Here is a 71,295-nt window from a genome sequence, read left to right on the forward strand (position 1 = left end):
TAAAGAAAACAGACCGGCGGATTGTTATACGTTCAAGGCCAGCCTGTACTACATAGGAAACCCAGCCTAGCCTGGTCTGTGTAGCAAGAACCTGTCTCAAAAAAAGCAGAGTCTGGGGGTGTAGCGCGGCGGTAGAGTGCCTGCCTAGCACGGGAGGACCCTAAGTAGAATTCTGAGAGACAGATCATGTACAGGAGCCTGGATGTTGGGGCTGCATCAGGGTCCAGCAACAAAGCCATAGGAGGACCCCTCACAGAATATAGGATCACATGTGCTGAAAAAATGTGTTTGAGGAAGTCACAGGCCACATCCAACAACAGCTGTCAGGAGCCAGGACAAAGATAAGAGCTGATAAACAGCCATTGAACTTGACAGGGGAGAGGTCCCAGGCAGTCTTGCCAAAAGCAGTGTCCCCAGCAAAGTAGGGGTAAAAGGCTGAGGCTAAGGCCAGAAGAGCTGGGGATGAAAGTTTGCTGAGATGGAGGTCATCTGAGCCGACGATTGCCGAGAGCAAGGGGCCAGAGCTGGGATTTCAGAGTGGAGCTGTTATCGTGTAGCAAGGCCAAAGAAGTGATCCCACTTAACGGTGAGAGAGAGACAAGATGGCCGGCACTTGGGAGGTGCAGTCCAGGAAGTGTGCTAGCAGTCACCACAGGTAAAAGCAAACGTTGGTGACAGGAGCACCATGAGAGGTGGGCAGCTGACCACCCCAATGACAAGGACTATAGAGGGAAGAAGACCGTGTAGGGAAGGTGCGATTCAGAATGACACAGATTACTGGGAACGCTGAGGTGGGAAGATTACACGTTCAAAGCTTTCGTGGTAGAAGGAGAGAACCAACCTACAAATTGTCCCCTGATCACATGTTCACTGTAGCACACTGACACCCATACCCATACACACAATAAATGAATATAATTTTTTTAAAAATGGTCTAAAATGGCAACATGGTTGCCATTGATGACCTTGACCTTGTGGGGAATTCTGGAAAAGGCTGATGGACACGATATAGTAAGCAAGGCTGGCGCTCTCTCCAAGCTTTTCTGAAAAGTGAGAAAGAAAGTGTTATCCTGGGAGAGCTGGAGGAGTCAGGCAAGGGATGGTTAAAAAATGGGAGAGCTTGGCCTGCAGCTACAGAGGTAGGAGAAATTGTTCAGCGGGTAGCCCTCCTTCAAAAGGGATCAAAATTCCTGCTCCGAGAAAGGGTACGAGTGGATGAGAGTTCCAAGGAGAGAATGCCCCCGGGGTCACCCATGCACTGGCCAGGGAGTCATGGATAATAAATTCCACTACTTTAATCTCTAGCAACAGCCACGGGTTTGCGCCCGACCCTGCTGTACAGTGCCTCTGTCTGACTAATCCCCGAGACACCTCAAGAGGAGCATGTTGCTAGTGTTTATAGATGGAGGTGTTTGATGAAGTAGAGGGGCGGGGTGGGGGTGGGGCCGAAGCAGGGGGCGCTGAGCATGGCCGGGAGGTGGGATCGCAGCAAGTGGGACAGATGGGTGGTGGGTGGCAGGAGCTAGGGGGTCGAGGATGACTGGGGCGCTGACTGCAGCCCCTGTGGGTGGCAAGGCCAGGCGTTAATGAGAACAGGAGGGGGAAAAAAACAGTTGTAGAGGCATAGTGGCAGGTTTGAAGCAATTGTGGGAGAACCAGATGGAGCTGTCTTTGTGTCTTTGTCTTTGGGGGCGTCTGGGAAGCACTTGGGGGTTAGCATAGCACAGAGGAATCAGTAGCCCAGAAGGAAGGAACAGAATGAGGGTCCAAGGGCCCAGGGCTTGGGCAGGAGATGCCGCCTTTGACACTGTGAAAGAAAAGGCTCTGTGTATGGCATCTCTATACATGGCCTTACATTCTCTGCAGCCAGCCAGCCTCCGTTCAGTCCTGCCTCCACTACCTACCGGGGCATGTTGCTTAACCTTTCTTTTCGAGCCAAGGTTTCCTCTTGTATAAAATGGGACAGTAATAGTGTCTACAGTCCTGTCCTGAGGACGACACGGCCATGCCACATACATACAAGGCACTTAGAGGTATTTCCAATGTGAAGTAAGTGCTCTGGGGAAATTCACTGTTTTCCTCCTTCCTTTCTTTCTCCTTCCTTTCTTTCTCCTTCCTTTCTTTCTCCTTCCTTCCTTCCTTTCTTCCTTCCTTTCTTTTCCTTTTCTTTTCTTTTTGTATGTTTGCTTTGAGCTGTCTGCCTCTGGCTCCGAAGAGCTGGGATTAAAGGTGTGTACCACCACTGCCAGCTTGCTCTTGTTCTCCAGGGCTCTCTCTCTTGCTCTGCCCTTGAGCACTGAGAACGTAGAAAGACCAGCACAAGGGCTGGAGACATGGCTGAGCAATTAAGAGTGCTTCATGTTCACACAGAGGACCAGAGTATGGTTCCTAAAAGCTCACCAACTCCAGCTCCAGGGGATGTAACATGCTTTTCTGTCCATGGCACACACACACACACACATACACACACACACACACACACACACACACACACACACAGAATAAGGATGTCCAGTGTAGATAAAGGACATACCATGCTGTGACCTGCAACTTGCTTTGATAACCATGTGTCGGCCACTTGCTAATGGGAGGCATCTTAGTAACTGACCTGGGTTTTGAAGGATGCATACAAGTTTTCCAGATGGAAAGGAAAATTGTGCCATCCTCTCAGATGCTCTGCAGGCTCTTCAGATGCCTCATTTGTGCCCAGACCAGAGGGACCCTGTGCCAGACCTTCCCTCAACATCCCCAGTCTGTGGGAAAACCAGACAGATGAGAGAGCTGCTCGCAAAAGATGTGGTCACAGCAGCCACAGTGGTACACCCAGGGTCCTGGGATCCCCACGGCAGGCTGCTCACTGAATCAGTGTGGTGGTGGTAGGATGGGACATGCGAGACAAAAAGTAGAAAGGAAGCTGGTGGCTCAGCAAAGGGTATAGCCCCAGCAAAGCTAGACGCTGGGGGCCCTGTGTTGGTGAAGGGCACTGCTGTTCCCAACCTTTCTGATCAGGTCCCCTCCCTGACCCTCACGATCCACAGGCCTTCATGCTTTCTCTTACTCATCCGTTCTCCGTCCCCTGAGCATCTAGGAAGAGACACACCTGAGTACAACAACCCCTTCCCCCCTCCCCGACGTTCTTCACCTGATGCCGAAGGCCATGTTAGCAAGCTCCACCCTGGTCACACGCACCACAATTTTTGTTAGCTCCCAATGGCCAGTGGGTTGAAGCATACACATTGCCCTGGCTGCCAAACTAAGCCCTAGGGAATCATAGATCTTTCCTAGCGTTGGTCCAGGCTCTTCCCAAGGCTAAACCTACCCCTCAGGTGCCAACACACCCTGTCAGCCCCTGGGCATACTCCCTTCTTAGGAACTTCCTCCAAGCTCCCATCTCCCTGTGTCACTCATCATACACTTGTCCCCGTCTCTCTGCCTTCCTCCTTTGTTTCCTCTGCCCCCTCCCTTCTCTCTCTATCTCTTGGTCTCTCTCTAGCATCTCCTGGCTCCACTCCCAGGGCCTGAATCAACTCCGTCCCTCCCAGCGCCTGCATCCTAGGCTTTGTATTGTATTGGGCCTGGGCTTGCTCAGCAAGGTCTTTCATCCAGAAAACTTTGTTTCCTTCCAATCATTGCTGGTATCTAAACCTGAATTCAGTTCCCTCTGAGCCTGGCCCAGGTTTGCTGCACACTGTGTCGTCCCCCTCACCCCCCACACACACACTCAGACGCCCATCTGTACATCTCTCGGCCGGTCTTGGCCAGGCCAGCTCCTGGGAGGGGCCCTGTGTTACCCATTTACATTTACACCCACTACACTACAGGCCCGTGTAACAATTACCCTTCATCTGATCCACTCCTACCCAGAAGTCTACTACCGGTTTTGATCCAGCCTGGAGGAAACTGAGGCTCGGAGTAAGAAGCCCGCCAGAAGCAGAAGTGGGAACCCTGAGGCAGCCGGTTGGGACCCACTACCATGTCCAGCCAGAAAGAAGGAAGTGGTGGCAGCCACCAAGCTATTACTTAGCGGTGTGACCTGATATCCACTCTGTCATTTGCCATCATGCACCAAGCATTGTCCACGCTGACTGTCATGTTTGGTCTTGAAGCCTTTCCTGTCCCCGCTCCGCAGGCCAAGACACTGCTCCGGAGGTGTCACTTTTCTGAGGACCTGAACAAGGTTTGAAACCCAGGGTGTCAGGCACTGAAGCCCAGGAGCAATCGGCAGAAGCAAAGCAAGATGGCACTGAAAGCCTGGAGGAAGGGACCTACAAATGACAGGGACAGATGGAGACCCATGGAGTTCACCCAGGCAGCCTAAGGCCATGGCTTTCTGCCTCCTGGGGTGCTCAGGCACTTCCCAGATCACCCTTAGCTCTCCAGGGAATCTTTTGGAAACACCTTGAAGCCTCCTGTCCCTCCTCAATTCTATTTCCCTTCACAAAGGACAAAGGGAGTCACAGAAAGGCCAGCACACTGTCATATCCTTGAAACACAAGCGGACATGGGGAGAGGAAGAAGACAGCCAATCCAAGAGGTCCCCCCCACATCACCTCTGCTCCCCACACCACACACACCCCAGATAGAAGCAGATGTCTCAGACAGATGGACTTTCCAGACAAAGTCACCCCCCAAGCAGGGGCTCCTGAATGCTTTTTCGGGGGTGCACAAGTGAGGAGTGGAAATTCAAGCAAAGGGAAGCCCCGCAGGAAGGCAGTGAGGCACCCAAGCCCCCAGCCCTTCCTCACTGGGAGATGACACCATGGCGTTTTGTTTCATAGTTTTTTGCACGCACTTTTTGCTTTTTTTTTCTACTTTTTCTACAGCGACTATGTATTCTGTCTGAAGCTGAAGGAAAACAATAAATGTCATTTCACAAAGAACGAAGCTGTCCACGGAGCGGGAACAAAGCCCACAAAGAGGCTATAGAAGCATTAGAGTGGGGGAGGCAGGAGGCATGCGCGTGAGCACACACGCACGCGCGCGCGCACACACACACATCACACGCACACACCACACACACACATCTCACACCACACACACCACACACACACACACACATACACACACACATACCACATCACACACACATACCACATCTCACACACACACATCACACACACGTGTGCACACACACACACATACACACACACATACCACATCACACACACACACATCACACACACGCGTGCACACACACACACATACACACACACGCACCATCCTTCAGGCTCATAGAATGAGCAGAGAAGAGTGAGATTCCAGAAATCTCTAAGGGACAAAAGGGTGGAGGAGAGAGAGGGCAGAGGGAAGCGGGTAGGAACAGGCAGCCACACACTTGTACCACCCCAACCTTCACAACTCAGTAACAGTGCTACAATGGGCTCAGTCCACCCTCGTGGTGGGGAGGGCTATGATGTTTGTTTGCTTTTCTTATTACAAAGGTAACAAAGCTTTTTGTACTCAGGGCCGACAATTTAGAAGAAAATTGCGTCCTACTTTCTGAATAGCAAAAGTACCTATGAGTGCCCTGGGAAGACAGAGCGAGCACACAGGGAAGGAGTTACAGAGATGACACATGTAAACACACACAGCATCAGTGAAAAGGGCCACAGAGACAGGGAGGCAGAAGAAAGACAAGCAGACAGTGCCCAAGGGACATGTGGACACGAGCACTCCAGCATCCTGCTTGGACTCCAGAGGGGTGGTTAAATTCAGCGAGGTTCGAATGAGTGGATGAAGAAATGAGTGAGGAGGGACCCATGGCAGGAGAATGGAGCAGGGAGGCAGTCTCAACACCAGACCAGAGAGACAGTGACAGAGGTGTAGAGAGACAGAGTCCCGACTGGAACGAGAGAGCCTGAGACCAGGCAGAGGTGCAGTCAGGCGGGGGCAGGACACACGCACCCCTGTCCACAGACTGACAGCAGGTGCCTCGGCCAGACCCTTGCCTTGGGAAAAGGGACATCAGGAGACTCCTACTTTTCTCTCTGTATCTCCTACATGTTCAGTCATAAAAAAACAGATTTGTTCCTTTCACATCAGGCAAAATCACGTGCCTGGAAAGGAAAATAGAGCAGAGTAAAGTGAAGCTAGAGAGAACAGGAGGGGGTACCACACACACACACACACACACACTCACACACATAGTCACACACACACTCACACACTCGCACACACTTGCACACACACTCACACACACTCTCGCACACACGCGCGCACACACTCGCGCACACACTCACACACTCTCACACACTCGCACACACTCACACACTCGCGTGCGCACACTCACACTCACTCGCGCACACACTCACACACACTCACACACTCGCACACACACACTCTCACACACTCGCGCACACTCGTGCACACACACTCACACACTCGCGCACACTCGCGCACACACTCACACACTCGCACACACTCACGCACACTCGTGCACACACACTCACACTCGCGCACACTCGCGCACACACTCACACACACTCACACACTCTCACACATTCTCACACACACTCACAACATTCACGCACACACTCACACGCTCGCACACACACTCACACACTTGCACACACACTCGTGCACATGAGCACGCAGGTGTGGGAAGACTGAAGAGAGGGAGGCATGGAGGGAAGTAAACCAACAAGCCCTAGACCCCATGAATGCAGCACTCGCTCCAAAGAGAAAGTGCGCTGATCCATCACCTGTTGTATGCAGGCTTCTGAGTTAGGGTGAGGCTGCAGCCTGTTCCCCTGTTAACTGGGGTATTAACTAGTCTGACCCAGAGGCCAGGCAGATGGGGCTCCTCTAGAAGACAGTCCCAGAGCCCAGGATGCAGGGGAAGCTCTGGGAGGAAAACAGAAGGAAGAAGGTGCAGAGGGAGAACCGTTTGCCCCAGGCCGGGGACTCAAACTTGCAGGAGCAGAAGGACATAGAGTGGAGGGAAGGGCATGGCGGGGCGCAGGGCACCACCACCCACCCACACCCACCCCAGCCACTAGGCCAAGAGGCAGCTGTGTTCTTTACACATCCTAAGGCTGATGTGGCTGGAGTGGAACATTGCTGATTCACAAAGGAGCGCAGAGGAAGGAGGTCTCAGAGGAACCAGAAAGATCCTTCCCTGGCTAGGTCAGGTGGCCTGAGGGGAGTATCTGCACAGAGTGGGTTGAGAGCTACTCAGGGGCAGGTAGGGGCTTTCCGAGGGATGGAGGTACAGCTCTGGCCTCAAGGAGATGACTGGTGCACGTAGCTGGCTCCAGATCTTCCTGTGTCCAGAACTTAGGAGGGAGGGCAATGTGGGGGTGGCATGAAGAACAGGGCACCCAGGAATGAGTGAGCCACAATGGGGCACAGGGCGGCAAACAGACAGAACTCTACCACAGCCGCTTGGAGGAGTCTGGCAATTAGGGGCAGGCAGGGGGTGGAAGGAAACAATGGGCTCTCTCTCTCTCTCTCTCTCTCTCTCTCTCTCTCACACACACACACACACACACACACACACACACACACACACACACTAAATGGAGGATGAAAGTCTGGCTCCCAGAGCACAAAACCAAGAATCCCTGCAGAAGGCCAGTAGGACTCCGGTCTACCCAACCTGCCTCCTTAAAGAATGACAGTGACCTCCAGCACTAGAGCAGAGAAGAAAACAGTACCATAAAAGGATCATCTGGACAGACAGACAGACAGTCCTACTGAGAGACGAGACCTAGTACGCAGTAGCATCTCCTATGCACACACGTGGGCACATGCATCTCTGATGCTCACTCTAGGTGTCCAGAGCCATCGGGCTAACACTAAGACTCGGGAAACAGGGGCAGAGGGGGAGAAGGGCTGGCTTGGGACATGTCTCTCTTCTCCGCCCTTCTTACCCAATAGCTTTCTCTACAGTTGATGGAGGAAAACCCATTGTGGTAGAGTCACTTGAATGCTACGTGGTTTGTAGGCACCCTGATAGACACGCTGATGCCTCCAGCACGCAGAGAGGTGGAGGCTGTTCTGGGAGCTCTTCCCTCGGGATACCTCAGAGGGAAGATGCTAACTGCACGGCTGTAGAGGACCAAGTGTCACAGAGCATCAGAACCACTCACAGACTTGGAGAAGGGACTTTCAGCCACAAGGCAGGTCGGCTGGACCCTGTGGCCAGGGAAGATAGCAGGTTCAAAGGCCCCTAGGGCAAGAAGGTGTGTGGCTAGCCTTCTGGATGCTGATGGCCATCCATCCTAGCTGACAAAGGAAGGTGAGGTGTGGGAAGTGTGCCACCACCAGGCTAAGGCCTGAACTGCATCTGCTCTAGAGCTGCAAGGGACAGGGTGGGCTAAAGCATAGGACAAAGGATGTATGAGAGAGAGCAGCTGATGTCTGGAGAGGGAGACAGAGGGATCAGGGCTAGGTGTCCAGCCGAGGGAAGCAGGAGAAACTGGCAAAGAAGAACAGCAGTGACAGGAAGGAGTACACCAGGGGCACATGGGGAGGGAGGCTTGCGAGCCACAGCCTCAGAGGGCCAAGGTCCAGAGCCAGCTGGGGAGACCTGGGTCACTGCAGCAAGAGTGGCCAGAGTGTGGCTCATAAGGATAGTAAAAGCCGTGGGCCTCGGAAAGGAGTGAAGCAGGAAACCCCAGCCTCCCGTAGGGGTGAGCCCACGCCCACTGGATGATCCCTCAAAACAGCAGTAAATAAAGAAGTCACATGCTGTGATCCCGTTCACATGGTATGTCCAGAACAGATGTCCAACAGAAAGCGCACAGAGAATGTTTCCAGGGACAACCTTACACACTGGGAATGTACTAAGGCTTTGAGTTGTTTGCCTCCAGAAGCCAGTTTCAGGCGGTATGAGATTTTTACCTCAATGTTAAAGTTGTTAATTTAAAAAGAAGTAGCAAAAATCTTTGGAATTCAATAAGCAAGGACAGAGGGTAGCATCACAGAAAGTGTGGGGGCCCCAAAGCTTGGTCAGGTGGAGGGCTCAGGGTGCTGGGACACAGGCGCCTGAGGAGAGGGAATCTGGAGGGACAAGCTAGAGGCAGAGAACCGGTGGAGGGTGGTGGGAAGCAGCCATCACAAAGAGAGACTGATGGGAGAGATGGAGAATCCACCCAAAGCAAATGCATAAGTTGACAGCAGAGAAGTCAGGAAGGAAGGATGCTAGTACTCTAAAGGTCACAGGCGCAGAGACCTGAAGGGACAAGCGAGGCACTGGCTCCAGCACGGAGAATCGAGTGCACAAGGTCCCAGGTATGAGCAGCTTGTCATGTTTGAGGAACGGTAGGGCAGGGGTTGGCACGGGGCTAGCAGCAAGAGAGGCTGGGGCGCGTCTTCAGACATCGGCTGTGGTCAGTGCTGGGAATTTAATTCTGTCTTAGAGACCTTCAGGAGAACAGGTGGAGGAAAGAATATGAGGTCACGAGACGCACCTTGACCAGTTCCACCCCTGTGGGAGACTTGATGGAAGATTCAGATGAAGCCCGAAAGTTCTCCCGACACTGACTCTGCAGCAGAGGGCAGCCAGAAGGGCTAAGTGAGGAAGGAAAGGGGCACAGACAGAGGTGGGAAGGGAAAAGACAGCTTGAGAAAAAGAGAGGGAAGGAGGGAGGGAGGGAGAGAGGGAATTACCAGGGTGGGAGCCTCAAAGCGAGAAGAGACCCCTCTCCACCAGGGCTCAGGATGACGCACACAAGCTGAGCCCACAACGAGCCATCTCAGCCAGAGTCGTGACGCACCTTCCTGTGAGGCTGCCACAAACAGACACTGACACGCAGACCCCAGCAAAGTCCCCAGGAGAGGGGCTTCAGGGAAGGCGGGGCACAGGGAAAGGGTAGGAAGATGATAGACACACCACAGACAGGGAAAAGGAAGGATACACCGACAGGCAGATAGAAGACACAGACACCCAAATCGCCACTGGCATTAACAGAATGACCAGTGACCCACATACAGATGGGCAAATACAGCCAGCTGGGCCTACACCCCAGCACATGGAGTGCCAGACACATGCCCACTGACACTTGCAAGTTAGACACAGGACTGACCCACAGAGAGACATTCCAACATCCAGAGGTGACAGACTCCTGTCTTCTGTCTGGGGCAAGGGCTCACAGTCCCTCCCTCTGTATTAGATAGGGCTTATGGGGATGTGGGCAGCCACCAGACACACCTTGAGGGTGAGGCAGAACAGATGGGAAGGGAAGGGAAGGGAAGAAGGGAAGGGAAGGGAAGGGAAGGGGAGGGGAGGGGAGGGGAGGGGAGGGGAGGGAAGGGAAGGGAAGGGAAGGGAAGGGAAGGGAAGGGAAGGGAAGGGAAGGGAAGGGAAGGAGGTGGTAAGGACTAAGCCAAATGTTTACCTCTCTGGGCTGCCCGACAGAGACAAGCCAGCTGTTAAAAACTCCAATTTGCCTGGTGAAGGAAGACCACAGGTAGCCCCTGTACCAAGTGACAGGTGGCAGGGAAGCCAGGCCCAGGAGGGGAGGCAGGGTTTATTGGGGGGATCTCATAAACAGGACACAGAAGATGTGTTGGCCAAACTTAAGGTTCTAAGTGAGTGGTGAAGGCTAGAGTGGAGGCCTCTAGGGAGGGACCCACACAAAAGCAGCACTCAGAAGTGAGTTCGGAATGCTGGGAGACCTACACTGGGGAGATACACACCAGGGCGGTTCCTACAGAAGGATGCTGAGCCCTGCAGTAGGGACAGAGGTGCTAGGTAAGGAAAAGGAGCAAGAAGGAGCCCTTGTGTTTAGGGGAGGCTGGGCTGGTGTTCCTAGAGATTGAGGAAAATTACCACAGAGTCGGGAGACGCTGGAAGGCAGGCAAGCTCCTGAGAGCCATGTGTCAGGGAGCAGCAGAAAGTCCAGTGGGTGAGAGGCTGAGGAGATCCAGGCATGAAGTCTTCCAAGGCCTGAAGGGCCATTCTCGGGTAGGACCATGCTAGGTGTGTGGGTGTGTGGTTCTGAGGCTTGATTGCAAGGTCCTAACTCAAAAGCCGGGTTCTCCAGGGAGCAAAGAGCTTGCAAAGGAGGGAGAAGGCAGGAAAGGATGGTGGCCAGAATCCGGTCCACCTCTCAGGGACAGCAAGGGGAGTGATGAGGAAGGCTGTGACTGAGGGGAGATCAGGATGGCCGTTCCTGAAAACGTCTAGCAGGAGTGCCTAGGAGTGGTGGGAGAGAACGAGAGAGGCTGAGGTTGGAGAAGCAGAGAGGGAGGAAGATAGTGAGGAGCCAGACTCCCCCACACACACATACCACACACAAATACATACACACACACACACACACCACACACACCACATATACCACACACACCACACACATACACACCACACACACTACACACACATACACACACACCACACACACATACACAATACACCACACATACACTACACACATACCACACACACATAGCACACACACACACATACCACACACACACCATACACACACATACACACCACACCACACACACACACATACACACCACACACACACACACATACACACACACCACACACACACACACCACATACACACACATACATACCACACAACACACACACACACCACACACACACTCACACCACACACACACCATACACACACACACACACACACACACACATACACACACAGCATAGAGGTAGAATTAAATGAAACTTGGGGAGGGAGCAGCAGAAAGAGACAGAAGAGAGCCATGTTTGAAAAGTGTGAGCTGAATGAATAAAGACAAAGCAGCTCCTAATGGAGAGGCCAGAGTGGACCAGCGGGGCATTGTGGGGCACCCTGTAGTCGCAGTACTCAGGAGGCAGAGGCAGTGGGTCTCTGAGTTTGAGGCCAGACATAATGACTTCCAGGACAGCATAGAGAGACCCTGTCTCAGAAAAAAATAATAGCATAATAATAATAATAATATCCTCTGAATTCCAGATGGGGCATGTGCCTACACACACACACACACACACACACACACACCACATGCTCACACACTCCTAAATAATTATGTGACTATTCTTTAAAACACCCTAACAGATTAAAGTTTAAAACAAATGTCAACAATAATGGGGGAAACACAAATATCAGAGCCACATATTCTATGGTCTATAAGCTACACAGTTTTCAAAGAGAGGAAATGTAAAAACACATACATGGGACAAAGTGACAAGAGTACGTTCACATGTGACCTGGGTGGCCAGCTCACCCAGGTAAGCAACAAAAATGGGGGGGGGGCAAGGAGAGAGGGTGAAAAAAGGGAGGACCCCTGGGACCCCATAGCCGGCAGAAAGGAGTTACCTTGAGAGGAGATGTCCAATAGTGGGGTGGCCGGTGGGGCGGGGTGAGGCAGGGGCACAGGGCTGGGAGTGGAAGGAAGGGGTGGGCCTTGAGGGGTAGGTAGAGGGCTGGGAAGTGAGTGGGTAAAGGCCTTGGATGCCTGGACCTTTACCATGGGGAATGGAGCTGGAGAAAGGTAGATACTCATAGAAAAAAGACAATTGTGGTGTCCAAAGAAAAGAGCCTGGCAATAATTACTGAGGACCAGTGAGGTTCCCCAGCATCACACCCAAAGAACTGAGTTCGATCAATTTAGACATACACTAACTATATAAATACATGGGGAAAAATTGAAAATAACTCTTGGACATTCAGGAATTGGGTAGGAAAAGGGATGGGCAGGTGGGTCTTGAAACACATCTGCAGAACATACATAAACACTGGACAAAGCCTGGGAGAGCCCTTCCACCCTGCAAAGGGCCTGGGAGAGGCTGGGGGAGAGCCTGCAGGCTGAGAAGGCAGGCAGGAGAAAACAGGGCTGAGCGGATAGCAGCTGCAGCCGCAGCTCACCCACACCCTCCCCAGAGCTGTTCAGCAAGTGTTGACCAAAAGAAAATGTACAGGGAATTAACCCAGAATGGGACAAGGATTAGGGAAAGTGGCAGAGATGACATGTTGCCAGGCTTCTCTCTCTCTCTCTCTCTCTCTCTCTCTCTCTCTCTCTCTCTCTCTCTCTCACACACACACACACACACACACACACACACACACACACACACCTCTGAGTGCTGCACACAAGGGGCCATGCAGATTTCAGAAATGCCTTGGAGACAGGCAAGAGAAGGAGAGGCTCAGAGCCTCAGGCTCTACCACACATGCACTGCTTGGACGTATAGAGGACAAAGGGTGTTGACTGCATGGATGGGCAAACACAAGCCATCGAGACTGGCATGGAAGCCACAGAGAAGCCAGATTGGGGCTTGCAAGAGCTGTAAGGACCGCCCCCCCACACACATACTCACACTCACAGAGATGACACAAGGCTAGCAGCAACAAATGCTTTACAATGACTGTTTTCTGAAGAACCATGAGAATGAAAAAAGACAAAAACAAAAAACAAAACAAAACAAAAAACCAAAACCCTCCCCAGCCAATGGCAGAGACCCCAAAGCCAAGGGAAGGCTGCACATTAGGAAGCAGTAGTCTGATCCCATAGGCATGCCTGAGGGGACTTTAATGAGCCTGGGGATGGGGAGGGGGAGGGGGAGGGGGGGACGGGGATGAAAAGAAAGGCTTGCCGGTTGCTGGTGGATGCACACTTGGGACTATGCAATCACATCTCAATTGAAACTAATCAGTACCAGAGCAAGCAACATACAGAGCTATAACCTGGAGCCGAGACAGAGAAGGGGGACAAAGAAAGACTGGGAAACAGAGACAGGGAGGAAGCAGGTCAGACAGCCACCCACCACAGTGCCTCACAGCAGTAAGCGCTGAATGCAGGACAATCAACGAACGCAGGTATAACATGGAGCCACTTCTGTTCCTGGCATGAAGGAAACCTTGGCACTACTCTGGATCCAAGTACAGGAAAGACCCAAGTTCACACCGCGGCTCCACACATGCCTTGCTTTACATAATATATGGGCCCATAGTCTATCACAATCCTGCCACACACACACCATGTGTCACATACCACACATTCCACACCGTGCACACCAAATATGCTATGTACCACACTACACCTTGTGTGCCACTAATGTCTCACTCCACACACCACAAACTCCCACAAGACAAAATGCAACCACACCACATATGTTCCACATTGCACATACAACTCAGGGGATTCACACACCTGGACTGTGGGAGTTCAGATGGTGCTGGGTAAGGAAGGGGGATGCAGACCCAAGAAAACACACACACAAGCTCACACACACACACACACACACAAGCTCACATGCTCACACACATACATGCTATCACACATACACACACAAGCTCACATACACACAGACACATGCTCACACACATGTAAACACATCTACATTCACACACATTCTCTCTCTCTCTCTCTTTCTCTCTCTCTCAATCAGCCTTTCTCTTCCCCAGATCTCTACTCCACCATTCAGACAAGCTCAGGGCCTGTTGACACTCTCCTGACACCTAGGGACTTTCTGCACCTGTCCTGTCTTGTTCTTTAGACAGAAGGTGGTTGCTGGACTCAGCTTATTCTTTAGCTCCCAAATCCCAGCCGGGGCCACGTCAGGGACTCCACACAAACCATCAAGGAAACAAATGAAGGAACCAGTGAGGGAGAGAATGGAGGAAGCAGTGTTCTGAGCACTTAGGTAGAAGGGAGGCTGAAGATGGCTTTCAGAGTTTGCAAATTATAAAAACAGAGGGGAAGGGGGAGGTGGAAAGGACTCAGAGGGAGGCCAGCACATCTGGAATAATCATGATGGAGGAAGGAGACCTGGAAGCAGACAGGAAATGGGTGAGTGAAACCCCCCAACCCATATCGAGCACACACAGGGACGCACACAGTCACAGAGCCTAGGCAGCTCCCTGGAGGCAGGGAGAGGACGGAGGAATGGATGAGAGCCTCTGTCTGCCCCTCTCCCTCTCACATACAGCTGGGCAGGAACAGCTGCTCCACTGTTAGTGTTTGCAGAAGAACCATGGGAGTAGAAGAAAACACACCCCCAAGCCGATGGCAGTGACCCCCAGAGCCGGAGCAAGGAGAGACAGAAAGAAGGCAGTATCAAAGATGGGGGTGGGCTGGGTGTTGAAGAGCTTTGCAGAAATCCAGGCCTGAAGGGTAGGAATTAGTATGGGGGCTGGGCCCACCCCTTGCAGACCAGCAGACATCAAAGCCACAAGCATTTGTTTTGAGATGAATGAATGAATGAATGAATGAATGAATGAACGAGAAAGAGAGATCTGCAAGGGTAAAAGACAGAGACAGAGAAATAGAGCCAGAGAGATGTCTCACACACACACACACACACACACACACACACACACACACACACACACCACCCTGGGTGTAGGACAAACAAACAAACAAAAAAAAAAAAGGAATGGGAGACACAGACTCCCCACCACCACCACAACCCCCAATGAGACAGGGTTTCTCTGTGTAGCCCTGGCTGTCCTGGACCCTGCCTTGTAGACCAGGCTAGCCTCAAACTCAAAAGAGCTGCCTACTTCTGCCTTGCCTCCCCAGTGCTGGTATTAAAGGGTGAACCACTACCTCCTGGAGGACTTTTAAACCAGCATGAGGAGGCAGAGGCAGGTGAATCACCGTGAGTTCGAGGCCAGCCAGGCCTATATAGTGAGACCCTGTTTTTTGTTTGTTTTGTTTTTTCTTTTTCTTTTTCCTTCCTTTCTTTTCTGCTTTATTTGGTCATTTTATTTTTAGTAATTTTTCTTAGTACATATTAATGGATTTTATTATGTTTCCACACATGTCCGTAAATGCACTGTGGGAAGTATTCACCCTTATTACCTCTGTTTTTCCACTCCCACTAACCCCTTCCTCTTCTCAGCTCATTCTCTAAATCCTTTTGTCTTATTTTATTTATTTTCCTTTTCCTTTTTTTTTTTTTTTTTTAACCAATGAATTTCCCCAGGGTTGCTTACAATAGCATGGGAAGAGTATGTTACTTCACCAATGCCTATGCTACTACCAAAAACGTCTCAGTTTCTTCTGTCAATCCTTGGCGACATGTAAATCCTCAGGGAGGGGTGGGGCCCATCAGTCTCTTCCCTACTTCCGTGACGTGGTGTTGAGGGTCCCTAGCCTGTATTTGGTACTTTTAAAACATGTAATATTCTGGAATTTAAATACATTTCTTTTAATTTTGTTTTTAATGATATATTATTTATCTGTATTATGTGTGATGGGTGGTTTGCTTACATGTATACCTATGTGAGGGTGTCGGATCCCTTAGAACTGTAGTGACAGGTGGTTGTGAGCTGCTATGTGGGTGTTAGCAATTGAACCTGGGTCCTCTGGAAGAGCAGCCAGTGCTCTTTCATTATTATTATTATTAAATTAGAAACAACATTATTTTACATATCAATCCCAGTTCCCTCTCCCTCCTATCCTCCCATTCCCCCATAACACCCCCAACCCCTCATCCTACCTCCCCATCCACTCCCCAGGGAGGGTGAGGCCTTCCTTGGGGGATCATGAAAATCTGCACCACAACTCCTGCAGCTAAGGCTCAGGGATCTTTTTTGTAAGAGGGGATAGAAAGACTGCAAGAACCAGACAGGTCAGTGACGTCTTTAACATCAGCCCCAGGGTCTCATGCTCTGAAGCTGGACAGGGAAGCAGCTGGAGGCCCAGGCCAAGCGTGGCACCCCTCTGCTGTCTGCACCTGCCTCACATCCAGAGCCCCCTGAGAGCAAACCTAACACAGGCCACAGCGTGGAACTAGAAACCAGAGAAGTGGGGAGGAGAGGACAGTGCCCACCACCTCCCTCCCCTGCATAGATTCCGCCCCAAGGGCTGGGCCTGGGGGCATCTCAGCCAGTGCCCCAGCACTTGGTCCAGTGGGTTGGGCTCTGGAGCACTGTGACCACCCCCCAGAAGATTCCAGGGCTCTGAGAAAACTTGCAGGATGCTCTATGGCCACTGACACATTTTGAAGGCTGGATGGGAGTCTCCAGCTAGTAAGAGGGAAGAGATTTCCAGAGTGGAACCAGCCCAGGCCCAGGGTATAAAGCTGGAAATGGACAGAGAACACAGGGAGGAGGGTCCCAGACAGCGTGGAAAGGGAGAGCTTGAGAGCACTGCATGGGGTGGCTGTGAACTGGGTGAGCGGAAGCAGAAGACAGGCCGTAAGCCCCTATCCACACCTGCCTTGCTCCCTGACACACATTTAAAAGAAAAAGAAAGAAAACACTGTCGAGGCCGCCGTATACAAAGGTCCTCGGCCGGCTGGAGTGAGTGGGAAGAATGGGGTGGCCTGGGGCGTCCCCTGTGGTACTGGCTTGTGAAGGGCACATGAACTGAGACGGGTTCTGGTTCTAACTGTGCAGCTAGCAGAGACTTGCAGGCCCAGGTTTATTCTGGAGAAAGGTAGTCTCTTCACGTCTCCAGATGGGCTAGGGACAAGGAAGGTGGCATGCTTCTCCTGGCTCAGGGTTTGCATGGGTTCACTCCTACCCAAGCCAGGCCTACCAGGACACACTCATACACAGAGCCTTTGAGGTCACCCATGAGCACAATCCATGCAGACTGGGCACCCTGCTCCATCCTGCCAGCTGCCCACATCTCACAAGCACCCTCGTCCTACACTTGGTGCTTCCCCCAGACCCTCATATAAGGGCAGATGTGCCGTGCCTGTCCCACCTGGTCCATCACCCCCAGGTCCAGAAGCCACCCAGGGATCAAGGCGCCTAACTGCTATGTCCCCTCACATTCAGGACTCCTCTTTCTCTCCCACATATAGTAGATGTGCAATAAACAGCTGGCCAAACTGAGGTCTGTTTGTGTTTAATCAGACAGTATGCAAAGTATGTACAACCAGTTCTGGATCCCCCTCCTCCTGAGCCTGGGCCATGGAATGTGGGATCCCCAGGCCCTGCCCAGAGCTGGGGGGGGTCCCCAAGGCCTCTGCATAGTCATCTGAAATCTACAAAACACTGTTAAAAAAAAAAGAGAGAGAGAGAGAAAGAAAACAGGACAGTTGAGGCCACCATATACAAAGGTCCTTGGGCAGCTGGAGTGGGGTAGGGAGGATGGGGTGGTAAGTTCAGACTTGCCAGGTGGATGGGAAAACTTGGGTAAGAGACGATGGGAGGAAAGTGGAAATGTCAGGGCAGGCCAAGCTTGGCCTCTTCCCTACAAGCAGGGCCTGGCTGGCTCAAAGCCCCGACAGTGGGGACATTATTGCTGTGATGGGGCAGTGGGTGAAATGGTCATATCTGGGGAGAGAGTAGGGTGTTTTTACATGTTAAATATGGACACAAAGGAAGACACACAGGCACATGTATACACACACATACACACAGGGGCCCTCAGTTGAGACGCCACAAGTCATCAACTACCCACCTTACAGACGGGGACACTGACGCAGAGAGAAGCCACCACATACCCCAAGGCTGGGCAGAAGAGTCAGGGAGCGAGCAGTCTGCTGCGCTCCTGGGCTGTGCTCTCTTCAGATGCCCAGCTGTGGTCTACACAGCAGCTGAGCAATGGCAGGGGCCACAGCCACAGGGGGCAGAAACTGCAGCTCAGAGGGAGGGCAGGGCCAGAGTTGGAACACAGCAGTGAGGATTCTTGCCATCCTTTCCCTGGCCAAGGAACTCTGCTCCCTCCCCATGAGCTAAGGGCTGAGAGTAGGAGGCAGCTGTTGAAATGATTGGGACAAAAGGAGAACTAGGGCTCCCAACTTCTTAGTTCTTCCAACTCTACTTGATTGCCTCTGCAGTCTGGGAGCTCAGAACCCACCCCCATTGTGACTGAGCCTGGTCCACACCATCCTTTCGGCCCTTCGTTCCTGGCTCAGCGTCATGCTTGCCTCGATTCTTCCCCCTCGGCAGACCCATGAGCATCAATGGCACCAGAATTCTGCCACCTTTAACCCATTCTCAGACCCCAGCCTGTCCATTGTCTTTAAGGACAGTTTTCATTAGTTCCTGAGGAAGACAGAGGGAGCACCAGGTGCTGACCCACCTCAACCCTGAACTGCCCGTGGTCCTGGGCGAGTCACAGCCCCTCCTGGATTCACTTTTCCCAACAGAGACATGAGGGCGATGCGCTGGTGATCGCCAAGGGTCCCATGCGGAGGACAGGGCTGAAGGAGTGCTCACTCTGACTCTCATCCCACCGTATGTTGGGCCTTGGGCTGTCTAGCCTGAGAGCCATGGAAGATGGTTCCAGACCCAGTGTTCTACCCAGAAGCCTCCAACAAGGACGGCCAGGGACAGGAAGTGTGTGTAGGCCAAGGGCTGTGCCTCATTCTTTGGAAAGGCTCTTTGGCCAACTTGAAACAGACCCAGGGTGAAGAAAGCGGGGAGGAACCAGGTGAGTGGGGTGGGCTGAGGTTGGAAAACTGCCCCTAGTCCTGCTCTTCACCCACTGTCTAATGCGAGAAGTAGGTTGACTCCAGAGAGAATACAGAGTGGGCCCTGTGGCCAGAGCAGGCTATGCGACAGTCACCGTACCAGCCTCAACCTGTCCTTCCAGGCTGCCCCAGTCCCTGAAGCCCTTCCATGCCCCAGAGGGCATGAGGCAACTCAGCCCCACAGACAGGGTGAAGGGAGGCAGGTGCATCAGAGGCCACACCCAGAAGCCGAGGGCGACAGTCCTGTGCACACAGTTCCTATAGGTTCTCCCCGGGCTGGTACTGCGGCTCGGTAGAGGTGAAGTAGTCCTCCAGGAAGGCCTGCAGGTACTCGAAGGTGGGTCGCTCCTCAGGCTCCTTCCGCCAGCACTGGCACATGAGGTCATGCAGGGACTCAGGGCACTCGGGGGGACAAGGCATCCGGTAGCCCCGCTCCACCTGGTCCAGCACCTCACGGTTCACCATCCCTATGAATGGAGAGAGGGCTGTGAGGAGATGGCTCAAGAGACTGATGCAGCCTAGACAGCTTTTAGCCTATGGTGGATAAAACCCTGTCTCTGAGGCTAACAGCCCTGACCAGAGGCAGCCTGAGACCAGAGATCAGCCTCTTTAGTATCCAGCCCTGGAAAGAGGAAGCCCAGATGTGGTATGTATGTGTGGGGGGGGGGGTTGCCCTAGGACCAAGGTCGGGGTCACAGGTATAGCCTCCTCACCAGGGTAGGGCACCCGTCCCTTAGTGGTGAGCTCAGTCAGCAGGATCCCAAAGGACCACACATCAGACTTGATGGTGAACCTGCCATACAGAGCAGCTTCGGGAGCAGTCCACTTGATGGGGAATTTGGCACCTAAAGGCAAGAAAGCACAGGGTGTCACTACAGTCTGCCCGTAGGCACGTTATTCTCATTTCCCACTTGGCGGACTGACACCATCAGATGTACCCCCAGAGCTCCCACCTTGCCGGGCTGTGTATTCATTGTCTTCTATGAGCCGGGCCAGACCAAAGTCAGCCACCTTACACACCAGATTCTCCCCAACCAGGATATTGGCGGCTCGGAGATCCCGGTGCACGTAGTTCATCCGCTCCACATAGGCCATACCGGAAGCGATCTGTAGAGACAGACAGCCTGGCTCAGGGGCCAACCCACACCCATCCCAGGGCTGTGAGCAGTGACCTGGGCTGGTCACTGCCAGGGATGGAGATACAGCCAAACGCCTTGCCCATCCCATGTCTTCTCAAGCAAGGAATCCATTCAGCCTATAATAAATATCACTGGTTTGAAAAAGTAGACCACGGCTGGAGAGATGGCTCAGTGGTTAAGGGATTGGCTGCTCTTCCAGAGGTCCCGAGTTCAAATCCCAGCAACCACACAGTGACTCACAACCATCTATAATGGGATATGATGCCCTCTTCTGGCCTGCAGATATATGTGCAGACAGAGCATTCATACCAAAAAAAATACAGAATACAACTTTTAAGAAGAGAGAAGGGAGACCAGAGCTCAGTGGGGGAGGGGGACAGGAAAAGGGCAATGGGAAGGTCATAATAAGATGCTACCCGGGAGGCAGGTGACTATAAAAAGAGGTCCTAGATGACCCGCAGACTCAGGTACACGCCTGGTCCTGCCTGTTGTCCCAAGTTCCCTCTCTGAGTCTCAGTTTCCTCGTCTATCAAGTGGGAGTAATAACTCTTAAACTTTTAACATTTTATTTTTATTTTTAATTATGTGTATGTGCGTCTCTGATGCCCAGATATGGTACATTGTCCAGAACTACCACCCCTGGCACCAGCAAAGCTCCAGGGTGGCAAGGTGGGATTTGGGTGTAATGAAACAGGCCTCCTAGAGGGGGCGCTCTGAGCCGAAGAGCTCACGGTGTAGGAAAGTGAAAGGGGAAGACTCACCTGAGCAGCCATGTCCACCAGCTGGGGTAGCCGCAGGTATTTGCCCGTTTCCCCCTTGAGAAAGTCCAGCAGACTCCCTGGAGAGAGAGAGAGCGGGCTCTAGTCCTGCCAGGGTTTCCCTGTGCAGACTCTCAGCCCCAGCCACCTGCTCAAACAGTCAGGAAAAAACAAACAAAAACCCTCAATTCTGTGTTTGCCACTCAAAGGCAAACACTCCAGGGACTAGACGAAGAAATCCTACTGGGTCCTTGTAGTGTGTGTGTGTGCGCGCGCGTGTGCACGCACGTGTGCGTGGTGGGGGATGTTAGATGCAAAAGGCCATGTGTGAAGCCCAAGGCACATTATGTTTATTCGGACAAAGCCTGGCAGCCAGTGGCTGCCTGGGGCTGGGGCTAGGGCTGGGGAGTCCCATAGCTAAGGGCAGTAGGCAACTTCGGGGTAATGTGGGTGCTATATATACATTTGTTTTGTTTTGTTTTGTTTTGAGACAGCATCTCAAGTAGACCAACTAACTATGCCATGAAGGCTGACCTTGAACTCTTGATCCTCCTCCTTCTCCCCTCTCAGTGCTGGGATTACAGGTATATGTCAATGTGCCTAATTGCTGAGGACCAAACCTAAGGCCAAACCCAGGGCCTTGGGCATGCTAGGCACTCTACCAACCAAGCTACATCCCCAACCCCACTTTGCTGTTTACTGAGACAGTCCTGCTATGTAGCCAGCCTCCCCTCAAACTCAGGATCCTCCTGCTTCAACCCCCCTGGGCACTGGGATTACAGGTGTGAGCCACCATATCACCCAGCGACAGTAGAGATCTTGACAGTGGTAAAGGACAAAAGGATAACTCTTTTTTAAAAAGTATTATTTCTTGTTATTATTTATGAAAGGAGCGAGGCAGTCCCTCAGGTAACCATCCGCTCATCAAGGCTTGGCTCAGGGTAAGAAGTAAGTCGCCTTGTGTGGCCTGCCTTGCGAAGCTGCCTAATTGGAGCTCACTCCAGATACAGCCTTACCCTTGCTCATGTACTCTGTCACGATGTAAATGGGTTCCTCGGACACCACGGCATACAGCTGCACCAGTTTCTCATGCCTCAGTTTCTTCATGACTTGGGCCTCCTGCAAGAAGGCCTCTGGAGACATGGTGCCTGGCTTCAGGGTTTTGATGGCGACCCTTGTGGTGCCATTCCAGGTCCCTGTGCAGGGAGGGACACAGCAACCTCAGTATAGGCCATCATACCGTCGCACCGGGGCCAACCTACATGGGTCCTATCTCAAGTCTTGCCTCCCAACTCATGGAATGAGCTCAGACAAGGCCAGGGACCTTACTGAGACTCTGAATTCCCACTTATACAATGGACTCAAGTCCTCCCGGGACTATGGAATGTGTGTCTGGGGCCTACTAACAAACTGTCGCTGCTACTAGACATTGATTGATCAGGTATGTTGCCAGAAAGCAGGACAGCAGCCCGATGGGCAGGTGACCAAGTTCCCATCTCAACTATTTTCACTTGGGGTGACCATGTTTCTGCTGGGTAGGACACTGTCAGTACTCAGCAACCAGAACATGGAACACAGAAGAGGAAGGCCTGTGTCTGGGACCACTGGGGCCACCAGAACAGGAGTTGATACCACACCAGGCAGGGAACCGATAGGCCAGCCTGGAAGTCCTTGTCACAGGACTGGGTCTGGGGGAAGCATAGGTCAGCTCTCCAGCCCTTCTTGAGTCAGGCCATCCAGGATCTTTTTATGGAGACTCCTGGTCTATGTAGAGCCCCAGAAAGAGGTGGCAGGCTCTCTCAGATCCCCATGTCACCCTTGCCAAGAATCACAGTTGAGAAGGACCAACCCAGGTTCTGCCTAAACCCTTCCTTTGGTCTGAGCTTAGGGCCTGCCTTCTCCTTCTGCCCTTCCTCCTCACAGCCCAGGACTTCCCTTCCTCACCTGGACCCAGGCCCTCTAGTGCCCTCTAAGGGAGAAGAGTGAAATGGTACTGCCACTGAAGCCCCGACCAGTCCCCCTCTACTCCTCAGCAGAGAGCAGCTGGTGGCAGAGGGACCTGGGTTTGGTTAGGGCTGTCTGCAGCTCACTGTCACAGGGAACTCCCAAGGGCTCCAGGGTTAGACAGGAAACGGGACACTGACTTCCCACTAATGCGTCCCCACAGTACTTTCTCTTTCTGTGTCCCGCTAATATGCAGATGCCTCTTGAAGTTTACATCAGTCCCCATTTTACATCAGGAGGCTGAGGCTTGCTCTGAGACCTGACCAGACACTCAGGCCCTGGAGGACTGTGGTACCCAGGCCCCAGCAGCTCTTGGTACACAGCTGTCCTAGTCGTTACATGCATGGGCTACAAGGAGTTGGGGGTGCCCATCTCAGTGCTGACCCTGGCTGCGACATGGTCAGGGGGAAGGGGCATGAGCAAGTACGTTACATGTAAGGTTGAAATTTTCACAGGCAACGTGATACTCTGTACAGTTAATGTACAATAGAAAAAACAGAGACTGCTCAGCAGAGACAATTAAAGAGAAGGGGACCCACGATCCTTGAACTGCCTGGCTGGGGTGGGGACAGGGGTGTGTGTTTCTTACCCATCCACACCTCTCCGAAGCAGCCCTGGCCCAACTTGACCTCCAGACGCAGGGACTCCCGGGGGATCTCCCAGGCATCCTTGGCCAGGCCCTGGGTCTGAGGCTTGGACGTGGGGCACACGGTAGTGAGGCGGTGGCACAGGCCATCAGCATGTTCTGAAGATGAAGGCAGGGAATGGGGCTCAGGCAGGGTGCCACAGCAGGCTGGCTTCCCTGTCCTGGGGGTATGGCCCTATGCATCATGTGCACACCAGCTCTGGGGGTAGGCAGACACCCTCCTGTATGTCTCCACCCCCACCACAGGCCTGCAACACAAAATTCACCTGCTCATCTGATTTGAGGATGCCAGAGAACCAGGGGAAACAGGTATGGGAGCCTACCCTAGGGAGGCCATAGATACCACCTCCACCTGCTCCCAGTCGCCTATCAAGCTCCCCTAGTCACCTCTCAGGACCACAGAGGATAGTTTGAGGGGGAGGCAAGCAGGCTTTGGGAATCCTTGGGGAGCCCTGGAAGGCATCCCAGAGGAAGAGGTTTCCGGCCTAGCTTTGGGGGTAACTAGGGTGGTACCCCAAACATCACACAGCCTGTGTAAAGACAAGATCAGCTGTGATGTTGGAAAAGCTGCCAGCTTGAGGAAACTGACTGGTGAAGGCCTGGACCGACCTTTAGCCACCAGGCTTGGAATCTCACCCTGGAGGATTTGCTCTGGGCCCAAATAAGGCCCAGAGGAAGAGGCAGACTGACAGAGAGGCAGCTGGTCCTAGGGAAGCCAGAGGCCAGGGCTGAGGGAACAGCTCAGGCAGCTTAAGCCTGCAGGCACCATGCACAGAAGAGCACACCAGCCCCAGCTGCACAGAGCCCAGCTGCAGCCACTCACTGTTCTCTATCAAAGAGGCCTCCCGGCCTTTCCCAGGAACTGGTTCAAACCAGTCTTAGGGCTGCAGAAACAATCACCACCAGCTTCTGCCCCTCCCTTCTAGCTTGCTCAAGGCAGACCCCTCCTCATCAGCCAGCTGCAGAGGAAGGAGAGGAGGGGGCTGGGCAGGGAGAGGGAAGGAGGGAGGAGATGGAGGGCTGAGGAGGTACACCCTGTGGTAACCTATCTCCTCCTGGGGTGGCAGCCGGTGAGTCCCCACACAGCCAGGGGATACTCACTGGAGTAGTAGGCCACTAGCTGCTGCAGGCTGTTGAACTGGGTGCGGGAGGTGATGTAGAAGCCTCCGCTGTCCAGTTTGCGGATCTTGTAGTGTTTCACATTGAGGCCCTTTGCATTGTCGAAGTCGGATACAGAGAGGCAGTAGGCACCTGCGGGCAGGCAAGGGGACGGCTGTGGCACCCTGCTGATGTGTCCCTCACCTGAGGAAGTGAGTTCAGTTCCCACCCTCTCTCAGCACAGGCTCCAGGGCAGTCATGCAGGCATGGTCAGGCAAGGCATGAAACCCCCATGGCAGAGCCCCCCCCCCAACGCTTAGCCTTGGTAAGACCTCCCAATCCCAAGCAGGCTCCCAACTATGTGACCCTACCAAGCCACAGCTTGTCCCCTATGGGTCTTAGTTTCCTCCTCTAGACAATGAAACTGTTATATAGAGTCATGTGTACTCTGCAAGTACCCCAACATGCTGTCTGGGGGATGGCCCCACGCAGCTATGTGACCTTAGGGTGGCTGCGGCCCTCTCTGAGTCTACACACTCCCGTGTCTGTCCTGTTCTGCTTCCCGGAGACTATCGGAGCAGCAGTAGTGGCTGGCTAGGTGGACATATCAGCACTGACCCTGGTGTGCACAGTAATTCAGGGCAGGAGGCGCACGCTAAGTGTGGCCTCTTGGGCTTGCCCCTCTCTGCCTCCCTGGAGCCTAGAAAAACCACAGCAGGCGATGTCCTGAACAGAAACCTTTGTTAAATAGAACCAGGAACATCTGGGGTCGCATCAGGGAACAAGGAGAGCCCCAGAGGCAGGGCACAGGCTGCAGAGACCTGACAGGTAGTGGGCAGCTCTGAATGGAAGACCTGCCTCCCCATCATCCACTGCCGAGGCCCCTGGAGCCCTGCTGGGCATCAGCAGGGAGATATGATGACTCTCTGGTAACATGTAGGTGAGCCAGGTGGGGGTGGACCTGGAGCCTTGACTGTCTCAAAGCTACACTGGGAAATCACAGTTTCTGCAGAGGAACAAATCAGGTTCATACAGAAGGCAGAGGCTTGAGGCCATGGCCAAGTGGGACCACATAGACACACAGTAGCACATCTATGCCCAGGGACCCTATGATCACATTTGCCCATACCCCGAGCCCCAAGAACCAGGACCACACCACCACATTTCACTCCCAAGCAGCTCTGGCCAATCCCAACCCCAGCAGTGCACAAACACGCAGGGGTACAAGCACTCTTCCATCTCCTGCTGAGCCCCAGGCCCACAGGAAGCAGCCTGGTTTGGTTGCCGTGGTGATGGGCTAGGAGAAGGGGCAGGAACCGAGCAGAGATGACTGTGGGGGAAGGGGAAGGCCAGGAAAGGCCCTTGGGAAGGGGGAATGGGAAACATAGGCCCCCCTGCATCTGTAGCAATCCCGCCATCCCGGGGACAAGTGTAGCTGTGTGCACTCAGAACTCCTCATTCCCTGTGCCCGCTCCCCGTGTGAGAATCTAAGCCCAAAGCAGAAAGCCTCCGCTTGGGTGCCATGACCACCTCTGGATTACTGTCTTCCTTGGCCACCATCCTGACTTTAATTCCTGCTGTCACCTCCACTGAAGGGCTCTTCCCTCCCCATACAATGTACCAAACTCCTATTCCTCCAATACCCAGCTCACACAATACCCTCAAAGCTGAGTTCCACCAGACATCCACAGATGTCTCAGGCATACCTTTTGTGGTCTCACTCTCCCTCACAAGGAAGGTCCCTCTTGGGTTCTCGGCATTGAGCAGTAGCCGCTCAGACTCCCGCCTAGTGATCTTGCCAAAGTACCACCTGGGGTGGGAGGAACAAATCTGTGTTAGGTGGCCAGGGTTCACTGCCCACAATGCAGGCCCTGGGTACTAGGACTCAAGAGCGGCCGACTGCTGCCACTCAGGACCAGGAGGGACACTGTGCTAGAGGTGGCGGCAACAGCAGACAGTAGCCATACAACATACTCACTCCTCAGCCTGGATGGAGTCCGAGGGTGCCACATAGTTGCTGGGGATGTAACCGGTCTGTCCCGTGCTCAGCGAGTGTGCCAGCCACCAGTCTCCCTCTCTGAGCAGATGGGAGGGAGCAAAGAATGACATCATCAGGGGAGCGGGGTCAGCAACCCTGACCTTCCCAGGTGCACGGCCAGGCTCTGCAGCAAAGGGAGCTAGACCAGCCTGTGTCCACAGCAAGCCAGCAGGAGCTGGCCTGGACCTCATACCTCCCTGTCACACTGACCCAGAAAGATACCACCCAAACCTCAGCAGAACTGAGCCCTGTCAGCCCAAGGACGGAACCCAGAGGCACTGTCCAGAAGTGCATAGTGTCCCGCAGGTGCCAAGGGCTGCCTTGGGAGAGAGGGGGGGAGGAAGCTCCCTGTCTGGGGGAGGAGGAGGGGTAGCAGGGTTTACATGAGATGGATGCCAGATTACACCTTCAAAGTCTCCCCAAGCCCTGAGAGCCCTGACTCCCAGTGGAGGCAAGGCTGGCCCTTCTGGGGCCCAGCAACAGTCCAGGCCCATCCCTTCAAACAATCAATGCTGGCCCCTGTCCCAAATCATAGCTCACTCCTAAAAGTCCTTAACTAGAAGCCTCCTCCTGCAGCCTACCCCATGCATGGAGAAAGTGAGGCCAGAGGGAACTGGGCCATGCCCAAAGTCACACAGCGAGTCATGGGGAATAAGGTGGCAGAGTCCCAGTGCCCTCTACACTAACTGCCCCAGGAAGGAGGGGAGGAGGGAGGAAGGAAGAGGGAGGAGGGAGGAGGACTCCCAGCAGCATTCGGGGCTCTGGGCCTGGGCAGGAGGGGGGAGGGGAGGAAGTACCTTTGCAGCCATCTGAATGTGAACCAGGTCTGGCTGGAGCAGGGGTCCAGAGACAGAGGAGGGAGGAGCAAGCGAGAGCCCAACCGGAGAGAAGAGGTAGAGATGGGGGTGGTGAGAGGCCGCGGCAAGGGGCCAAGGGAGAGAGCGAGAGCCAGGCAGTGCTGGAGACACTGCGAACAGGTCTGGGGGACAGCCAGAGGCCTCACATCCAAAGCAATCAAGGAGACAGGGCAAAGGCTGGAGGTTTGAGGGAAGATCTGGGGACAGGACCTGGGAGGTAGGGTCCAGCCCTTCCCACACCCTGTACAGATGGAGACTGCGGCCGGAGAAGCAAAGGGCTCTGTGCAAGGTCACACAGCCAAGCCAGGTCCTGGTCCCAGGGAAGGTGTCTCCCTGTGGGTACCATGAGGCTCAGTGGCTCTCCAGCTCATCTCCATGCAACGTTTGCGGGTTGGCAAGGTGACCGTCAAATGAGTCAGCTGGTGTTGTCCTTGACCCCTGCCTTGATCCTGAGAAGATGTACAGCAACCTCACCCAGGCCCAGAGACAGAAAGGCCCTGGCCTCACATCACACAGCCCCAGCTTGAATACACCGGATGTCTGAGCATATCTTCACCCACATTTACAGATGGAGAGGCTGAGGCCAGGAGCAAGCGGGGCTGGAAGAGCTTGAAAGACCTGCTGGAGGCCAGGTGAGCATCGGACCCTGGCTCGACTGCTGCTGGGCCACAGGGGTCCCTTCTAGATGGATATGTGCAGGACTGGAGCCGTGCAGGACAGACACACAGACAGGGAGCAAGTCCACCCAACACTTGTGCCCCAGAGCTCTCCCCCACTTGGGGTACATACATTTTCCTGTCTGATTTGACCCCCAAGGTTATCCTGCGAGGAAGAAGGCAAGATCCCCCCTCATCACCCCTCACTCTCCCCCACTCCCCCCCTCCCCGTTGAGGAAAGTACATTTGAGAGAGGAGGAAAACACAGTCACTCTGGTCACTCTGGCAAGAGAGGCCAGTGTTTTCTTTATAGAGCTGGGGAAAGCGAGGTGTGGAGTAGGAGAGGGTTTGCCCAAGGCTACACAGACTCTGATCCAAAGCTCTCTAAAATCTTTCAATCCAAAGCATCCATCTCTCCAATGGGGAAAGAGAGGCGCAGAGAGAGTCATCATTTGCCCAAAGCCACAGCCAGCGTAGTCAATGGCAGAAAGAGGGGCCTCCGATGACCTCAGCCAAATGCAGCAACCTGAATCCCCAGAAGCAAAGGGACAGGATGGCAGTCTGGGAAAGGGAGAGCGAATGTCCAGGTTCCATCCTGGGCTTGCTACTCAGTAGCCATGTGACCTTGGACAAGGGCCTTCACAACTCTGAGCCTCAGTTTCCTCACATGTAAAAATAGCCCAGCCCCTCCACCATTAGTGCTGCCTCCAAGGTCAGAGATAACAAGATGAAGGTATGGGTAAAACGACTGGCACTGCACATGGCACCTGCTCGCTTTTGCCTCACACAGAGGGCAGTTCCACCCTGGGTCTTGAGGGATGAATAGGAGTTCACCAGATGGCTAGAGGTGAAGGAATATTTCAGGCAAAAGGGCAGCATGCACAAGGATCAGAAGGCATGAGCAGCGAGACATATCCAGGGGTGTGGAAAGCTTGCCTCCTTGGCCAGGCCTACGGGGCTCTCGGTGATGGGTTCCTCTACCCTCCGGAACAACCCAAATCAAACTCCCAAAACCTTACCTGCTCCAAAGCAAGGCCCCAACAGGCCAGCACACACCTCCAATCATCGGCTGCCCCCTCCCAGGGATGTTGCCCACCACCCTTACCTGCAGTAGCTCACTGTCCTTCCTTGGATGGGCAGCCCCTCCTCATGGCCATCTTTTGGGGACCCCAACCTACTTCTACCCACCCCTGGCCTGGCCTGGCCTGGGGCAACCCACTCCTCACCACACCGCTTCCCTCCCTGGCCTCTAGAATGCATGTAGCTGGCACTCAATGTGGGGTTAACAAACCAGAAGAGGGAGGTGGTGAGCTAACAGGAAGGTGTGGGGAGAAGATGGAGGGGGCTGGCTTAAATGTGGGATGCAGAATAAGCTGAAGGGACAGGGATGGGGTTGGGAGCTGGAGACCACGAGCAGGGCAGGGGGAAAAGCACATGCACAGAGCAGCCCCCAGCCTCAGCGAAGCGTCCCCCTCCACCTGGCCTCGGTACACACCTGACATCCACCTTCCTCCTAAGGGCCAGCGAGAGAGAAGCAGAGAGAGGGAGAGGCTGAGGTGCGAAGGCAGGGCCCAGGAAAAGGGAGGACAGCTGTAGGATTGTAGGGAGGGCCACCACCCACCAAGGGCAGAAGCGGCCCTGCGGGCTCTGCACTGCCCTCTGCTGGCAGTTCTGGGTATACACAGGCCCATGCCCCCAGTGCATTCCCCGCAGAGCCACTCACGTGTTGTTGACAATCTGCAGCCGCTCTCCTTTCTTGAAGGACAGGTCAGTCTCTGTCCTTGACTCATAGTCATAGAGGGCCACAAAGGTGGTCACCCCACCTGCAGAGAGGGATTCCAGATGTCAGAGCCCTGGGGGGGGGGGGTGGGAGACTGTCTTCCTCAGTGACTTGCCTAACCCTAAGTGGCACACTGAGTCCCTGTGAAGGAGCTAGGGGCCTGTGCCTCCCTGCAGGGCTGCAGGCAGGCGAAGTGCTCCCCGTCAGTGTCTAGCTGATACAAGCAGAAGCTCCAGAGTACAGGCACCGTTGTTCTGCTCAGACCCTAGCACAGTGGCGACTCTGCCTCTGTGTGTATGTACCTGGAAGCTCCGGGCATCTGACCCTCAGTCTCTCCTCACCCACAGCTGCTCCTCTGACTTGCAGCCCACCCTTCATTGCCTAAGGCTCCAAATGGGTGTGTGGCTGAGTCTGTCAGAAGCAGACAGTCTGTCTAAGGGTTGCCTGAGGTGGGCTGTGCAGCTGGGCACCCAGCTCCTGTCTGCATCCCGTGTGCAAGCAATGAGTTCATCTGAGGGTGCAAGGCTGTATGCACACCTGTATCTGTGTGTGCTGCATTGAGGGTGCCTGGCCTAGCTGTGTCTCCACTGTGAGCATTTCCATGGTGTCTCCATTCAGTGTGGGCACATAACACGGCTAGGTCTGGCCGTGAGGGGTGCCGTGAGGGGTGCATGCACATGCAACTGTGCATGTGGCTGGGTCTGAATCTGAACACGGTGTTTGCAAGTGTGGGTATGCAGCCATGCGTGTGACTGGGTCTGAGCATGGGATATGCCCGTGTGAATATGCAGCCGTGCGTATGGCTGAGTCTGGGTAGGATGTGCCCGTGTGGGTGTGCAGCCGTGCGTGTGGCTGGGTCTGAGCGTGGGGTTTGCACGAGTGGGTGTGTAGCCGTGCACTCATCTGGCAGGAGCGTGAGTCACCCAGCTCAGCCCCTCGGCCTCAGGGCTGCCGCACCTCGCAGCGCCAACAGAGGGCGCAGGGGCGCACTTGGGCCACCGCACAGCCAAATTGGGAACAAAGGCTGGACGGGAGGCGGCAGCTAGGCGGTGCAGGGCGGTCCTTCCCTCAGGATCTCAGGGTTCCCTACAGCCCCCTCCTTTGGATCCCGTTATGCTCTGAAACCGGCAGCCTCCAAAGCGGCAGAAACCCCGCTGTCCAGTTTGTGAGTCCTTCCCCATCCTCAGCTTCCGGTAAACCAAATCACCAGAGCCCAGAGAGGATGCACCTCAGCCCAGGGACACCCAGCAAAGAGGAGAGCCGACCTGCCAGAGGCCCGGCCCTCTGCGGAGAGGTGACCGTGTCCGAGGAGTTGAAGCCTCCGAAGAGCTTGGACTCTGCGGCCGTGGTGGCCCCAAAGGCGGCGCTGGGCCCTCGGTGGCCGTCGGCGGAGGCGGGCTTGCTCGGTGTCTGCGAAGCCGGGAAGGCTCCCCCTGACCCGTGCACGTTCTCGGCGGGCTCCAGGCTGCGGCGCCTCTGGCTGGCATCTTTGGGCTTGCTCTTGTTGCTGCCCATGATCCTGGCTGGGGGCAACAGAAGACCCAGAGTTAGAGAGCCTCTGGGAGCAAATAGGGCACCCCACCCAGTAGGGAAACTGAGGTCTTGAAAAGGAGTAGAGCCAGCCTGGGAGGGCTGACCTCACCATTCCTTCACTCGTAAAATGGGCGTGTTGTTGGCACCGTAGGACCCGAGCTACTCCAGTCCAAAGCCCTGACCACCGCTACCCAAAGTCAGTTTCAGCCCTTTGTACGCAGGGGCACTGAGTCAAATCACTGTCCCCAGCACACAGGAGGGGCAAACTTAAGCTTGACCAGTTGTTAACATGGTGTGTGTGTGTGGGGGGGGGTGCTAAATGTGATCATGGCAGTACAGTATGTGGCTTATAGAAGGGATGGCCGCGGGGCCTTCCCTCCAGCCACAGGACATCTGCAAACACTGCTCTCGCTGACAGCTTCACAGGGAAAAATCAGTACCCTTCAACTCTCAGCTTGAAAGTCACTTCCTGCGTTGGGGAGATGGCTCAGAAGGTACAGGCACCTGCCCCAAACCCTGCTGACCTCAGTTCAATCCCCAGGACCCACATGGTGAAGAAAGAGACGTGGGAGGAATGGTCCTGCAAGTCGTCCTCTGATTTCTGATCTTCACACATGCCATGGGCTCACACACACCTCCCCATAAGCACACAGAATAAACAAACCAATAAAAATGTTTCAAGTCACCTCCTTTAGTAGAGGCCCCCAAACCCTTTCATGAACCCAACTTGGTTACACGCAAACCCCTCTTCTTTTAATTAGTATAATTGCTCACTGGTGTGCACGGAGTGAGGCACACAGTAGGTGCTTAATGAACAGCCAAGTGAATGATGCGTGGTGAGAGAAATCTGAGTTCAAAGATGAAGCCCAGCGTTCGGGAGGTCCTGCGACTAGGACACACATAGGGAACCACGTTGAAGGCTCCATGGCATCCAATACCCTGCCATGTTCGTCCACATCTGTGCCCAACACAGGAAGCTGGGCTGGGGGCTGCCCTCTCTCATCTCCACTCACCTGGTGGGCAGCAGGGCTACCCCAGCGGATCTGGGGAGCAGCCTGGGGGCTTGGCACAAACACCAGCTGTAGGGACTGGGGTCTTAGCCTAGAGACCTTGCTCCACCTCTCCTGATGGGTGTCCCTAGGCGAGCTGCTCCCCTTCTCTGGGCCTTGACATCCACATCTGCAGAGCCTCTGTGGGGGTGTGAACATGGAAACCATTAGAGCTCTCACTCTGAGGGCCATCAGAAGCTTCCCCTTGCCAAAATGCCCTTCGGCCCTTCCAAAGATCCTGGGAACGAGAGAGAGGGAGCTGGCACAGTGGTCTGGAAGGCTGGGAAGCGGACTCCCCAGTTCTGGTCTCAGCTGTCGAGTCTACATGGGTATGAGACATCTTCCCCTATGCCATTTCAACCCTTTATGTGACAGAGCTATGACAAGGCCAAATGGGGCCATAGCAGGGGTCCCCCCTCAGCATCCAGCCAGATCTCCTTAAAGAACAGCTTTCCTCAGTACCAAGCCAGCTCTGTGGCTCCTACCCACGGGGACCTGGGTAGCCAGTCCTTTACTCTCAGAGCGGTGGAGGTGTACACTGGGGTGTGGCTCAGGCTGACACCCAGACTCGGGGAATGTGGGGCTAGGAGGCTTGTCCAATGGCCCAAGGAATCATCAGACTCCCAAGGGCCAGGCCAACGGTGAGCAGTCAGGGAAGGCCTGTATACATGGCAACCCATTCCCTCCAGGTCACAGCGCCCATAAGCACTCAGACAGTGTTCTGAGGGGTTGTCTAACCAATGGGTTTCCCTACAGCCTGACTTGCTAGAAGCCAGTCCAGTTGGTGCCCTCAACTCCTGGGCAGTTTTTCAGTTCCTGGATATCAGGTCCTTGGCTAACCATTCCAGGACTTTAAGAGGCAATACAAAATACAAAAGATTTTAAACTAAAATCTACTTACTATATACAAAGAATTGTCTGAGAGTAAGAGCTTTCTTTGGAATGAACACAACAGTACATAGTGTGACCCCTGTTATTGGAGGGGTTCAAGACGGTCTCTTGGCAGATGTGCCTGAAGAGAGGGGGAGAACCAGCCCCAGGAAGAGGCATGCCCATCTTTTGAGGGGGCGAAACATGGGCATAGACCCTGCGCTTGAGACCTTACACTCACCAAGGGGGACACGCCTCCCAGTATACTGAAAAGCAAAATGCGGGCCTTTAGGCAAATCCAAGGGGACCTGGGCCACCAGTTGCAAGGCTGGCTGGTGTATGGGGTAGGATCTGTCTGTGGGTAATGCTGGTTATACAGACACCAGGTATGTGAAGAGAGAGCAGGGTTGGGAGCCAGCAGAAGTGGGTTGCAGCAGAAGGGAGGCGATACTCAGCACCATCTGAGTCTGAAGGCAAACAGAAAGAGGGGAAATCAAGGGATTGTGGGAAAGGAAAGAACCCCTCACACAAGCTGTCCAAGCCTCTTCAGCTAAGAGCTCATAACCCCAGCACAACTTAACCTTGCAGTGGAGGCTGTCAGGGTAGGTAACTGTCCTTCCTTGTAGGGGAAGCTATTTCCAATAACAACCTCAAGTAGGCCAGTGAGAAGGCTCAGCCAGTAAACGCCACTGCAGAGTCTAACAGCCAGAGGCCCCAGTAACAGAACCACAGTGAGGAGGGACCCTGGGAAGGGGTCTTCTGACCTCCACATGTTTGCTGTGGCATGTAATGTGCCCACACTCACACATACCATCAAAAATAAAGACTGAACTAGCAATGAACCATGGTTGAGGCCCAAGATTCTGTGGCCTTCCAGTGTGACCTTTCTCCATTTCCAGTTAAACCTGCCTTTTTCTTTTTTTATGTGCATTGGTGTTTTGCCTGCATATATGTCTTGTGAGGGTGTTAGATCCTCTGGAACTGGAGGTACAGACAAGTGTGAGCTGCCATGTGGGAGCTGGGAACTGAACCTTGGTCTTCTGGAAGAGCAGCTAATGCTCTTAACTGCTGAGCCATCTCTCTCCAGCCCCTAAACCTGCCATTTTCTAGGAATCTCCAATCCCTATTCACAGTCAAAGGCTCCTTGTTCCATCTGTGTGGCCCAAGGTTTCACCATCACACTGTAATCCTACCCATATGTGTGTGCATACATGCACACAAAAATAATAAATCTTCTTTTTAAAAAGGAAGCTGGGTGTAGTGGCACACACCTGTAATCCCAGCACTCAGAGGCAGAGACAGGCAGATCTATGAGTTCAAAGCTAGCCTGCTTTGCACAGTGACTTCAAGGCCAACTAGGGTTACATAGTAAGACTTTATCTCAGAAAGAGAGTGGGGGCAAGCAAAGAAAAAGAAGACAGGGAGACAGATCCTTTAAAAACTCCTTGAGCAACGTAATTCCAAAGACTCCAAAATCTTACACACTGGAGCTAAGAGACTGGGAGCCTTCCGAAGCCCCACCAATACCTGTGTGTCCTGTCCTTTTCATATGCACTGCTCTTTCTGTTAAACCCCATGTTTAAATAGCATCTCTGTGTGTGCATGAATGAGGTTGTACATGCTTTTGTGTACCTGTGGGGGATGCACTCACCAGCACACATGCAAGCCAGATGCTGGCTAGAGGATGACTTCTTTGGTTGCTTCTTCACCTCATCTTTTTCAGACAGGGTCTCATAGCCCAGGCTGACCCTGAACTTGCTAAGCAGCTAAGGATAACCCGCTGACCGACCAAGCCCTGTTTATCTGTGTTGAAGATGGAACTCAGGGCCTTTGCATGCTGGCAAGTGTTTTACCAGCTGAGCTTCTTCCCCAGCCCTAAATTCTTCTCTTTCCTTCTTTTTTTAAAAATAATTATTTATTTTTACTTTATGTGCATTTGTGTTTTATCTGTATGTATGTCTGTGTGAGGATGTCAGATTCCCCTGGAACTGGAATTACAGACAGTTGTGAGCTGCCGTGTGGTTGCTGGGAATTGAACTCAGAACCTCTGGAAGAACAGCTAGTGCTCTTAAATTCTGAGCCCTTTCTCCAGCTGCCCCCCTCATTCTTTTCTTAATAAACTCAACTCTGCTTTATATCAACTCTTCCTGAGAATCTTTTCTGCAGCTCCTCGTGAGTGGAGATTGCTGAACAGAACCCTGCAGGCTGCTGCAGGCAGCAGTGTGAAACTTCTGTACACAGGACTGCAGCACAGGACTTTTAAGAATGGATTCGAGAAGCACCCAGAAACACACAGAGGACCTGTACTGATTGGCCTCTAAGGATGGTAACCAGCCCAGTGGACTTGGGAATTGCCGTCTGTGAGGGAGCAATGGACACCAAGTTCCTTGGATGCCAGGGTCCCTCTCAGAGCAGTACCCAGGATAGAAAGGCCACTACCAGCTGCTCTGCAAACATCTGACTGAGCACAGCTGCACCCTGCTTAGCCACTGAGAGGGCCACATTACAGAGATGGAGGATCGCTGGATGCCAGTATCCAAACCCTCCAGAAGCTGGACAGTCCTCCACCCCCCACCGACTCCCCACCCCCCTGCTCTAAGCAGACACTGGGTCCTCATGAGCATCTAGGATGTGGGTATTAACAGCATCTTTAGTTAACTTATAGGGATGCCCAGGCACTGAGAAGGTGAAGAAGTTGCCTGAAGTCACACAGCAAGAGTAAAAAGATGAGGTTGACAGAGGTAAGAGCCACATGGGGCAAGCAGGGAAAAGGGCTCCTTGAGTGGTCCAGTGGGAAGACATATCTCTCTGTATATATACTAGCTGAGGAGTACACAAACAAGGCCTTCAGCAGTTCTTTTGGGGGACATGCAGGGTGGCATTGAGGCTCCCTTTGGAGGGTTTCTCTTGGAACTCAGACCCAGACCTCAGGCTCCCTGAAGTAGGGGTGTGACATATGCCCAGTCACTATGAGTCACCATTTGAGGGACCCCCCCCCTCCGCCACTTGAGAGCTATGAAGCAGAGATAGGTCCTTGAAGGCTGAGGGGAAGCAGTGAAGGATGTAAACTGGAAGGCCTGAGGTCCCAAGAGGAAGGTGGCCTGACCACAGGCTCCTGATTAATCCCAAGACAGTGAGGGCTTCCACACCCCCTCCAGCACCAACAGACCAGGACCTGCCTAACCCCGCACCTCCATAAGCCTGCCCCCCACGTCTTGTGCAGCTCGGCCTGTCACCAAATACTTGCAGAGCACTTGCTGTAGGAGCCCTGTCTAGCTGCTGCAGCATGGAGCCCTGAGGAAACTCCAGAACTTTCCTCCAATATAGCCTGTTCAAACCTAGCCCTGTTCCTCAAGCCTGGACCCTGCCATCTTCAAACATACAGCCATTGTGTCCCCTTGGGCCCACTCTAAAGCCAGAGGCATCTCTGCAAACCAGAGGCCCAATGATCTCCACAGAAAACGAGTAATAACTGGTGTCCATCAAGGGTTCTAAACAAACAACAGCCTCGTCACTCCAAGGACACCAGGCAGCACCAGAGTTCAGTATAGTTTGGAAACATGCTCCTGCCTCACTGTCAAAGTAAAGAGAAAAATGTAAAAATTATCACCTCTTGACGGGAGAAAACCATCTCCACTGGCATCATGGGGCCTTGCTTTTCTCATCTGGACAGTGTGGTTAATCTCACCAGTTACCCCACAGGGTTGGTGAGGGATTGAGATGACCCAGGCTCTGGGCTCTGTGCTGCCCACGGCAAACAAGTACTCCTGTTATGGTAAGACTGATTTGCGCATGTGTGAAAAGACACACATACACATACTCAAGGCTTAGAGGAAGTTCTGGAAGAACCCCCAAGTTTTCACAATGTTTCATTCGACAAGGGGTAGGATTGGAAAAGGAAAATCCCCCTTTTACTTTATATCCTGTGTCAGGTGACATCTGGAAGTTACTGTCTCCTGATAATAACTATTATCTGCAGGGCTAGGGATGGAACGAACCCAAGGTCTTGTGCTCACTAGGCAAGTAGCCTGGGACCACTGAGTACTTAAGAACATTTGAGAGTACCCCACAATCCTCTGTGCTGAGGCCTAAATGGCTCTGGCCCAGGGTCCACTGATCTGCTCTGGGTACCCTTGCTGCTTAGCCAGGACTCCACACTCCTTCTCTGGGATGTTCACAATAGTCCTCCTACCCTGAAGACCTGTTTCCTCTTCTCAGGGTGACAGAGGCCAGGTGTGGCAGGGGTCATGGCTTTGCATCTAACTGAATTTTCTCCACAAGCCATGGTATACTCCCAGTTTGCCACCTTTCAAATGGGCATGGGCTGCAGGTATTACTTAGTGTAGGATATTCACCTACACTCATGAGCAACCTGTTCCATCACTAGAACCATAATAAAAACAAACAAGCAGATAAATGGATGGGTGAATGGTTGGATGGATGATGGATATAGATGAATGGATGGATGATGGATGGATGGATGATGAATGGATGAATGGATGGATGGATGATGATGATGGATGGATGATGGATGGATGGATAGATAAGTAAATAGACAGGGCTGAAAATAAGCCTAACATTTGGAGCTAAGAGTCCGTGTCACAGGTCAGAATTGGTTTCTGATAAATACTTCTTACAGAGAACAGAAAAGCAGTGCAAAAGGGGCTGGAGGGACCTTGAATGCCAGACACAAAGCTGGATTCTCACAAGGGATTCCCAATTGTACCTACAGCATAATGAAGTAGAGGCTATGGCTGCACCCATCAAAAATGAGATCAGGGTTCAGAGAAGCCAGAGCCCAATGCAACAGAGGAAATAAAGGGTACCAGACATGCCCCTAGCCCCGGCCCACCATGCAGATGGCCCCCTGCCCAAGGCACCACAGGAGTCAACGGGTGATCACAGGCCTGGGGCTACAATGCCAGGGGCAGGTGCCAGCTTACCTTTTCCTAGGCACACAGACTAGGCAGGCCTCAGTTTACCTCTCCAAAATCAAAAAGCCTGATTGTGCCTGCTTAATGGATCTTATAAGGAAGGTACAGGGTAGTTGCAAAGGGCTCAGATAAGTATTTGCTGATAGTGCCATCTCTCTAGAAGACCTGCCCTGATCTCTGACCTCTTGTGATTGTTGTCACCATGAACAAAGACCTCCCAAAGCCTCACCAAGGAGCAAGGAATGGATCAAGAAAGGGATCGGAGAGTCACAGTCTGTGGAGAGTATGAAGGCCAGAGAGAACAAGAGAAACCATTCTAGAGAAATGGTTCAGTGGTCAAGAGTGTGCACTGTTCTTGCAGAGGCCTCTGTGGGCACTGGCACTAACGTGCACATACCCATGTACATAATTAAAAAATATACTCCTTAAAAAAGAAGATGCTGAAAGCAGCCACACACAGAGAGACTTACGCACGATGACAGTGAACTAAGCTGTTACCCAAAAGTCAGAAACACATTCACACACATTAGCTTCAAGCTGAGCATGAGCCCGGGAAAACCCTGATAAAATGCCAGGCAAGGTTGCAATTGCCTTTAATCTCAGTACTTAGAAGGCAGAAGCAAGTGGCTCTCCGTGAATTCAAGGCTAACCTGGTCACATAGTGAGTTCCAGGCCAACCAGGGCTACATAGTAAGACCTTGTCTCCAAAAATCAAACAAACAAACAAAACCTAATTGACTGGTTGTGGTGGTACACTTGGGAGGTAGAGGCAGATGGATCTCTGAGTTCAAGGCTAGCCTGGTCTACAAAGTATTCTAGGCTAGCCAAGACTACATAGGGAGACCCTGTCTCAAACAAACAAAAACCCTACTTGGATTTATAAAATATATTTTTATTTTATGTATACAAGTATTTTTTTTCATGTACATATGTGCACCTTGTTGTGCCTTGTGCCCAAAGAGGCCAGAAAAGGACATTGGATCCCTGGGAACTGGAATATAAGCAACCGGGAGCCACCACGTGGGTGCTGGAAACTCACCCAGGTCCTCTGGAGGAGCAGTCATGCTCTTAACTGCTGGGCCATCTCTCCAGACCTGAATTGTCTTTTTTCAGCAAGTCAAGTTTTTTTTGTTGTTTTTGGTTTTGGTCTTGTGTTTGGTTTTGAGACAGGTCTTTCTACATTGCCCTGGCTGTCCTGAAACTTGTAAACCAGGCTGTCCTCAACCTCACTCCTGCCTCTGACTCCTGAGTGCTGGGATTAAAGGTGTGTACCACTATGCCTAGTATAAGTAATATCTTAATATCTTTAAACATTAAGTTTCTTTAGAAAAAGGAGATAAATCAGTCCACAAAAAACTTAAAATGTAGCTAAGCCTGGAGGCACATGCTTGTGAATCCAGCGCTCAAGAGGCAGGAAGTTGGTGAGCTCAAGGCCATCTTGAGCTACAAAGAAACCCTGCCTAAAAAAAAAAATCTAGGCCGGGCAATGGCGCTGCACACCTTTAGCTCCAGCACTTGGGAGGCAGACGCAGGTGGATCTCTTTGAGTTTGAGGCAAGCCTGGTCTACAAAGCAAGTTCCAGGACAGCTAGGGCTATACAGAGAAACCCTGTCTCAAAAACAAAAAAGAAAAAAAAAAAAGGAAAAAGAGAGAGCCTGCCTGGCTTGATAAACAAATTTAAATGAGAAATGAGAAAAATATATTTGCAATTCATGATAGATGAGGGTTTTCTTAATATATAAAGAGCTCACACAAGATAAAAAAAAAAAAAAAAGTGACCGCAGACAGTTCACAGGAAAAGCAAACTGAAAGAGTTTTAAACATACCACAAGACTCAACAGACAAACAAACGCAGAACCACACTGGTCACCCAGCAACAGCAGCATCCACATGCTCCTCAAGTGTGCACAGAACAGTCTCCAAGTCAGACCATATGCTATGCCATAAAACAAGGCTCAATACATTTAAAAGAAATGAAATCACACAAAGTGTGTTTCCAGCCATGGCGGAGCAGAATACATCAATCACAGAAAAAGATTGGGAACCTCACAGGTAAATACTACCAAGGAAGAAAACACAAAAATAATTAGAAAATACTTAGAAAAGAAAATGGAAACACAAAACACAACACAAGAAGATTCTGGGCACAGTAAACAAGTAACTTCAAGAGAACTTTGCAGTGTGAATGTCTCTGCCAAAAAAAAAAAAAAAGGGAAGGGGCCTCAAATCAATGCGCTGACCTGCCACCATCAAAACAAACGTGAAAAAAAAAATCAAAGAAATAATAAAGCTTAGCACAGAACTGATAGAGCAGAAAACAGAGGGAAGAATCAACAAAAGCAGGCCAGTGTGTTTTAAAAGATTGACAATACAGCTCTAATAGCTACTGAACCAGAAAGAGAAGACTCAGGCTACTCAGGCTGGAATGGCACAGATTATGAAAACCCTTGAAATAAAATGAACAGGGTGTGGTGATGCGTATCTGTAATCCCTGCACTCTGGAGGCAGAAGCAAGAGGACCGTGAGCTTGAGCGTAGCCTGGGCTACATAATGAAAACCTGTTAAAAGGGTGGGAAGTCTCAGGCATCGGGTTCATCATCAGAGGACAACTTGTGGAAGTCCAATCTCTCCTTCTACCATGTGGGTCCCAGGGACTGAACCCAGTAGTCTGGGCAGCAAGTGTCTAACTGCTGAGCCACCCTGTTGGCCCTAAATCAGTAGAATTTTTTATTTGTGTATGTCTGTACCTACATGTGTGCATGCCACCCATGTATTGGTGTCCATGGAAGCCAAAGGGGGTGTCAGATCCCCTGGATCTGGGTTTGCAGGTGGTCATACACTTCCCAACATGGGTACTAAAAATCGAATTCAGATCCTCTGGAAGAGTGGCTAGAATCACTATTAGTAACCATTGATTCATCATTCCAGTCCCTGAATTGGACATTTTAAAACTTCCCTTTAAAAAGCCCAAGCCAACCAAGTAGTGGTAGCACATACCTTCAACATCAGCACTTCAAAGCAGGCGAATCTCTGTGAGTTGAGACCAGCCTGGTCTACAGAGCTAATTCTAGGACAGCCAGAGCTACAGACAGACCCTGTCCAAAAAAAAAAAAAAAAAAAAAAGGCCCGGAGAACTTCACTGGTGAATTCCCTCGATCTTAGCTGACTGCCTGGGCCAGATATTCAGGGAGAGGTAAAGCCAGTTCTCCATCAGGGCGCATCTCTAATTCACTCTATGAAACCAGTGCTCCTTGACGCTGGAACTCCACAAAGACAACATAAGGAAGTAGTGGACTGGCATCTCAGAATTCAGAGTAAAAACTGTCCAGTCAACAAGCAATCTGTCTCTGGACACACAGGAGAGAATCTGAGCCAGGTCAGACATCCCTTTATCCCAGGGTACATTTCTAAAACCCATACAGAACTAACACACACGATGATCACAATGTGTGGTGATCTAAACACACACAGAAGAGATGTCTGCTGCAACCCCACTCCCTTTCACCACAAAACACACAGAAAGAGCAGTGAGCCAATACCCCAGACTCCAACATTCAGAAAGCAGAGGCAGAAAGATCACAAGTCTGGAAGCTATCCTGGGCAGTGAGAGACTCTGTCGAAGAACGAGGGGACAGAAGAAGGAGGAAGTGAGAGGACAGGAAGAGATGGGGAAGACAGAGGGGGCAAGTGGGGAGCTACCTCACCTGACAGACAGTAATTAGGAAGGCCACAGCTCACATGGTGTTAATGGTGACAGACAGACAGGAAAACACAGATGTCCCCAGCCGAACGCCTGCCCGAAACTGTACTTAGGGCTCCAGCCAGAGCAGCTAAGGAGGAAAGCAACAAACAAAGCATTCAGGCCAAGAAGGAAGCCGGCAAATTACCTCTACTCGCAGATGGCTCGGTTGGCTTGGTTTTGAGACAGAGTCTCAGGTCTCAGGTAGCCCAGGGTGGTTTTAGGCTCCAAGGCTAGCTCTGAATTGATTGTCCTGCCTCTGCCTCCTAAATTCTGGGATGACATGATCTCATACAGAGAAAACTCTAAAGAGTCTATGAAAATCTCAGAACTAGCAAGTGAGTTCAGGAGGGTTATTCATTACAGGATCAACATGTAAAAACAGGGCTGGTGAGATGGACAGCTCCATGAGTAAGGGTGCCTGCTGCCAAGCAACACACCCTGACTGATTCCCCGGAACACACACGGTGGGAGGAGAAAGCCAACTGCCCAAAGTTGTCCTCTGGCCTCCACTCACATGCCATGGCACACGCACATATGTGCACACACAAAATAAAAAGCTTTAAAAGCCTTTTTAAATTGAGCTTGGAGTGTGGCTTAATGGTCCAGTGCTCACCAGGCAGGCGCATGACCTTGGGTTTCACCCCCAGCTCCACAGAGTACAGAAACTGTATTTCTAGACACTAGCAACTAATGAACAACACATGAAAGTAAGGAAAGAATATCCCATAACATCAAAGGATCTAGAACAAGATCAACAAAAGAAAGAGATAATTAAAGGAAAAGTCACCCTGTTCACAAGTCCCGAGGGCAAATACCGGTCAGAGGGCAACATGGACTGGGGCAGGGGGGCAGTCAGCGAGACTCCTGTAACACAAACCTGAATTTGAGCCCCAGCACCTACTGCAGAAAGCACAGCTCTGTGAAGCAGAGACAGGCAGATCCCTGGGCTCACTTCAGCAGCCTAAATCAGTGAGAGAGCCTGTCTCAGCACACAAAGTAGATGGCACCCGAGGAATGACACCTAAATAGCCTTGCCCCGCCCCTACCCCCACACTCACACATGCATGTGCACCTGTGCACACATGTACACACACAAAAGATGGCAATACTCCCACCCGATCAACCGAAGTGGCACAGCCTGCCAGCGTCCCAGCTGGCTTCTCTGCAAAAACTGACCACCTGACTTTAAAACATATATGAAAAGTCGAGACACCCAGAATTGTCAAAACCGTCCAGAAACAGAAAGCAGTTTGAGGAGTTGCACATATCAGTTTCAAAACCACACTGTAGACCTGAGGTCATCATTACAGTGTGGACCGCTACGGCCACAGCCTTACAATCCAACAGAAGAGCGTCAGAGATGCAGCTTTAGGGCTGACAAGGTAGCTCAGCGGATAAGGGGACTGTTTCATAAGCCTGATGGACCCGGTTCGATCCCCAGAACAGACTCCACAAAGGTACTGTCTGAACACATGTGTACCATGATGCATGTGCGTGCATGCACACACACACAACAACAACAACAACAATAATAATAAATAAAATTTTAAAAAGAAATACACACTCACAGAGTAAGGTGACATTACAAGGGTACCAAGACAACTCAATGAATATAAGGCAGTCTTTCAAAAGGTTCCTGGGACCTCTGGGCAGCCACACATGACAGGAGAATGCTTGGCCATTTCCAACTAAACACTAGAACAGCCTCAAATGGACCACAAGCCTGAACCTAAGAAGCAAAATGAAAAGTGTGCATGAAGAAAGTTGGACATGGTGGCACACACCTGTAATCCCAGTGGGAAGTGGAGTGGAGGCAAGTTTGAGGCTAGCCTAGACTACATGAGAGCCTGTCTCAAAAATAAATAAATAAATAAAACAGAAAAAACGAAACTCATAAGGAAATATAGGCAAAAATTTCATGATCTTGGGCATAATGCCTTCTCATACAGGACAACCAGGACACAAGCAACAGAAAAAAAATAAAAGTTTCTATTTATCCTAATTTAAAATCCCAATGGTCTTTCCAGAGGACACCCTTAACAAAGCAAAGAGAAGAGCCAGGAAAATTACAGCAGGACTGAAATTCCAGCATGAGGCAGGAGGATCATGAATTGGAGGCTAGCCTGGGCTACATAGTAAGGCACATTATGGCTAGTGTTCATTGTTAACTAGACAGAATCTAGTCTCACTAGGGAGACAGGCTGGTGGGAAAGTCTGGGGAAGATTATTGTGATTGATTTATCTGCAGTAGAGACACGCCCACTGTGGGCGGCACCATTCTCTGGCTGGGATCCTGGACTGTGTAAGTGGAGATGGAGACATGTCCACTGAGGGTGGCACCATTGGCTGGGACCCTGGACTATATCAGTGGAGACTGAGCTGGGCAGCAGCTTGCATTCACCCTTTCTGACTTCTGACTGTGGATGATATGTTATCAGTGGGGTCAAGCTCCCACACCTTCACAACCCAAAACATGGAAGAAGATATTTCCAAATCACGTAACAGGGGATTTATATCTAGAAGATATAATGAAACCTAGACTATCAAGATGGCTCAGACAGGTAAAGGTGTTTTCTGCCAAGTCCAAAGATCTGAGTTCAACTACCAGGACTCACATGGTAGAAAGAGCAAAAACAACTCCCCAAACTGTGCTCCGACTATCACACATGTGCCATGATAATTTGGGCAACGCACAGAAAGAAACGGGGGGGGGGGTCCGGGAAGAAAAGGAAGAGAAAAATCAACGTTTAAAAAAATTCTAAAGGGAGAAGGGAACATATGAGCAAGGGAGGTCAAGATCATGAAGGAGAATCTAGAGACAGCTGAACCAAGCTCGTGGAAACTCACTAATTCTAGACCTACAACTGTGGAAACTCCAGGGGACCGAACTAGGCCCTCCATATGTGAGAGACAGTTGTGAGGCTTGGGCTACTGAGGGGCCCTGGCAGTATAACCATGATACAAATCTTGTTCATGAGCTAGCTTGTTGGAGTCCATTCCTTAGGATGTAATGCCATGCTCAGGCTTAATGCATGGGAGAGGGGCTGGACCTTGACCCAACCTATTGTGCCAGACTATGTTGATCCCTCATGGGAGCCCTTACCCTTGAGAAGGAGTGGATTGGGGGTGGGCTAGGGGGAGGTGAGGGAAGGTAGGAGGAGGTAAAGGGGGAGGGGAGAGGTGGGAAAGAGAACTGTGGTTGGAATGGAAAATGAAATTTAAAAAAAATAAAAAATGGGGGGAGGATAAAAGAAAAAAAAAATCTGGCCAGGCAGTGATGACACACGCCTTTAATCCCAGCACTCCAGAGGCAGAGGCAGGCTGATCTCTGTGAGTTCAAGACCAACCTGGTCTACAGAGAGAGTTCCAGAATAGTCAGGGCTACATAGAGAAACCCTGTCTCAAAAAAAAAAAAACCAAAACAAACAAAAAATCCTAAGGCTGGAGAGATGGCTCAGTGGTTACTCCTCTGATTGTGGCCAGCAGGTGTACACTCTACTCACATTTCCTCAGTTGATAGGCATTGTGCCTGGTCCTTACAGAGGACCAGGGTTCAGTTCCCATATCAGGCAGCTTACAACCACTGGTAACCACAGTTCCAGGGGAATTGACAACCTCTTCTGGCCAAGAAGTAACTTGTACTCATACACACACACACACACACACACACACACACACACACACACACACACACACGAAACTTGTAAAAAGAAAAAATAAATCCTGGGCCAGGAGCTAAGTGGCAGACCACATGGCTGCCATGAGTGGAGACCCAGGTGTAAACTCCAGCACTACAACTGAACAACAACCACAATCCAATTTAAAAATGGGCAAAGGACACAAACAGGCATTTCTCCCAAAAACCAACCTGCAGCTGACATGGACAGAAACGCATCACCAACACCCACAAGAAAAGGCAAATCAGTCATGTGAGATGCCGTGTCCCACCCACAGAACATCTGTTATCAGAAAGGCAGCCAGCAGCAGGCGCTGTCAAGAACGCGGGGCACTGGGCCTTCCTCTATTGTTGTGGGGCATCAAGCCATGCAGCCACTTGGAAAACAGTGGCCTTCCTTTAAAAGGTTCAATAGAGACTAACCACACCATCCAGGATGTCCACTCCCAAGCACACATCAGCAGCAATTACAAGATACAACCACACAAAACCCACACCCCACAGCAGGGCACACAGGGCAGCATTCACTGTGGCCTCACACGGAAACAGCACAATGCCTATCAACTGAGGAAATGTGAGTAGAGTGTACACCTGCTGGCCACAATCAGAGGAGTAACACTGGGCTTAGAGCTCACTGCTGTGCCCACCCACTGCCCGAGTTCCACTTTTTCCTCGTCCCCTCTCCTCTCCTTTGGCCTGGCACTTGGGCACTACTCTGCAACCTTACTCCATCTGAAGAGTTTCCTAATGCCGTGCAATTGGCTGGCAGATGTCCATTACGGAGCTCACCTGGATTCCTGGCCTCCAGCTCAGGAAGCATGCTTTTCTCTTAATCTTATCCATCTCCCTCCTCCTGGGACCCGAGGTCTTTATCGTGCCTATCCTGACGTTTCTCTCTCAAACTCCTATAAAACTGCCCTCCAGTTTCAAAATAAAATGAGTACATTAGAAGGACATAGTAACTTCCACATCCATCACAGCAGTGTTCACAACAGCCAAAAACAGCCCAATATCTACCAACCAATGAATAAAGAAAGGAGGACATTCTGTCATTTGAATTAACATGGATGGAACTGGAGGACATGTGGGAAGTGAAATATGCCTGGCAGCAAAAGTCCCACCTGATCTCAACCACATGCAGAGCCTCAAAATGTTACTATCTGGAGCTGAAGAGGCAGCAGTTAAAAATATTTGTTGCTCTTGCAGAAGACCCAAGTTCAGTCCCTAGCATCCATACAGAGGCTTGCCATCATATCTAACTCCAGCTCCAGAGGAACAATGCCCTCTTGTGGCCACTTCAGGAACCTGCACTCACACTCACACACATACACATACACATACATACATATATTTAAAAGAAAAATGTTTTGTTTTTCTGGGGTGTTTTTGTTTTTTAGTGTTGATATCATGGGGCTGGAAAGATGGCTCGGTGGTTAAGAGCACTAGCTGCTCCTCCAGAGGTCCTCAGTTCAATTCTAAGCAATCACATGGTGGCTCACAACCATCTATAATGAAATCTGATACCAAAAACAAAAACTGTTAACATCGTGGGCTGGAGAAATAGCTCAGTGATTAACAGCACTGTCTGCTGAGGTTCTGGGTTCAATTCCCAGCACCCACATGGCAGTTCACAGCAGTTTATAACTATAGTCCTATGGGATCCAATGCCTTCTTCTGGTATACAGAAAACACACACACACACACACACACACACATATATATATATATATGAATGACAGAACATCTATATGACAAAATAAATTTTAAAAGAAATGTTGACATCATAGAAGATGGGATAGAACAGTGTTTACCAGGAGCTGAGGAGGAAAGAGAAAACAAGGGATGGCGAAAGATTGATCAGTGTGCTGAATGTTCTAGGACCAACGTTCTGCGTGCCTGTCCCTGAACAGCTGGGTGCCAACAGGTAACAATGCACTGCACATTTCAAAAGCTTCAAGGAGTGAATCTGAATGTTCTCACAGTTTAGAAATGGAATGTCTAAGACAGACAGGTTCACTCAGGTTTGACCATTATAAAACACATACACACTGTGGTTGGGGGGGGGGGGAACTGCCAAGCAGGAGTGAGGGAAGGTTCTATCTCAGCACAGAATCAATCAATAAATCAATTACATTATGTATAAACACATTCAATTTTATGTAAATTTTAAAATATTTTTATTACATTTCATTTTTGGAGATATTTCATGTGAGTGTCTTGTTTACATGTATGACTATGTACCCTGCACATACCTTGCACCCAAGGAGGGCAGAAGAGGATGTTGGGTCTCCTGAAATTGCAGTTACAGATAGTTGCTAGCCATCATTTGGGTGCTTGGAATTGAACCTAGGTCCTCTGGAAGAGCAGCCAGTGAGCCATCCATCTAACCCTACAGTGTGTGTGTGTGTGTGTGTGTGTGTGTTTGGGGAAGGGATGCTCCTGCCACTCTGTGCATGTGGAGGTCAGAGGACAACCTGGAAGAGTTAGCTCTCTCCATCTACTTGTGGGCACCAGGGATCACACTCAGGTTTCCAGCCTTGGTGTCAAGCATCTTCACCCATGCAGTCATTTCACTAGCCCTCAAAAACATTTTAATGTGTTAAAAATAGACCTATATGGGCTGTGGGGAGATGGCTCAGTGGGCAAAGTACCTGCTATGCAAGCACCAGAGTCCGAGTTCAGATGCACAACACTATATAAAGCTGGCCATGACAGCACAGGCCTGTGACCCCAGGGATGGATCCCGGGGACTTCCCGACCTAGTCTAGCTGAGGCAGTGAGGTGCAGGTTCAATGACAAACACTATCTCAAAAAATCAAGATGAACAAGTGATTGAAGAAGACATCAAACTCCAGTCTCCAAGTGTGCTCACATAGGCATGCACAGCCACATACCTACACACAGAAAGACAGAGGATGGGGACAGACAGACACAGAGGATATCCACACAGTAAAATATTATTTGGCAAGAAGTCTTGGCACAGCTGGATACATGATGCCCCAACTAAGTAGATCTTGAAAGTATTATGTTAAATGAAAGGAAACAATCAGCTCAGGCAAGACCATGCGATGGATCACTTCAAATGGATTAATGGGAATTTATCTTATATTGTTGTGATGCTTGTAAGCTATTCTGGAAATCAGTGTTCACCGAACAGACTGGCAAATTGATATTTCTGTAATTTAGCCTCAAAGCCAGCAACGTCTCCAGGATAGTAGGAGAGAGATGGCAACTAGGGTGGGTGGCACACACGACTACTGCTTCTGCAAAAGATACTGTCAACACTACCCAAATTACAATGGCAGAGTTTGGGAGCAGCCTGAATTACACAGTGAGCTGAGGGCCAGCCTAGGCTCCAGGAAGTTCTAAATCACCTGGGTTACACAGTCAGTTGGAGGTGAGCTTGTGCTTTTGTATTAAGTTGGGTTACCTAGCCAGTAGGAGGTTAGCCTAGGCTAATAGGCTACATAGTTCACAGCCAGCCTAGACTACATGAGACACCCCCCCCCCCGACTCCCTGAGTCAGAAACGGACATGCACCCAGCTTACCTGCCTCCGTTCAGGTCCCCGTTCAGTCTGTCATGGCTGCACAGGCCAGTCAGTGCTCTCAGCCTCTGTACTCTGTCCTGAAGAAGGATGTGTGTCAGGGACTTCTCCACATGGCTGTGGTAAGCCACAGTCTGCGGCAGTGATCAGTGTTACTATGGACACCAGGTGACTGTCCCAGTCACCCAGAGCCTTTGAGTGGGTGTGCGTGTGAGAGCAGCAGTGTGCTCTAGCAGCCGAGAGCAGGCAGGTTTCCTGCAGAGGAAGGGCTGCAGGGAGGAGCAGGGTCCCCACAGTGGGGATGGAGTCTCTGACAAAGGGAGTCTCCTAGCCACCCAGCCTTGAGAGTCACTGGGCTGAGAACCTACTACACACCAGCTGGCTGCAGCTAAGGGAGGGGACACACAAAGGAAGAACCACAGAGGTGCTGTGACCAGCAGACCTCACCCAGCCCCCACCCCACAGGTCAGGAGAGGGACTGTTCAATGCCACCCAGCACTCTGGCCCTCCTTCCTCCCCCTCTAGCCCAGAGGACAAACTCCCAGAGACAGACATCATGCTCAATGGTACACTTCATGCATGAATCCGGGATGCTCCGCCCCACCCATGTGATCAGCTCTGCCATAGAAGAGAAAACGGGGGCACAAAGAAGTCTAGCTGTCTACCTATGGTCGGTCACCCAGCAGCTAGGAGACAGCACTAGGAAGCAAGCAAGGATTGTCTGGGATCCACAGTCTCCTACACCATGGACCATCCCTTAGTAAAAGCGCTAACAGGGCCTGTGTTTGCCCACCATTCTCCCTTAGGCTGTTCTCAGCACTGAGCACTGGGAAAGTAGGCATGTCTGCCAAGTAGGAATGAGTAGGGGGTGGCAGGTAGATTGGGCAGTGCAGGGGTCCCCACGGGCACCTACCCAGCCAGGCAGGGGAGTGTCATGGTTTGGGGTATCCTGGACAAGTCCTTAGAAGCATCCTTTTTTTTTTTTTTTTTTTTTTTTTTTTTTTTGCATCCTCATTTTTGCAGGAGCACCCTAGCCCACAGGCTGTTCGGCAAGGGACCTTCCTGTGACCCTCACTGCCAGCTCCTCAGTTCTCCCAGGCCCTGACCATAGGGACAGACAGACAGCTATGTCCGTCTGCAGAGTTTCCAGGAAATACTCAAGGAAGCTAAGTGAGGTGCCCTGGGCCACCATCTGAGGTCTCGGCTACCTTCTAGCCCTCTTCCCAAGGTCATTTGTCCCAGCCGACCTCACAGGGAAGCCCAAGCTCATGGGCCAGCTCATTTTTCCAAAGGGGAACAGAGACCAGACAGAAAGAGGGGTACACACTACAGGCCCCAGGAGCCAAGCTACCACATCCTCCCCTCCAGCCTCCCAGATGGGGGCAGGGGTAGCACAGGCGCCTGTGGGGCCAAAGGAGGGGTCCCCAGGTGACACTCAGACAGATAGGTCCCAGCAGGGGCCACCTGTGGTGGGGCAAAGGCCCTATGAGTGTGTCACCCATCTCACGGGAGGGATGTTCTCCCTGCGGCATCACTCTTGCGGGGGCTCCCTGTGGGCAGGCACCTGCTCCCTGACTCTGTCTTTAGCATCACCATGGGAACTGCTTGCTTCCCTGGTTAGCCTTCCACAAGTGGCTTAACAATGTGGAAAGGATGAAGGGCTAAGGAAATATACACTACAGCAGCAGTGACTGAGATGCTCACAGGGCTCCATGAAGCCCAGGCTAACCTCAAACTCACGCAGCTGAGGAGGATGACCTTGAAGTTCTGCCCTCCTGCCTTCACCTCCCCAAATTCAGTTTACACAGTGGTAGGGACTGAACTCAGGGCCTTGGGTAAGCACTGTACCACACAGCGACATCCCCAGCACTTTCATGAGTTTTCTTGAGATAAGAGTCACACTGCATAGCACTGGCTATCCGAGAATTCAAGGCTGACCTTGAACTCTGCCTCTGCCTCCCTCCCAAGTACTGGAATCAAAGGTGTGTGCCACCATACCAGTCCTATGTGTCATTCTTTTTTCTTGTTTGAGACAGGGTTTCTGTGTGTAGTCTTCCTTCGCCTCACTCTGCAACCAAGCTAGCCTTGAACTCACAAATCTGTCTCTGCCTCCCAAGTGCTAGGATCAAAGGTGTGTACCACGACTGCCTGGCCCTATGTGTCATGCTTAAGCCCATTTTACAGATGAGGAGAAACAGATGAGTCTAAGGTCCCATCCTGTGACAGCTGGTGACTCCTGTGACAATCCCCCAGGTTTTTCCTACATCAGGCTGCCCCCAGGGGCTGCAAAAGGATGTAAGAAAAGCACCTGCAGCTGGGATGGTCTTTCCTGGGACCCAGCACATGGATGGCTCCAAGGCAGACCTCTGGGCAAGACAGGAGCAGGGGCAGGGCAGACCCTCCTGTAAGAGTTCACACCACCCAAAATGGAGTTCTCAGCAGCCTGCGGCCTCATGGTTTTACATCTAAAGACAGGGTCCAGGAAACCCTTCCTTTCCACGCTGTCCTAGAAAGAGGCAAGGAGGATAGGCAGGAGCTGGAGCTGTCCCAACTTAGTTGAGAAGCTGCTGGTACAAGGCCTAAGGGACACCCCAAGATGGCTTATCAATGAGATCACTGTGTGAGCCTAGGCAGGCCACACTCCCTCTGCGCCTCAGCCAGTGTCTGGGCACAGAGCACAAGCTCAGGATGAGGGAGTGACCTTGGTGGGACACTGAGGTAACAAGTTCCAATCTTTCCCCAGCCTCTTCAAGGTCATCTGGACGGCCCCTCCCCACTGGTGGCAGGCGGATGAGCCCTGAGGGGAGCTGCCAGCCGGCCCCTGCCCACGGTGCCCGCTGTTCCCTGCCAACAGCTCTGGTTGCTTCTGGGAACACAGTGCCCCCTCCTCCCCACCCACACCCAGGTGGCATCTCCCTTGGGGACATGGGTGGGCAGAACACCAAGTGGCCAGGTCCCATTGCACAAGCAGTCCTAAACTCCACCCTTAGTCCACAGGTGCCATCTCCTTTCCCTTGCCCTGAAGTGGGGACAAGGGAACATGAGTGGTCAGCAAGATGGTGCAAACACCACTGCCTGCTGGGGGCCTGCTCCATCCCCACCACCTCCCATCCACACGCTCCGCTCCGGAGGCTGGGCCTTCCCACATGCTGCTCCTGCCTCAGGGGCCGACTGAGCACAGTCAGTCCAGATGAAAATCGGTACCCCCTCTTTATCTGGGCTAACAGATCTCTCCCTCAACATGAGGACTAAGAGCAGAACCACCTTGATTCAAAACCCAGCTCCAGCCCTTCTTTACTGTGTGACCTTGACACAGTTTCTCTACCTCTCTGTGCCTGTTCCCTCTTCTATATAATCAGAATACACAAACAGCCTACTTTAAAGAACAGCCATGAGAATGAATTAAGTTCCTGTCTGTGAAGCCCTAAGAATAGGCCCCAGAGCCCAGCAAGCATGCCCTGCGTATCTGCTGCCCATCAAAGCAGTGGCTACTGTATGCAGGGCACCTACTGAGCAACAGGCCCCAGGCTTGGCATGGCCACTCAGCACAGCAGGGAGGCGGCCCATATGACTCACCTCAACCTCACCAGCAAACCATACCAGGGCAAAGCGGGGGTCGCTGCCAGGAAGGAACAGTGAGCTTTAGGCAGGTTACAGGTTCATGGCTATGCAGAAATACGTACATTTGACACAGGACACTGGAGATCTACTTTAGCATGACATGAGGGACAGCAGGGGAAGGGCCAAGGGCTCTGCTATGGCTCTCGATACAGAGAGAAGATGGCTCCATTAATTAGTGAACTCTGCCTGAGTACTGCAGTACTCAGCACCAAGTACTCCAAACGGACAAACGGACAACCACCTGCTCCTCACCAGCATGAACTGCAGCCACACCCACTTCCGACACGGGCTCTGCCTCTCAGATCCTCCTGCCTTCTTCCTCCTCTATTCTCTCCTTTCCCACCCTCTTCCCCGAACTGTAAGCCCACCCCACTCCCAATGCCAGCCAATCTTTCAGTGTGAGCACCTTCCTGGATGCCCACCCACTAGCAGCCCACCCATTTCCCCTCCCTGCTTTATGAAGGGTCCACAGCTCTTGGTTCCCACTAGCAGACCATGTCCCTTATTTGCTGCTTTTCTGGCTGCCCTGTGGATCAACCAACTGCAAAGGCAGGGATTGTGTCCAGCTAGTTATCTGATGTGTCTCCAGCCTCCAGAATACTGCCCAGGGTACATGGCTAGAAGATGAATGGATGCATGGATGCATCCATCCATCCATCATCCATGCATGTTCATCACCATAGGAGGACGGATTTGTAGATGGATGGATAAAGTTGACTAGGTAGGTGGATGAGGGAAAGGATAGACAGGTAAGTGAATGGGCAGATATGCACATGGATGGGCCCCACTGAGAGATAGGCAGGTGGGTGAGCTAAGTAGGTGGACAGATGGATGTACAGACAGATAGAAGATGGCAGTGTGGGGGTAGATGAGTGGATAACAAGTGGGTGAGTGGGTAGTTAGGGAGATGGATGGGCCCCACCTAGGGCATTCCAGGAAGGAGAGGTAGCCTAAACCACAGGTCTATTCATCCCAGGGGCTGGGCGCCAACCCCTTCTCTCCCTGCACCCTGTACTGCATGAGCTCCCAGCAGAGACTCTGACCACCCAACTTATACAGGCAATTTAAAATATAAAGCAATTCCAGGCCCAGGCCCCACCCAGCACAGGCCTGGGCCAGGAACTGGGTGGGAGGTGGGGGATGATGTCTGCCAAGTGAGTAAGGAGTGAGCAGGAGTGAGAGAGGGTGCATGGGGGTGGAGGAGCGGGCAGATCCAAGGGCCACAGCAGACAGAGCATGTCTGGTCCTGCATTCTCAGTGCAAGCATGCTTGGGGCTGTCAAGCCCCAAACCGGCTTTGCCAGTGTCACTGGGCAGAGTGCCTGCAGGCTCCAGCTGGCCCTGGAAAAGGTGTGTGTGTGGGGGGGGGTTGCTTGACCCAGGACCTGCAGCCTAGGAAGATACAAGCTAAGCAAGCACAAAATGAGGCTCACACCGCAAGCCAGGTGCAGACAGACTGGTCCCTGTTGCTCTCTTCTGGACTTCAGTCCCTGATCTGTGCCATGAAGAACAAGAGCCTTTCCCTCTAGGCTGTGTTCTAAGCCTGGACATCCAAAGTGTCCACCCTGCAGCCTTCAAGCACAGCACCACAGGCCAGCAATGACTGTAACCTAACACACAGTTGCAACTTGCTTAAAACAAGATTCTCCCCCAACACCGTTTTGTTTTGTTTTGTTTTTGTAACTCAAGAGTCCCCGGAACATGAACCATATAGATGACAATGTTATGTTGCAATGTCAAGAAGCTGGAAACCAGCTTCCAGGATGAAGGAGGGCAAGCCCAGGAAGTGACTGGAGCCTGAGCAGGGCAGGGTGAGCTGGGCCCTGGGGCTAGGTAGTTAAGTGACCCAGCTCAGAACATTGACCAGTTCTGCCAGGCTAGGAGGCCTCCTGAAAACTGTGGTGCCCTTCTGGACTGTTTCCCCATGTGGAAAGAGACTTTGGGCTCTTACTCCAGGAACCTTCAACCCCAGGGTGCTGAGATACTGAAAAAAAAAAAAAAAAAAAAAAAAACAAAACTCTAGCCTTGGTCCGAAGTCCAGCTGTGGATGGGCTGGCCCTCACACCCTAGACATCTTGGATACCCGAGGCTCCCCCCACAGCACCATGGGGGAAAGACTATTAGCAGCAGAGGAAACTGAGGCTCAGTTCACACACCAGGTTGGAGTCAAGCTTTCCCCAGCCTAGAGGCATACTGAGCAGTCTCTGCTTCCCAAGAAAAGAAATGGGTATACTTTAATATTGTATGCTGGGGCCAGACAGTGATGGCCCACGCCTTTAATTCCAGCACTTGGGAGGCAGAGACAGGAGGATCTCTGTAAGTTCAAAGCCAGCCTGGTCTACAGAGTGAGTTCCAGGACAGCCAGACTGTTAGACAGAGAAACCCAGTCTTGAAAAACCATAAAAAGAAACAAAATTGCTGGCTGGGATTTAGGGATCAGCATCTGTATTCTCTAAAGCCATAGGTCCCCTAGGTCTTGACAGCCTGAACCCAGCCCTGCCTTGCTGTGTGGTCCTGGCCATGGAGAAGCCATGCTCAGCCTCGGTTTCCTGTCTTCAGTGACCGGTTCCAAACCTTGTCATCCCCAGCTCCAAACACTTCCATTCCTTCTCGCATGCACTGCCAAACTGGGCCAGAAAGCTTCGCAGAGACTGAATCCTTCAGCCCTTGCCCTCCCCACAGGCCCTACCCTAAAGGAAAGACCAAGTCTGTACAGGGTCCCTTTCCCCTCATTTCCCTCTACTGTACAGGCCAACAGCTCTCCCTTCCCTGGACATGTTCCTGCCTCGGGGCCCTTGCACAGGCCATTCTCTTTGCCCGGAGTTTATGCTCCCCTCCCCCATATATCCATGCCTCCCTCCCTCGCTTTCTCTGAGTCTTCAGGACTTATGTCACCTACTCCAATAGGCATTTCAATGGCAGCACCCCAGCTAACTCCACTCCCATCTCAGTTCAAAAGAGAACTTTTCAGGGCACTTAAGGGCCCCCCCCCCCGGCCTGCCTGAGGCCTTCACCTTGTCTTCCCTGGTCTGAATCTTCACTCTAATGGCAGCAATCTCTGGATGAGTGCAGGGCCACTTCTATTCACTCACAACTGGATATTGGGTGGTAAGTGTTATAATAAAACTAGCATACAGTATCAGATGGTGGTGGTGCACGCCTTTAATCCCAGCACTCGGGAGGCAGAGGCAGGTGGCCCTCTGTGAGGTCGAGGCCAGCCTGGTCTACTGACAGCCAGAGTTTCACAGAGAAACCTGTGTCAAAAACAAAAAACATACAAACAAGAAACTAGCACACCGCTGAAGCAGCTGGACACCTTCAGGACAGAGCAGTCAGTGTGGCCACAAAAGCGTAGGCCCAGCAAGGGGAAGGCTCCTGGGGTGGAGGGATGGAAGGAAGATGGACGAATGGGAAGGTGAATGGGTGAGTGAGAAAATGGACAGAGGATGAAGGGTAGGTGCACAGGGCACCCACAGCAGGCTTGGGGTTTGCCAGGGATGCCTGGGCCCCTGAGAAGCACTCAAGAAAGGGAAGAGTACACGAGCTCCCCAGCCAGAATGGCCAGGCTGTGAAACCCACTGGGTTCCCACCCTTGATCTCAGAAAGCTCCTTCTCCCAGGGGATGGAGTGCAGAAGAGAGGCAGACAGCCCTGCTCCCCAGGGAGGGGGCTCCCAGGCTCCATCTGTCTCCCCACAAAGGGGCTTTGTCCTTGGAACTGAGAGCCTAGGGTGCCCGGAAGCTGCCCCTTGGCAGTTCAGCAAGGCCTCGGCTCTGAGCCAGGTTCTCCCAGGACTATACAACCCTGGACACAGCCCTCCAAAGGCTAGCCTCCATTTCTGTGGGGGGGAGAAACTGAGGCTCAGGAAGGCAAAATCACTTAGCCAAGCTCTCCCAGCTGGAATCCAAGTGAGGCTTCAAAGGCAGGCCTGTTGGGTCCCACAGTAGACAGTTCTCAGACCTTGGGAAGCTCAAGAGAGGGAGGACTGTGCTCTGGGAGGCTCACCCAAAAGGAAGGAGGCTGGGACCTGGACCAGAGCCCACCCCAGGTGCCTGTGGAACCCACCACTGGGTCCCCCCATTTCCTGAGGGGCAGTGTGACCAAGAGATGCTGTGAGAGGGGACTGTGGCAATTCCCCCTGCCCACCCCCATCCCCACCCAGGCTCTTGCTATTCCCAGACAGAAGCACTCAGCAGGGTTCCCTGGGCCACTGCCTGAGCTAGGCATGACCCACAGAACTGGAAGCATCCATCTTCCCGGGGACCTCCCACTGTGTAAGGCTGCGTGTAAACACTTCAGCATTAAGCCTGGGGTGTCCACAGAGGGCACCAGGTCCAAACCCCAGCTCCCAGTGCTCAGAGGGCACTGGGCACACTGCATCATCAGGCCCTGATCAGGCTCCTCCCTAAGTCAGCCTCTCCTCCACCCAGCGAGGGCCTTTGACCCCTGTTTTGAACCCCAGCCCCGCTTCATCCTCCTCTGCCCTCCACCACCTAGGCCTGCCCTGCTCCCACCACTCTAAGACAACAAAGTCTACATGTGCTGGATGAACTGTGGCCCCTTCTTAGTAGCTATACATGAGCACAGCCCCAGGCTATGCATGCCTACACCCACTCTCACGGATACACACGCTCCATGTTACACATACACACGAGCTGCTGGGTTCCTTCTGTCTAGCATGCCCTCACTCTTCCCTTTCTCCCGTGACCTCTTTAAGTCCTAGGTATCACCTCTGGCAAGCCCACCTGGCATTGTTAGGCTGCCATCATTCCTGTGCTACCTAGCTTACAGTAGAGCAACCATCCGAGTCTGTACTTAGCTTCCCAGAGCATTGCTCCCAGAGAGTCCCAAATCAGTCTCCAAGACGGACTATGTCATCCTGTCCTCCACAATACATCTCCTCTCTCAGCGCCTGGGAGCAGTCTCCTGGGCCCTACCCTCACCCCGCCAGGTGTGTTCGCCATCACTGGCTCAGGCACCATCAGTTGCTAATCAAGGACTATGCAGAGAGCCCCAAAATCAGGCACCCTCAAAGGCAGCCCAGGCCTGTTCTGGCCATGATGCCCAGGGATCTAAGGTGTGGGGAGAGTGGGTGGAGGGGAGCGGCCTGCAAATGGCCAACTGGTAACCAAACCCACATTGCTTCTAAAACTAGGGCACAGGATTGAAACAGGAACAGCAGAATTGTCCCCAAATAGAACGGTGGCTCATCTGGTTCCAGGCTTTTAGAACACCTGGAGGGGTGGGGGTGGGGAGCAGGAAGCAAATTCTGCAGTGAGGACCCACTCAACCCACAACACCTCCCCCAGACCCCAGGCTGCCCCACCTGCAAGCCTTTGACCACACCATCCTCTGCCTGGGACACTCTCTCCTTCCTGCCTCTTGACCTCAACCACTGAGGGAAAACTTCTTAAAGCTCTAAGACATTTAGAGAGAAGGAGCTTGTCATCTTCCAGCCAACCCAAGAGGAAAAGCTGCTGCCTCCTGCCGGGGACAAGGAAGAAGCCATTTTCCTGGTCTCCCAGAAGACGCAGGTGGAACAGGGCCGGGTTCAGCCTCCCTTGGGGACTAAGTACAGCTTAGAGCAAAGTCCACAGGGCACAGCCTGGCCAGCGAATACGTAGAAGGAACCGCCCAGTGTGGCCCCTTCAGTACTATGTGATTCCAGGGAAGTCACTTAACCTCTCTGGGAAGGCAGACTCAAGACTCAGAAGGAGGGGGGGTATTCTAGCTGCCCAAGCAGGGAGAGGCAACCTGAGGCCTCTGGCTGACAGCTTCCTCATCTGTCCGACGAAGGCGCTCCCTGGGTTCTATCTCCCTCACAGTCCTGCCAGGGTGCACACACAGAGCTTTGTAAACTATAAAGTGTTCTACCATTGGGAGTGATAATTGCCACACATTTCCTTAGAGGCAAAGAACATCAGCCTAGAGTCAGGACTTGCCATCTAAAGACAGAGCGGAGCCTTAAAAGACCGTAGAGAAAGAGGCAGAGGAGGCTCGGGGGAAAGAGTACCGGTGAGAGCCGGAGGTACTTTAGCTACTGGAGGCCTTGAGTAACCGTGGGTACCTAGCCAGGCGGACCTATAACTCCAGCTCTCAGAAAACTGAGGCAAGCCAGGCAGTGGTGGCACACACCTTTAATCCCAGCACTCGGACGGCAGAGGCAATGAGTTCGAGGCCGGCCTGGTCTACTGAGTGAGTTCCAGGACAGCCTCCAGAGCCACGGAGAAACCCTGTCTCTGAAAACCAAAAGAGCAAAAGAAAAGTGAGGCAAGAAGGTTTCTGCTGCCAGTCTGGGCTACAAGATGATTTCCAAGTCAGCCTAGGCTACGTACCAACTCTCTCTCTCTCTCTCCTCTCTCTCCCCCTCTGTCTCTCTGTCTCTCTCTGTCTTTCTCTCTCTCTCTCCCTCTCTCTCCCCCTCTGTCTCTCTGTCTCTCTCTGTCTTTCTCTCTCTCTCTCTTTCTCTCTCTCTCACACACACACACACACACATACACACTCACACACAGCTGTCCAATAATTAGGGGACCTTGAAGGACCTGTACAGGCAAAGGCATAGGCACTCGACTGTCTAGGCAAGCATGGAATCAGCCAGTCGCTCAAAGCACCTGCGGAGTAACCCACAACAGACACATGGGAGAAGGGAGGCTGGGGCTGAGGAAGGGACTCCTCTGTGCTGACAGGCAACACTCCAGGAGCTATGCAGAGCTCGGAGCCTTCTCTGACCTCTACTTGCCACTACCTAAGGAAAGTGCAGCTTGTACCCAGGCCATATGGACCAGCATATGGAGCTCTCACTGCCCAGATGGTGGATACCTCATAGGGAGGGCCCCACAAGTAAGGGGAGTCTTGGGCACCAGAGGTCATGGGCTGACTATATGATCAGGTTCCAGGAGGGGCAGGGAGAGACGAGAGCTGGTCTCAGAGTAGCTCGATGGAGCTGGTGGGTTCCAATCAATGCAATCCTTCCTTGACGCACGGGGCAGGACAACCATAGACCAAGGTGGCCAGTGCCAGCTCTGAGGGTTCCCGGATCAATTTGCCTTTCCACCTCACCACAGAATCGCCATTACTCACAGCCTCAAAAACACCAAGCACTGGGCATACACTAGCACGCCTAGCAGTCGGGCCACTTTCCCATAGCTATACTAGAGCTACACAGAGTGGGGAAACTGGGCATGGAACAGTCAATTTCCCCACAATCAGATGCAACAAACAGAACACTGTGCCAGAAATCAAACCCAAAGCCCACCGCCTCCCTAGGCCTCACCACTACCAAGAGATCACACACTTGAACCATCCAACACCCATCAGCCACAGTATGAACCCAAGAAGTCAGGGAACCCATGCTTTGCCTAAGAAAGATGTCAGCCACACTGGGGACACTCAGTGGGAATCAGATATCCATAGCACCCAGACTCCAGAAGTCCAGGCTCACATCTCACTTGCTGGATGACTACGGCCATAGCCCTTCGCTTCTCAGAGCCCAGTTCATCTTCTACGTAATAAGAATAAAGGTTCCCCCCACTCCAGGATAAGGGACAGATACAGTGGGTCACCCTGTTACCTGAGGTCCAGCTCTGGAGAACATAATGTGTGGATACTGACATCAGATAAAGACAAGAACAGGCCACAAGTTGGACAGGGAGGCCTGAGTGAAGCTATCGGGCTCCAGGAAGTCCACCGTGCCTCTGGAGCCACTCCAACCCTGCCTGTTTCCAACCCCAATGTCAGATTCGCTCGTGTTGCTGCACAGTCCAGCAGACCCAAGGATGCCTAAGGACCCGTGTCTACCCCTGCCAACAGCTGGTAGACACCCTCCACTCATCCTGAACACCCCCTGCCCCAGACAACCCCAGCTAGGAGCCTGTCTCAGGTTCTCAGGGAAGGGAAGAACTCCATGACGAAGACACTGAGGGCCAGAACAGGAAGAGACAAACCACGATCTTTCAATTTTTTTCTCACTTCCCGATTCTCCTTTCTACAATCCTCTGAGTAGTCCTCGGGGAAGTTCTTCGCCCCAAGTCCTGTGGCATCAAGTAGACAGGTGGGGGTTCTGGCTTCCCACTCCGGGAAACTTCCTAATTCCTCGCCCTCTCTCTAGTCAGGCTGGCTATCTATCTGGCAGTACTGTGGTCATGGGCAGGTTAGCTGGTGAGGACAGTCCTACCTACATCAAAGAAGACATTAGCATTTTCTTCCTAGCTTGGCTAACTTGCCCTGGGTCTTTCTCCTTCACTTCCCCCACAGTAAAGAAGGTCTGGATAGATCAAGAATGGCAAACTCATAGCACACAGACAATGCTTGCTAAGCTTCTGCCCAGAGTAGACATTACTAATCTATCACAGCACTGTTTCCCATGAAAGCCAACAGTGGATGTCGGAATGCTTCACACAGCACTTCGGCTTGTGGAATTGGGGTCAGGACTTCTCATTTGAGCCAGAGAAGGGAAACATATATAATGTACACAAACAATAGTAGATTAACCTACTGGTACTACTTTAGCAAAGAGGCTGTGGTTTAACTCTGGGCTTACCAGTGGAATGAGGCCTTGAGCAACAGGTCTCCCTCTCTAAGAGCAGTGAGCCAGGGCCAGCCCCAATGAGGGCCTGTGGGATCCCAGCCTCTCTTTGGCCCTGTCAGCTGCAAGTCCATTTTACAGCTCCAGGCTTGTGACACATGACTGGAACCAAGTGCTAGAGGAGGCAAGACTCTAACCCAGGTCTGGCTCCAATTTGCCCACGTTTATTAAGGCCTGAATGTGTTAGTTACCCATGTCTATCCTCTTGGGACATCCAGGGAGCCAGGCCCCCTCAAAGGTGATGATCTCTCCCCAGAGAGCCAGAGAGGTTCTCCCCGGGAAGTGAAAGGTACATAGGGCTGTGAAGCCTGGAGGAGCAGAGAAGGGCAAGAGGACCTCAAACTGAGGCTGTGGCTCCCAGTGGGACCTCCACACGGGGCTTCTGCAGGGCTCTGAGACACCAGTAGCACCAATTCTGAATGTGGAGTTCAGAGCCCTACAGCCCATTCCTGGCTGTCACCTGGAAACCCTAGGCAAGTGGCCTTTTCTCTCTAGGTCTTAACAGTTTACATCCAGACAGCTAGACCCTGGCACATGCACAACCCCCAGCTCGGCTTTCTGGCGGAGAGTGCAGGGCTCATGCTCACCTAGCACACTGATGTCCTTTCCTATCAACATCATCTTCTAGACAAGCTCTGCCCAAAGAGGGACCTTCAGACCCATGCCATCACCCACTCAAGGCCCATGGTCACACAGATGACAAGGCAGAGCCCAGAGATGCCAACAGGCTTCCCAATGCCACATACAGCCATTTTCTGGCAGAGACGGGTTGGTCCTCCGTGTTAAGGAAGAAACAAGAAGACACAGTGAAGGATCAAAGACACACAACAAATGGGAAGGTCAGCAGTCAGAACTTGAACTTGGGCCTATCAGATGTACAATCCTCATCTCCCGTTTCCTGGCTGACCATTCCTGTCTTCTAGCTCACCCCCAAGCCCCACCCCACCCCACCCCATCGCGCTGAGCTCCCTGATCCTTGCTTCTTACCACCTCTGGCTTCATGAGTTGAACTCCATACCTTCAAGCCTAGTGCCATACACTACCGCCTCTTGAGGCCTGATCAGGGCCCCCACAGAATATTGGAGGCCAGCCTACACATCTATTCCATTAGCTCTGTGCGTTGGCCTCCAGCTTAAGCTGGTTCACACAGCTCTCTGTGTTAAAAAAAAAAAAAAAAAAAAAAAAAAAAAATGGAGGACAAGATCCTTCTCAAGGCTTCTGGGAGCCCTCACTGAGACCAGCTCTACTGATAGCAGGCCCTGTTTGACCCGTGCTCTCTCATGGCTCTCCTCCTCCTCTTGTTTCTCCACAACAGACACACACTCCCCCTACCTCAGGGCCTTTGCACATACAACTCCCTCTGCCTGGCGCACCTTCCCCTAGCTTCGTGCCCAGGTACCTCCTACACTCTTCCTGCAAGAGTCTTCTGTTCTCTAGGCCTTGTCCTTATCACAGCCATGATTATATATTCATTTATCTGGCCACTTGGCTTATCCTCCTCATTCCAGTTTGTAGAAGGCAAGGACCTGTTCACAGTTTCCCAGCAAGTCCCCAGGCAGATGACCTTCTGGGCAGAGAGGAAGAACACTGGCCCCGCTGCACCCTTGGCTAGCTAGCTGGTCACTGCTTCCTCCAGTTCAAGCCCCTCCTTCAGGAAGCTGTCACCCTCCTGCAACAAAGCTGTTCAACGACGTTCATAGGCCCTGGTGCATAGTAAGTGCTCAATGCACAATCTAAGACAGCCGAGGGCCGGATGGATAGCAGGGACAAAAACCACTTAACCAGTCCTCCCTAGATCCTGGGGCTTAGAGGACCCAGACATGCTCCATTCCCACCCCCATCTCAGATGACAATCAGGGTACAAGCCCAAGCAGGAGGCAGCCTATATTCTGGAAGCTGGTGGGGGGCTGGGGAAAGGGAAACAGGAAACAGAAGATAGGGCTGCCCTAAGGCTAGAAGAACAAGGATGAACATGAGATGGAGGTGCTCCTAGCACTCATTCTCAGTGTGTACCCCAGGATACAGGCAGGCAGTCAGCTGAGAGGTGACACACTATAAGTCACTTCCCCTTGTGGAAAGGCCACCTCACCAGGACACACCCCATCTCCAGCAGGGCCTGCCAGGTGGGGGTAATATGGGAGGAGCCTTTTCCAACAATACCTTGTGCCTGACCCCAAACTATTCAGCCTTCACTGTCACTGCAGGTTAAAGGGCAGCCAGCCAGCTCCTCTGAAGTTCCAGCTGCAGCCTGAGCTAGCCCCAGGAGGAGTTCAGTGGACTTCAGCAGTTCTGGTCATCATGGCTCCATCTGATTTATCTGTCCATCCTGTAGCACCAAGGCTAGTACCAGGGCCTTGAGCATGCAAAGCCTGTGCTCTACCACTGAGTTCTTTCACAACAGGATTGATCATTCCTCCCCAACAGGTCTGAGGCCAAAGGAATGCAGAGCTGACTATATTCACCCAGCTGTGGGCCACTGGAGGATGCTCAGCTCTATTGAGGCTCTAGGTACCCTTTGAGGCACAGTTACCCTCTTCTGCAGGCAGCTGTGCCACAAGCACCCCAGCCATCTTGTGCAGGCTCCAGGGTGGGACCCATTTATTGACACACACACACCCATGTATGCCAACTCCTCAGGGAATAGTCACCTGAGGACCCTGTCGCTGCTGTGAAGGCTCCAAGGAGCAGCCCCCAGCTCAGATCACCCAGGAAAACATGAGACTTAGATGCCTGGCCTGGCAAGTCTGGAAAGAGCCTCTCCCCCACCTCTCTGCCCCGTGCCCCGCCTCCACGCCCACCTTGGAAACTGAATCTGACCTCCACCCAGGTAAACCCATCATCATTGCCCTTATTGGACAGTTTGTGAGTCAGAGAAGCCCTTGTTTAGGGCCTCCTAAGCTTCACCCACCTCTGTCCACTTTTCTCCCTCTGAATACCCTAGAGGTTTTCTGGGATGAGTCTCCTCTGTTCACCCCACTCTTTAACAATCCTAGCAGTCATGGCCAGACCCACCCATCACCAAGAAGCATGACAAGTGGTGGTCCTAGTAGGGGACACAAACTCACCTCCAGTACATGCCAGGGTAGGCAAGTGGACCTAGTGGTGGTAGTGAAACCCCAAACTTTTGCCAACTTCGGGCCGGCAGGTCGCTGGGCCTGAACAGGGGCGAGGATGGGGGCTGGGGAGGGGGGTGGTGAGGACAGAGTGGCCCAGTCTCTTCCAGGCCAACAGCACCAGGCCCTAACCGAGGCCCCGAGACCCAAGGAGGTCTCGTGGCCAGCAGGGCGCCCAGTCCCCAGCGCCCACCCCACCCCCAGCCCCCACTCCGGGCCGGGGGCGCCGGGCCCCGCAGCCGCGATCGCGGGCGGCGCCGATCGGCCGGGTTTTCAGATGTGGCCTAGCCGGGCTGGGGATTCTGCGGCCGGGGGTCCCCCCACGCGTCGGTGCCCCCCGCGCCCCGCTCGGCCTCCCCCGCGCATCCCAACAAAAGGCCGCGCCGGGCAGGTCGCGGGCCGCGGCGGGGAGTGGGCAGGGCGGGAGCCCGCAGCGGGGCGCGGGGCTGGCGGGGCGGGGGCGCTCACCTGCGCGGCGGCCGCAGGCTCCGGACGCGCCCAGGCGGACCCCAGCGGGGCGCGCAGCGCTGGCGGGCGGCGGCCTGGCCGCTCCGGCGGGGCGGCCGGGTAGATTCCGGGCCGGGAGAGACAGACCTAGAGAAAGGGAGGAGGCGGCGGCGGCGGCGGCGGTGGCAGCGGCGAGGGGGAGGGAGCGCGCGGGAGGAGGGGCCGCGGCCGCTGCGAGCCGGAGAAAGGAGGAAGCGCGGACCCGGGCCCCGCCGGCGACCCGGGGGACCTGCTGTGCGAGCCGGGCCCGCGCCTCCCGCACCCAGCCCCCTCCCCGCAGCTCCGCCCGCGGGGGCGCCCTCCACGCCACGAGCCTGGTTTGGTCACCCCGGACCACGTTAGGGTCCTAGCTACCTGAGCTACGCACCGATGGCAGACAACTGGCCACACCAGCTTTGATCTGAGTGTCTTTAACCGGAGATTGGGACCAGAGGGGCAGAGTAAGGAGGAGAGGCAGCTTTATTAAAATGTATCAAGAGACAAACAGTAGCTCACTATGTGAAACAGGCTGGCCTTGAACTTGTGGGTGCCCCCAGCTTCTGCCTATGGAAGGCAGGGACTGCAAGCATCAGACCAACCCTAAATTCCTTTCCAGTGCATTCAGAAACCATGTACATCTAGTCAGCCACTGAGGATAGCAGGTCCAGCCAGACAGGAAGTAGAGAAGAAAAATGGGGGGGGGGGTTGTAGTTTCAGGTTGGTCTCAAGGACCACCCCACACAAACACCAATCCCTGTCCAGGTTCTAGGGCTGCCCCTTGGAACCAGGTCCACCTATGACTCCTCCATTCCCCTCTAGAAAGATGAGTCTGACCATCTGCCTCCATCCTCCTTCCTTGAAAATGCTTTCATTCTCACTGATGGCCAACTGAGACCCAACCAGGTTAATGTGGCACCAGGCATGGGCTTCTCCTGGTAGAGATCCTCGGGAAGGGCAAGTCCCCATCCACCCAGAATGTAAGAGGCGCCAGCCTCAGGGTACAATCTATGTCCCAGCAAGCCAGGAAGGAGTAAAGCTTTGCGTCAGGCTGATCTAAGTTCACATCTAGGCCAGGTGCCTCAGGGTCTGTTCAGTCCATCCGCTTCCTGTTCCAGCCTCCTCCGTTGTGAAGTAGGAGTGGACAAGACTAAGATCTGAAGGCCACACTGCTGAGTGCAAGTGATGCCAGGGTAGCCCACTGAGGCCAGAAGAGGGGATGGTGCTGCTCAGGTTCCTCATGAACAGCGGGCAAAGTAGCCACTCCTGTTTGCAAGACTTGCTTAAAGATTAACGGCAGTTTCCCAGGACTCTCCTAGGCAGGCCCTGGCTGGAGGAGCAGGTTTCTCCGCCCTCTTCCCAGCTAAAGACTTGTCTAATGGCCTTTACTGGCCACACTGGGCTGGGGGAAGGGTGGCTATTCTTCCTGTAAGGTGCTGGAGCTGGTTCTCAGTGGCTTGCAAACACTTAGGACCGTTGCCCTTTCCAGTGCCGTATTCAGTGATGTCATACTAGTCACGGGCATCAACCTCCAAGGAAGTATGTTCTTCTTGGAAATGGAGAAATCTGACAAGCCATGCCTTAGCTTTTTCTTCCAGAGAGTTGCTTGTTAAATATTTGCCAGCATATCACTACATCCGTTGCCATCTGGGCATTGGGCGTTTCTAGAACTAAAAACGATGGAAAGCTTCAAAGTACAAACTTTGGACCCACAGGCTTGACTTGGGGCCTCAATTCTACCGCTTTGCAAATATATGAATGACCTAGAGCGTGCTATTTTTCTGAGCTCGGTATGCCAAAAAAAAAAATCCTGCAAAATGGGTAAGGAGAACACATTCTCAGAAGGCTGGCATGAGGTGAGAGAGAGGCGAGGTAGGTGTGAGGTAGGCCTCACACCTGGAGCTACCTCTAGCTCTGAGGGCAGAGTAACAGCCTAGGCTCTCAGAGGAAATGGCCAGCACAATGGTTTCATTATTGAGCTTTCAGAGAGTGTTCTCTATTTTAAACCATCCCTCTGGGCTTTGGCTCAGACTGTAACCCCCACCAGGAATGCCCACCCCTATCACCAGCCCGCCTCCACCCTCTCAGGCCTTCAAGATCCTGGGTAAGAGCCTTGTACTCCAGGACATGCTTGTACACACACCCCTGATAGAGACATAACCCAAGTCCATTCTGGGTGTGTCTGTTCCCACCCTGAGGGCTGGAACCATGGCCTGGCCTATGCCCAGTATTGCGTGGTCACTGGCCAGTGGATGTGGAAAACACCCTGGCATGGTATCCACAGACTCTAAGAGTACAAGTTCCAACCCTTTCTATCACTGACTGTGTGTGACCCTCCTTCTGCGAGCCTTAGTTTAAGTCAGTCAAATGGGAGAGACACTGCCACCACTTTGCAGAATATGGTGGGAGAGTTGCCGGTCTGGCCTGGCAGACAAGTGCTTTATGTTTAAAAAAAAAAAAAAAAAAAAAAAAAACAGCAACTTACAGCTTCGAGTCTGCACATCATTATTATGAAACATACGTGGCCAGGCTTGGAACATCAACACGGGCTGTCTCCCAGCACCAATCACTAACACATGGTACCCCCCCCCTCCGACTTACACAGACACACGTTAAGTCTCTCTCTATAGCCCACACTGGCCTCACTCCAAACTCTTCACAATCCTGTCTCAGCCTCCCAGGAATGGAGACCGGCAGAAGTCATCTTGCCCAGCTTTGGGAGACTCTGCTTGTGTAGACGTTGTCAAAAAGCTCTGCACATCCAGAAGTGGAGGATGAGTCAGTGGGTCAGAGCACTTGTTGGACAATGTACAAGCATGAGGATCTGAATCTGAATGTCCAGTCAGGCGCGACCACAGGTGCAGAAACCGCCAGCAGTGGAGGGCGGAGACAGGTGAATCTTGGGAGCTCAATGGCCAGCTGATCAAGCTGTGAGATACAGGTTCGGTGACAGGCTCTGCCTGGAGAAAATAAGGTGACAAACAACAGAGGAAGACACTGGGCATCCTGTTCTGGCCTCCACACATGCATACACAGTCCACTCACCCCACACACCCCATTCCACATGTGCACACACAATATATACACATTGGTTTGGGTTTTTTTTTTAATGGGGGTGTTGGTTCATTTTTGTTTATTTGTTTATTTGGTTGTTGGTTATTTTTGTTTGTTGGTTGGTTTTTGTTTTTCTTGGTTTTTTGAGGCAGTGTTTCTCTGTGTAGCTTTGGAGCCTATCCTGGAACTCGTTCTGTAGGCTGTCCTCGAACTCACAGAGATCCCAGTGCCTCTACCTCGAGAGTGCTGGGATTAAAGGCGTGTGCCACCACTACCCGGCTATACACAATGGTTGCACCAGCGCTGTGTTTTAGACCCCTTCTTCCCCTATGGAGGCAAAAGCCTAAAGATGGGACATAGGTGCAGTAGAGGCCTGGCCCTTGGGTCAAGGCTGTCCAGTGTCATGGGTTCAGGGACAATTCCCATCTTCACCAGAAACCTTGGTGACCCAACTCTCTGGTGGCTGATCTGCAGTCACCCTCTGAGCAGTGTTTGGGAAGCCAGACCCATCGCAGGCTTCAGGGGGAATTCCAATCAGTCCCACCATACCCTGCATAGCCTTCTGTGAAACTGCAAGATAGGCTGGAGGGATGGGCAGACCCCAGGCTCCGGTCTGAGACTGCTGATGAGGGTGGCCTTTCCACACTTGGTCCAGGACTTTACAGTTTACACAGAGCTGTCCTGATTGGCCCCTAGCAGCTCCTCTACTCAGGTCTCCTTGCCTGTATGGCAAGCCTGCTTTCTTCATTCCTACCCTGGGCCTCTGCATGGCCAGTTCTCCGCTGAGTGCCCCGCCCCATCCTCCCTCTCTTCCACTGGTATTTGCTAAACTTCTAGTAGATGCCAGGGGCTGGGACTGGGGACACTGCAGGCCTGTTGTGTGAGCTGGAAGATCCCAAAGTAAGGGACAGGGCAAACATGGGGAACTGCAGGGGTGTGGTGGGGCTAACTAGCATGTGTGGAGTCTGAAGGTCTGAAGAATTGATAACCATGTGACAGACAGTAGGACAGGGCAATCGTGGGCAGAGGGGCTGAGTGGGGAGGACTGAGGGGAGAGGACTGAGTGGGGACGACTGGTAGAGAGGACTGGTGGGGAGGACTGAGTGGGAGGACTGAGTGGGAGGACTGAGTGGGAGGATCGAGTGGGGAGGACCGAATGGGGAGGACTGAGTGGGAGGACTGAGAGGAGGACTGAGAGGAGGACTGAGTGGGGAGGACCGAGTGGGGAGGACGGAATGGGGAGGACCGAATGGGGAGGACCGAATGGGGAGGACCGAATGGGGAGGAGTGAGTGGGGAGGACTGAGAGGAGGACCGAGTGGGGAGGACCAAATGGGGAGGAGTGAGTGGGGAGGACTGAGGAGAGAGGAGTGAGTGGGGAGGACCGAGTGGGGAGGAGTGAGTGGGGAGGGCTATGGACACCATCTCTTCAGAGGCTGGCCACCCGGAAGCATAGCCAGCCATCAGCAGATCCTGCCTCCAGTGACCAGGGAAGAGAGAACAAACGTGGAGTCTCCTCTGTCAGCCTGGCTACCCAAGGAAGCTGAGTCCCAGGACTCACAATTCCACCCCTGCCTGGACGCCTTAGTGACATTCTGTCTCAGAATTAAAAGTAGAAAACGCCTGGGGATACAGCTCTGTCCTAGCATGATTGTTTAACATGCATGAGGGTCTCAGCCCTGGAGGGGGAAAAATTAAATTTGCTCGTGGGAAAGTAGGGAGGTGTTCAGTCTCACCAGGCCTTCAAGAAGGCCATGTGCCAATAAACTCAATTTCTTATCAAATCACTCCCTTCAGGCCCTAGGAGAAGAAGCCCAGAGAGGGTCAGACAGCTTCCCAAGGTCACCCAGAGCAGAGGGGTGGAGACCTTCCTCTAGAATGTCTGTGAAGAAACATGAAAGAAGTCAGGCCCTTGATCCCTCAGGCCTGACGGGGGTGGGGGGGTGTGGAGGGGGTGGGGGGGCAGAGGGCAGGCCGGATGTCTGCAGCAAGAGCAGAGATTCTCCTCCAGTGACAGCCTTAGAAACCCGCTGAGTGGAAGAAAGAGCCCTCAGGATGGTTGTGGGGGGGGGGGGTGATCCCTGGCGGGGGTGGGGGATAATTACAAAGACAATGCACTCACTGACAGTGCCTACGTGGAGACCTCAGAACAATCCTTTGTTCTTCACCAGGAGAGAGCAGATACAGTCCTTTCCCGGGAATCATGAGAAAAGAGGCTCAGTGGTGACTGGTGGAGTGCAGAGGTCAGGCGTCCCTAATCTGGGCTCACACGCTCCAGAAGACCCCTGCTGGGAGTCCTTTCACACCTGAGGGGCAATCCCTGCTCTTGGCAGCCCTCCCGCAGGCTTGTGTGCACCTCCGCAGATCCTCTCTGCTTTCCCCAGGACATGGAATGCAGCAATGTTTGTCTGAATGCTAGAAAGAAAAATGCTACTATTCCCGCCTGAGGGAGAGAGGCAGGCAGGATCCTGCCCCTTGTGTGTCCCAAAGGGAACAGGGAGCAAAGGATCGGGGAGGGTAACTAACGGGACAGCGGGCACACATGACCAATACTTCCTTAGGACAGGTGACCAAAGTCAGGGTCACCAGTGCCTAGTCGCCTTGATAACTTGTGCTCCTGGCATGGTGACATAGGAATGACATGTCCACGTGTTCTCACTCCCTGATTTAAGAACCCTGAGCCAAAGAGGAGGCAGATTTCACAGCACAGTCCAGTTCATCCGTGAGGGAAGTCAGGGCAGGAACTCAAACAGGGCAGGACCCTGGAGGCAGGAGCTGATG

The 71,295-nt window shown here is 52.5% G+C and overlaps 1 protein-coding gene across 3 annotated transcripts; it reads right to left on the reverse strand.

Moving 5' to 3' along the window:
• Positions 1 to 17,747: 17,747 nt before the first annotated feature.
• Positions 17,748 to 49,717, reverse strand: Src (SRC proto-oncogene, non-receptor tyrosine kinase). Of its 3 annotated transcripts, XM_051187757.1 has the most exons (15): positions 49,666 to 49,717; positions 32,859 to 33,035; positions 31,578 to 31,835; positions 30,256 to 30,355; positions 30,028 to 30,045; positions 27,817 to 27,849; positions 26,960 to 27,058; positions 26,688 to 26,791; positions 24,985 to 25,134; positions 23,827 to 23,982; positions 22,250 to 22,429; positions 21,237 to 21,313; positions 20,290 to 20,443; positions 20,050 to 20,181; positions 17,748 to 19,803 (listed from the first exon to the last, which is right to left on the reverse strand). In XM_051187757.1, the coding sequence occupies exons 3-15, from the start codon at positions 31,825 to 31,827 to the stop codon at positions 19,595 to 19,597; spliced, it is 1,662 nt and encodes a 553-aa protein (XP_051043714.1). In that variant the 5' UTR covers positions 31,828 to 31,835; positions 32,859 to 33,035; positions 49,666 to 49,717; the 3' UTR covers positions 17,748 to 19,594. The 3 variants fall into 3 exon arrangements, with proteins under 3 accessions (XP_051043714.1, XP_051043718.1, XP_051043724.1); XM_051187761.1 differs by lacking the exon at positions 27,817 to 27,849 and having other exon boundaries at positions 49,666 to 49,716; XM_051187767.1 differs by lacking the exons at positions 27,817 to 27,849; positions 30,028 to 30,045 and having other exon boundaries at positions 49,666 to 49,715.
• Between the last annotated feature and the right edge of the window lie 21,578 nt (positions 49,718 to 71,295).

The sequence above is a fragment of the Phodopus roborovskii genome, unplaced genomic scaffold, assembly GCF_943737965.1.
Source record: "Phodopus roborovskii unplaced genomic scaffold, PHOROB, whole genome shotgun sequence".
Classification (NCBI taxonomy): domain Eukaryota; kingdom Metazoa; phylum Chordata; class Mammalia; order Rodentia; family Cricetidae; genus Phodopus; species Phodopus roborovskii.

Bases quoted from the DNA above. Each gene is read 5' to 3' on its own strand.
- Src (XM_051187757.1), bottom strand. From the start codon at position 31,827: ATGGGCAGCAACAAGAGCAAGCCCAAAGATGCCAGCCAGAGGCGCCGC. The intron at 27,059-27,816 runs GTACTTCCTCCC...CCATCTGCTCAG, and splicing joins ACATTCAGATGGCTGCAAAG to AGAGGGAGACTGGTGGCTGG. The intron at 22,430-23,826 runs GTAAGAAACACA...CTCCCTGCACAG, and splicing joins CTTCGGAGAGGTGTGGATGG to GGACCTGGAATGGCACCACA.